Genomic DNA, 60,948 nt, shown 5'->3' with positions numbered 1-60,948 from the left:
TTGTGGAGTGAAATTAAGTCAAGGACGGAGACGTGTACACGACAGGCCCTCCGTCTTGGCACCAGTGGTGAGACAAGTGGGTACGAAATCGCAAATCATCGGGGGTCATAGGTTTCAAATTGACAAGTAAATAGGCGTGTGGAGTTTGAGTGGCATCGTTGTAGGCCTGAGTCAGCCAAGGCGTTCCGAACTGTTTGGCTAAGACTTGCACTTGCGATTTATCTCGAGGGCTTTTAAACAAGACCACGTAATGCGCATTGAGACTGATGGTGCGATGGTCTTTACTTTGTTGAAACAAATTTTGGGTGATGTAAACGACACTGGCAATACGGTGATGCCCTTTGCGCGTGAACCACAGTTTAATTTCTTCTTCGTCTTCTCCTAACATGTCGTCAAAAATGACCAAATGGGTTTGACGGCAGTCAGAGACGATGCCGTCGTCTTCTTTAGGAATGCCTTCCACAAACACGATGGAATCGCCTTGACTTTCTCGCAAGAGGCTGTACGCCGTTTGCCACTCTTTGTAACACCACACGATCCGCTGAGGTGGTCGATCGATCAAATGATGTTTATGTTCGATCAAACGTTTGACGAATTCGGTTTTGCCTGAGCCGCTAGGTCCAGCAATGAGCATGTTAAAGGGATGGCGAAGATACAAAGCCTCCCAACTGGCACGATCTAAGTGTTCGTCGATGACTTTGACAGTGGAGGAAGAGGGAGCAGAGACAGTAGAGGTAGCCATAGTGTTAGGAATGTCACTTGTGACACGAAAACAAACAAGAAGAGAGTTTATATACTTTTCTCAGGACACGTTTATTGAATGTTTTAAACATGAATACGAAAGACAAAAATACATAAAAGTCAAAGGCTTAAGTACAACGATAAAAGGCACATGAAAATCATTAACGTGGAATAGAAACAAGTGTCTGTACAACATGTTTTGGGTAAAGTTCTGACCAGTTCTTTAAGGGGTAAGGTCACACAAGTGTCCTCCCGAAAGGGTCTTTCAGGCCTGTCCACGACAGTCCTGTCCTGGGTGACGGGTTCTTCTGGCACCGTCACTAACACAGGTTGAAAAGTAACTTTTTTCTTTGGACGTTGAAAGGAAGGATCACAACTCTCGATGAAAACGCAAGGCTTTGAGCAAAAGGAGTCTTTCGTGACCATTTAAGGCCGTTGGGTGGTAAGTACTGATCATAAAGAGTCCACAAGGAATCGGCTGGTAAACGAAATCCCAGAAAACAAGTCACTAAGACACACACCACTTGTCGACCCAAATTGAATGGATACAGTCCTTGTAATAATCGATGGTAATGATCCACGGTTTGAATATGGTCATTGAGTTCCTTCCACGGAATCTGTTGGATTACATGTGATAAAAGTCGTGGCATGGCAGCCTGTTTTTATAGTCTCTTTGTTTCGGAAACAATACACGTACTTTCTAGCCAGAGATCTTCGTTTTCCAGTGGGAAATTTAAATGTTGCATACTGTAACCGAAACGTCAGACTTCGTTTAGAAGTTTCCTCTTCCACTAAGTAGATTCCACGTAAAATATGCCGGTAATCCTTTACCTTGTCTTCCTCAATGTGTTGTACTAGGTGAATCTCGAAGTAACCAAAATGATCAACACGTCGATCATCGGGGGCCTGGAAGTATTGAACAAGGTCTGGCCACTGAAACAATTTCTGACGAATCAGTTCTTTTATACCATTCAGGTACCAGTGGTTACAAATCTGGTGACGTAACGGATGCAACTGTTCTTTACGTTTGACTTGTATTTTGACCAGCTCTCGGTAAATCCTTTCTCTGAACTCCACAGGCAAAGCACGAATGTTCTCTTGTAAAGTATCCATAAACAGGTTATGGTAAGTTACTTCAATGTCTCGGTCCCACTAAGGGTAAGTAATGACAATTCGGTGACCATCGAGCATGTTCTACGTAGGCCGAATCTTGCGGTTCCCAGTGGTGAAGTGACACACCGCAACTGAAGCACTTGACATTATCTCCTTCGCCCAAGTAGAACAATCCGGCTCTGGTTAATTCTTCGGGGGTCGCTCCTCCCACATACTTAGGCCATTTTCCTTTGAACGATTGAAGACGATTTTCAAAGTCGCAGTATTCCGACAAACGCACAGGAAACGAATATTTTTCTTTCACAGGTTCATTTCGATGAGGGTTGGGTGACTTGGACAGGAGTTTGCTCAGGGCTGGATGACATCCGTAGGGAGGTAAACGTGAAGGTCGACATTCCCCTTTAAAACGAAACCCAGTAAAATGTCCAAGAGGACGAGTGGCATCGCTTTCGCATCCCTCAGGTTTGACACGCACAGCATCACTTTCCATGATAGGGGTGGTGAGAACAAAGTTCCCATGATGCTTTAAGGCATCGCTAAGGTCACAACGTACAGCATCGTACCCATCGCAAGGCTCACAATCGCACTCGTCTGCAAACTCCGTTACGCAATTACAATGGTAACCACATGGACAATCGCAGTTTCCTTCCGGACATTTTCCGTCGCAATGCCTGGGTCTTATCCATCCAGTATTAGTCACACTAGAGGAAGATACAACTTTTTTACAATCCCCAAACTGAAACGATGTCTATTTCAAAGTATTCATCTTGTTCGCTTGGTCTTGGTAGTCACAATGAACTATCGATCTTGCCTAGAGTTCCTTTTTATATACAGACCAAAACCGACGTGTCCATACGGTAAAGTGAAATGATTGGAAAGACGCACTCGCTTCTGGTACACGATTTGATAGACTTTTTCCAAGGGTCGACTGACGATGTGGTGAGTGGGTAAACGTACAATCTTGTTCGGTTGATAGGTGATCACTTTAAAGTGTTCATCTTCTCCAGATTGCAAGGCTTCTTTCAATACCCCAAAGTTGACCACACGACTGGTACGATAATTCAGAGTCAATCCCTTCACTTTACATTTCGTGTGCACTTCTCCTTGTGGGTCCCGGTATTCGTAGCCGTAATTTTTTGGACCACCACTGACGAAACTTAGAATCTTGTCGTCGGGATGCTCGTCTGTCCAGGCTCCTAAACGGTCTCCTTCGATGTCAGGGTGATGTTGACTCGGGTGATGGATGTAAATGCAACTGTCCGTGTCAAAGTACAGGACGCGTTCCCCTAACAGTTCCAAAGCTTCGTACAATTTTAAGCGAGCATGAGCTGTCACGTAAGCCGCAATGATGACATTTCCAAAAGGGTCGTCTTGTACAAAGTCCAGATCTTCTTCGTAATTGACTAAGATCAAATCCTCACGAACGACGTCCACGTGTTTCATGCATTTGATTTTGTCGTGAATCATCTGGAAGTAGCGAGAAGGTTCTGTCAAATACTCCGTCTTGGGTAAATACGGTCGTTGTGCCATTTTACCCCACAAGCAATTTAACATCACTTTGGCAAACGATCGCCTGCCTTCGTTTTTCTCGATGTGGTCTAAAGGGATGCCTTCTTGTTCATAGTATTTCTCTTTGAATGTCTTTTGGTCTTCGGGAGTGTGACACCAGGACGGATAGCCGCTGGCCTCTTGCTTCAGTTTCAAAAAAGCATCCACGTAGTCTGCGAAAATGCCTTTCTGAGTGGGGTCACCCTTGTGGTATTGTTCTGTCTTGGGAAAGTGGCAAATTTCGTACACTTCTAACAGTTGGTATCCCATATCCATAGCTTTGAACAATTCTACGCTGACCCAGGTTCCCGTCAAGGCCCGTTCTTCCTGTGTGTGCTGACAAGGCTGATCTTGGTTGCACGTTTCGGCACAAGTACGGCACAAAGGAAACATCAGTTTGCCTTGGCAATGGTGAGGTAGCACGGGATGGTACAAGTCCGTGGGAGGCAAGACTTTGCACTTGATCAGACCTTCGTATTGTCGAATGTTTATCAGGTCGATGTGTTCCGTGAACAATTGTGGGTGCCCTGTAGGAAAGCGACAATATTTGCACACGTAGGGATACAGCAAACACACGTCCAAGTATTTGATTTCTTCTCCTTTCTCTTCGTTGGCTTGGTACAGCAAACAGGTGGCATTGGTCCTTCCTCCGTACAAACTATCCCTCGGGTTCAGGGGTTCCATGAACTGGTAACTTTCCACGAGGCGTTTAAACTCGGGATCGGTTTTCAAACGGTGATCGTACTCGTGTTCCCACATTTCCACCACTTGGTATCCTTCCTGTTCTAACTTCAAGCGTCGCTGACAAGTGTCCTGGTACAAGTCTTCCATGGTTCGTTGTAAAAACTGATTTTTAGTGTCGCGGTCAGGATAACAGACGGGACATCCGTGAAATAAGCAACCGTTAAACTCGTACACGATCTTGGGGTTTTCTAAGTCCCAGCCATCGACCGAATGCGTTCCGATGGTCTTTTCGCCTCCTCCGTTGCGGGCATGCTGAATCAATTTGTCTTCCTTGTCGCACAAGTAATGTAACCAGCGTAGGGCTTTGACCGAGTATTGACGTTTGACATAGTTGGTCGTTTGAGGACTGATGACAGCCACGGTGTTTTCAGGCATGAATAGTTGCCTGTACACTAAGGAACACGCTTTGGCAATGGTGCAAGCTTCTTTCAAAGGATCGACCCCTCCGTGTTCCATGAACAGTTCTCGAAATTTTCCACAGCAACGCCGTAAAATGTCCACGTCGGAACGACAATACTTTAACATTTCTTCCTGAAAGTCGAAGGGGTCGGAGGCATGAGCCTGGTACCAAGCGTAGAAAGCTTCTCGTTGTTCGGTACGCATGTTGTCGGGGTCGTAATAGTGAGCCTCAGGTAAATGGGGTAGAACGGCGTGTTGATTGTCTTCCGCATTGAAAAAGTGTGGAAAGTACCCTTTAGCCATTTCTGTCATTCCAAACGTTTTAGGCATTCGACTCAAAGGCATGGCCAAGTAACTCATCGAATCTTTAAACTGCACTTGTCCCACTTGCATGAAAATGATTTTGGCTCCGTTCAAAGTCACTTTAGGACGTTCGGTGCCTTGTTCCGTATAGTATTTCAAAAGAAACTGTCCATCGTATCCGGAAAAATTGTGAGCCATCACTGTGGCATGACGATGACAATCTCCGTAACGTTCGATGTCCTCTGTCTCCACGTCTTGTCGATGGGGTCTAAGACCCATCGAGCGAAATCGGCTAGCGTGTTCGGTCCCCGAAAGATTTTTTCACGTCCTCCAGGAATCTTGCTGCAATGAGGGCAATGACTGAAGATAGGTTCTTGAATGCACTTCTCGCACGCTCGATGAGCCACGCAGAAATTAGGAATGTGAATGCCGGTCTCTTGCATGCATTCGAAATCGAAAAAGATGAAATTGCTTTTCTTTTTGTGACCATCCTCTTTCTCTGGTGGGGGTTGGTATTTTTGCACGTAGCACTGGTGTTCCAAGTAAACGATGTGATGACAAATGTGACATTTTTTCTTTCCTCCACATGCGTGTGCCTTGACAGTATTGGTACATAGGCCTTGTCCACAGGTAGGGCACAATCTCAGGAGTTGACAAGCACATTTCTGCTGTGAACCTTGCGTCTTCAGATGTTGTTGGTAACAGGCAAGGCTGACAAACGTGCGCAGACAAGCAGGACAATGTACTCTTTCTTGTCCTTTGCTCAGACAGGGTGCAGAGGCCAAACATCCTGAGCATTTCAATCCGCAATGTTTGTGTTGCTCTCGATTATTATAACCATGGTCACATTTCTCACAGAAATAACCATATCCCAGGAATGCAGTGATACTGGTAATGGTATCGAAATGTTCATCGTGATAATAGACATGAATGTATTTTCCGTCCTTAAAGTCTTTCCCTCGAAACAACAGAGGCCCGCGCATTTCTTGAGGGTACACTTTCAAGGTGTATCGTGGAGCTAGGGCATCTTGCAATTTCTGCATCTCAGGAATGCCACAGGGTGTGTCTTTGGACAATCCGGCTTGTTGTAACAGGAGTTCTGCTTCATTTCGTTGTTTGGCTCGGTCCGATTTTCGAATGTTCTCCCAGGCTCTTTTCCATTCTACCGTGTCGTTCTTGTTGGCATAGGTTCGTCCCACCACGATAGCCCTGGCTAAACACATCTGGTCTTGAGGGTTGTGAATTCGGACGAGACTCGCTTTGGTGATGCGAAGGTCGTTCACCAATAACACCTTTCTGCGGCCAGTCCCTTGAGGAGGAGAGACGTGGGTCATGTCCAGTGTGGCTTTTCCATCGGTGATGTCAAACTGATCATTGGATTGTTGTACGTGTTGAATCTTGTCCATGACTTTGGAAGCAGTCAATTCTGCAGGGGTGCTAAACTCGATCCAAACAGGGGATTTCAAACCGTCGTGTTGTATGGAAAGTCTCAAGCGATCGTCTTCTTTGGGTTGACATTGTCGCTTGAGTGCAGTGAGCAAAGAATCCCACACCCCAGTGATGAACCCTTCTGCTTTCTCTAACGGTACTTCAGCCTTGAAATCTTTAAACTTCACTGTGTATTTGTAAGCCGTGGTTCTAAATTTTCTAGAGGAGCGCTTTTCCGTCTCTCGAATGGAATAGTACTTTTCAGGGTTGACTAAGGGTGGTGAACTTTGTTTAGAGGGTTCGGATTCTGGTTCACTCATGTCCTCTTCAAAATCACTGGCATGAATTTGTGCCAAGACTTCAGCCCTGGTACGAGGCGATAGATCACGTTTCTGCCTCTTACTTTCTTCTTTCTTCTCGAATGAGTAGGATCGTTTCATCTTGAGTGAAAAACGTCAAATGACTCAAGTTTAAACACCATAGATTAATTTATAGTCATGGCAGACCAGCGTATATAAAAGGGTGTGTGTGTCTTGTCCTTTCACTATTCATTTCACTCTCAAACCGAGCACAACGATGGAAGAGACTAGCCAAATCGAACGTTTCATCAGAGCTTTGCGAGGGGTCGTTAGAAAATTCTCTTCAGACCAGCCCACGGACTACTCTCCTTCCTTTCGAGATAAAAGTCAAGATACTTGCTATATCTGTCAGAAGAAAGGGCATTGGTCTTCAGAGTGTCCAGACCATCAAAAAAGAAAAACAGGGGCTAGAAAAGACAAAAGTCAAGATAGCTGTTATTATTGTCAAGAAAAAGGACATTGGTCTCCAGATTGCCCAAAAAAAGAAATAAGAGGAGTCAGAAGAAAAGAGGGATTCTTCAGAAGAAGAGAGGGATTCTTCAGAGGAAGAAAGCAGCCAGGTGAAGAAAAATAAACAGGAGAAGAAAAGAAGAAGGGAAGAAAGTGAGGAGGAAGAAGAGGAAAAGACTGTGACGGTGAAGAAATTGAAAAAACAGAGAGACTAAACAATGAGATAGAAGAAGTCTATGAACTTTTTAAAGTGTTCTGTTGTGAATTGTGAATTGGATTGTAACTATTGAGAAAAGAATACATTAATTATATAAGGTAAGTGTCTTTGAGTTTTGATTTTAAAATAAGAAGCTACACTCACGCACTCATATACACGTACTATAGGGGTAAAATGGGTTGTTTTTTTGAGTTATTGGCAATTGAAAGTGTATGTCTTTTCGAGAGACGTGGGTGGCCCTGAAAAGGGCCTTTTTTGGTGTAGGGGTGAGTTTAAGCAATCAACTTTAACTGCCTTAAGCCTTTGCCACGGTCAAGGCCTACTTCTGGACTGCGTACTGTTGATGATGATGATTTGGTTGGAATCACTAAGGGTGGTACGGTAGGCTTAGTCACAGGGTTGACGTGTTTAGCTCGGGAAGGTCGTATTCTCTTCGGTCGTAATAAAGAAGTCTGATACATTTGTTTCAGACTTCTTAACTCCGCTAAAATGTCCAACAGTACCGTGACCGTTTGATTTTCACCCTCTTGTTTCTTTGCTGCTACTTCTTCTTGTTGTTTTTTTTCTTACCTCTTCTTCTTGCTGCTGTTGCTGTAGGAGAAAAGCTTGTTCCGCTTCCTTTTGTCGTTGTATAAATTTCTCCAATTCTTCTTTCTGTCTCTGTCTAAAATTCTCCACGTGTGGTAATGAAGAAGGAGACGAAGGTTCCGGAACAAATTCTTGCGAGGTAAGAAAATCCACAAAATCCCAATGTACCTCTTCTGAAAGTAAGTCCGGGTTCCCTTGGGCGGTCTCCACTGCTGGTGCACCCCAGTTAATCGTTTTCTGAGTTTCCGTCATGTTGAATCACTGTCGCATAGATTGACTGCACACAGGCGCTAGCGAATCTATATAGACCACGTGACGTCACAGACTGCTCTCTTCGGATTGGATGCGGGCTGACTGAATTTTGTAACGCGTGTTTGGATTGGTCAATGAACTTAATCCATTTCAATCCTTCCTACCTCTATAAATAAGCGCAGTTCACTGCATTGATTCACCTGTTCTCGGCGCCTCAAGATGTGGACCACAGTCGAATCATCCACCCTTGTGTCTTCAATGATGTTTAGGACGGACAGGCTAATGTATGTCCGATCCAAGTGGACAGTTGTCCACAAGTCAGACACCAGTCTGTGGATACGTAGGATCTACGTAGAAAGACAAGGATGCCTCAAAAGAGTCCTGATTTACGGTCCTACAATGAGACGCAGCCTAAGGACAAGAAGAAGACCAATGCGGTGCCCCTTATGTTAATGGATACATTAACATAAACCCAAAGGCCCTTTTCAGGGCCACTCATAGGTCTCGAAAAGAGATTGACTTTCCATTGCCTACACTTTTTTTATTTTTATATTTTTAAAAAAAACAAAAAAACATCCCATGTTAATTTCCCATTGTCGCTCAACAGTCCCAAACTCTATTTCCCATGTTAATTTCCCTTGTCGCTAGACAGTCCCACGATTTTTCGTCCATGTTAAATTTACATAGTCGCTAGACAGTCCCAGGGTGGTTAATGTTAATTTTCCATTGTCGCTAGACAGTCCCAGGGGTGTTTTTAATGCTAAGTCCCATTGTCGCTAGGGTATCCCTATATACTACTAATAATGAAGGAACAATAGGTAATTAAACAATTTAACCTTAACCACATTTCATTGATATCGTTTATGTCCATATTTCGCTATTTCTACTGACTGTCAGTGTCACTTTCAATAATTCTCCTATGTTTCCGCTGTGTGGGCCCTGTTTGAGAATTCGCCTGTTGAAAGTTAACCCAGTTAGGGATCTCGTTCATGTTTTCCGTTAGGTTCATAACAAACATATTTTGTACGGTGATGTTTGATCCGTAGAATGGGTTGCTGATAATCTTATTCTGCTGAATATTACACGTTTGGGAACTTGATATACTGCAGTCTGCAGCTGTTGCAGCTGGAAATTTCTTTGTTGTGGGGGTGGGGGTTAACATCATCATTACTTGGGTGGCCGGTGTTGCTCAGGTAATTGGAGTACGTCTGTTGTTGTTTTTCAGTGTTTGTGTAGCTGTTTATAGACTGCACGTTTTTGTGGCCAGAAATTTGCATGATATCAGTTGGGTGAATGTTTTTGTCTCTTAACTTCTGAATTAAGTACTTGCGGCTACTTGTGTTTGTTAATTTCTTTCTTTCTGTAATATAAGCCTTCTCTTTCATTTTTTCATGATGCTTCCAAGTTTGTTAATTCCAACGACTTGTTTCCTAAACCATTTTGGGTTTGTTGCTGAGATTGGCATAGTGTTGGGCACAATATAGAAAGGATCTTCACGTTGACAAAAGTCTGCTGGTCTTAGCTCAGCATACCGTTTGTAGATAGCAAGTGGATCTCTCTCTTTGTTGTTTTTGTTTTCATACATCTTAGGATTAATATCCCTGATGTCCTTGACATTGTCTCCTGTTCTTGTTTTAGTCTGCCTTTCATTGAGTTCAAGATATGCAAGGCCATTCACATTTTTCTTTAGTGTAACATCCCCCCCCCCCATTTCAGATTGTAATGTTCAGTCACTCCCCTCAAACCAAAATGTACAGAGTTGTCAAACCACAATGTGTTAACAATGACTTCAGGTGTTTCCATCCCCATTAGTATTTTACTATACAAGGCATTTATTTCTTCATCTGTGATCTCTGATTGGGTTTATTTCCTTTTCCTTTATATTTTAAATCTTTTTGCTTAGCCCGAAGAGCTTCCCGTGTTAATGCAAAATTTGTGTCTGTTCCTCTCATGATTGTACTTGCATATTTCTTGATTTTAAGGTGGCGATCAATAGAGCTGATGATGCTTCTTAAGCTGTTCGGTTCAAACTCAGATCCATCTTTTCTCCTAACACTGAGTATAAAACAAGCCAGGTGCTGATCCAATTCAGATGGGTTTATCTTGTCTAACTTTCTGAATTCATTTTTTTGACTGCAAGAATTCTGTCACTAGCCTTACATCAAAAAGTGTCTTTTTTAAAGTGTTTGCATTCTGCTTACTTTCTATAAATTTCAGTATATCATCAGGCTCATGGTGTACAAATCTGTCTTCCCTAACACAATGATCATTTTCATTTACAAATGTCTCAGCCATGTCTCTATCAAACTCTCCAATTAACTCACAGTTTAGTAGATTAAATGTTGCTTCTTGATCTTGCTCCTTATCTGATGTCATTGTTTTCTTTTTTCCACAGAGTTGCAGTGTTTGATGTTTGCCAGAGGGAGAGACTTGAAACAGCAGTGTTGACAGAGATGACAGCAGACGACACAGGGTGGAGCTCAATAATATTTATTTCCTTAATTGAGTATTGTTGGGTTTTTTTTATATAAAAATGTTAGTTTCTATAAAATATTTTACAAGAAAATCATTATCTTGTTATTTTTTCCTTTTTAAATGTAATATTACAAGAAATTCATATCCATGTTTAGAGAGTATAATAGCTATAAAAACATCTTCATTATGCGTATTCATACGCCATGGGCAAATCACAATTTGATATACCAATACTATTGGTATATCAAGTTGCTTTATACCAACACTTCAAAGGCCATGTTATTTTTAATGGATGTGGTATATATATATATATATATATATATATATATATATATATATATATATATATATATATATTAGCGTCCTCAATACCGAATTATCCTAGTAGCAAAAATATCATACGCTAGGGGTCCCGCACTTTCAAGGGCCCCTAGCTAAATCATCAAGATATCAATTACCTACAAGTAAATAAAACTGTTACGGAAATGTCACACATATTTGTCGTATTATCTGGCTGTATAGCAAATGAAAACTTACAACTACTTTACTATGCAAGTTACATATTTATGTTTCAATATTTATGTGTTTTTGTTTTTAATTTAGGGCCTCTTTATAACATATGCTACATTCCCCGCCCTAGCTTAATCCGGCACTGAGCGGCCTTATCAAACGTGGGGTCCAATTTGGGTCGTTTTGGCAGGGGCCACTTGGATTTACGCGGGGGGGGGGGGGTTGCTACGGCATTTGCAAATAAACTTTTCGGCACGCTTCACCTGGTATTGAACTTAAAAAATTTCTTCCATCGGTTTAAAATTGCTTTCTCTCTCTCTCTCTCTCTCTCTCTCTCTCTCTATATATATATATATATATATATATATATATATATATATATATATATATTTAAAACCTGATGGCCGTTGTGAGCGATGGGCCCGATTGGCCAAAATCTGTTTAATCGACCTAAGGCCGGCCCTCTGTGTGTGTGTGTGTGTGTGTATATATATATATATATATATATATATATATATATATATATATATATATATATATATATATATATATATGAGGTGCTGTGGTAAAGTACCGGAAGGTTTTACAATAAACAACAATAACAATCGTCATCATCATCAGTCCTTTAACACAAGAGGTCGTTGGGGCATCACGGTTGACTTTACAACCAATTCTTTCCATCTTTCCTTATTCTCTACTGCCCTTTGGGAATCTCCAAATTACATGCCTGTTCTCTCCTTAATGTTGTCTTCCCACCCCTTTTTATGTCTTCCTCTTCTTCTGCACCCTCGCACTGTGCCTTGCAAGATTGTTTTTGCCAGTCCAGATTATCTTGAGACATGGGTGCCGATGGCTCGTAACAGTATCACGCCTAAATATGAAAACTGAATGCCGAGAAGGACTTACTGTACCAGCTATTTTTCCGTATCTCACAATAATAAGGTTTTGGTGAAATACATATTTAATCTGCCCTACATGAGCATGCGCGTCATTCAATGTCATAGAGAGCAGTGTTAGATCGTGATTTTGACAAAGACATAACAGGGTACCCTGTTGCATTTACTTGTATGAGATATAATTCTACTGTAACTAAACAGGGGTAAGATATAGCCAGTCACAACATTTTCAGTGATGTGTATCACAATTTGTAAAACAAAGTCATAACAAGTACAAATTATGATCTTGATATGAATTAACATAATCTCTTATGTTGCCAGGCGACATAACCTTTGTTAAGCCAAACATAAACTACAACTCTTACATGATACATGAATCACAGATAGTTTTGTCTATTATTTATAAATAAGATACACATTAAGCCCCCCCCCCCCCCCCAGTCCTAAATATAAGACGCCCTCTTGTTATTTTAGTTTTTGGGGTAGCCAAAAGCATAAATATAACTGTCCATGTCATCCATCGTAGAATTATGGCGCGTATTTTTACTCCAATATATTTCAATAATCGTTCAAATTCTAAAATGGTCCAAAACATCATTTGATGTTTGAATGCTTGTTGATGCATTTAAAATTTTAAAAAATATTTCACCACTTCCTTGGGTATTTGTAATAGAAAATGTTCATATTGTTGATGCTTTCCGTTTTCTCTTACGTTATCATTTCTGAAATAAATCACCGAAGCTTTCCAGATAAATTTTGTAAAATATCCTTAATGTAAAATGGATTTTGTTACGATATATATTGATACTGTAATGAGAAAAACCTACAAACATTGTTTTTTGTTCCGTATAACCTAATTTTTGTTTTGCTAAAGTATATGTTCTGACTTTAAATGCTACCGGGCTTTGTAGCACCATCTAGTGTTTTAGTTTTTGGGTCACGAGATTTCGCCTATTGGGTATACATACGGGCCAAATGTGGTTACAATGGTGGTGTGTTATGAAGCGGTGCTGTGTGAAGACGTCCCTTTCAAGTGAAGCGACCGCTCCGGTGGCCTAGTGGTTAGAGCGTCCGCCTCGGAAGCGGGAGGTTGTGGATTCGATCCCCGGCCGAGTCATACCAAAGACTTACAAAAAGGATACTAACAGCTGCCACGCTTGGCTCTCAGCATTAAGAGGTTAGTATTAGGATTGGTCGGCCTGGTGTCAGGATAATGTGACTGGGTGGGACATCATGCTACATGTCTGCGGCATGATGCCCCAGTGCTAGACATCACTATAAACTGCTACATTGCAGACATCGTAGCGATATGACTGAAAAATTGTTAAAGCTACGTAAAAAATCCAAATCACATCACATTACATCAAGTGAAGCGGCATAACCACCCAGCCGGAGCAAGCACATTTCGTCGTAGTTCTTCGAATAGGAATGGGCCAGTCCGGGAAGTCTGAAAAGAATAAGGACTAGGTCTCTCGTCGACCAGAATACATGCGCTATAAGGCTCGTTCATGAAGCACGGTAATCTTGGAATCACGACCTTGCGAGAATACGCATCTTAACTGAAGATCTCTCCTCTATCTTCTTTTCGAATTGTTCGTTTAGCAGCTGATCTTGAGCGAGTTACGACCCGCGACCCCGACATAGTCGATGAGTCAGCGATTCAGTTGGCGACTAAGAATAACAACCCTGTCGGCGACCAAGTAGACGACTCATCGATCTAGAGACGGGCTGAGTGACCCAGTAAGCGACCAAGTCGGTGACCCAGAAGGAAAACCCAGTCGACAACTCAGCGATTCAGTCGATGATCCAGTCGGCCACACAGAAGGACGACGCAGAAGGACGACTGAGCAACTTAGTCAGCGACCCAGTCTGCTACAAGACGCCAGGATTACGATGGTATCTAGCTGGGGTAGAAATCTGTCGCACTCTTTAGCGCCCGTCTTCAGTCAAATACAGCGTGGTGTCACTCCAAATATAAAGACCTATCCTAAAGAACAAGAGATAGTAGACTCAGGGTAGTGTAACCGAGAGAGTTCTGCTACAAATTTGGTGGCAGCGGTGGCATGAATCGTGGAGTAGCAGAAATAATAAAGATGCCTTACAGAAGGTCAAAATTCGGTGACTGGATGGTGAGGGGCCATCCATTTAGTACGCAAACATTTGGCAAAGCTTAAACCTTTTGCCTCCCTGTACACGTGCGAACTTTTTTTTACACACACACACCCACCTGCGTACGTACGCTTGATGCACCCCCTCCCTCCAATTCTATAGAACGACCTATATTTAATCCACACAGAAACGAGCAAGAGTTAATAATAGTAACGTGTTTAATAAAACAGATAGTCCACCGACGTTGAATTTCTGGCTTCATCAAAGAAATAAGCTGCGTAACTTAGAAAGCTTGTCTAATGTCCGCTAAAGATCAAACGCTGACTGAAAAGAGTCGAACAGGTTACGTATTAGACCAGGGCCGGCGCCAGACCTGGCCAGACTATCTGGCGCCCTAGGCAAGGTTAGAGTATGCCCCCCCCCCCCGAAAATATCAGTTTCCAAATTTATAAACAAACAAAGAATAAAAAATGCGCCCCCTGAAATCAGCGCCCTAGGCGGCTGCCTAGATTGCCTATATGGTAGCGCCGGTCCTGTATTAGACTAGTTATTATCGAGGTTTCACACCCACCTCTCGTTTCCTATGCATATGTACATTATCAGCAGACCCCCCCCCCCCCCCATACGCAAGCGTATGCATTTGAGTTAGTCCCCCTCCCCCTCCATGCGTACGTACTAAATTGACGGCTCCTGACTCCCGAAACGGAAGTCAAGACAGGAATTTCTTTCAACAATGAGTTTCAGCGCTTAACGAAGGAATGCTAGGACTTGGAAAAAAGACATAATGCAAGGAAGGGGACTATGAATAGAAGTGCGGAAACGGCCAGGAAGAAAAGGACGTCTTCGAGAGAAGGAATCGCATCCAAACGATAGATTCACATTAGTGGACGGGGATGTCGACATCCTCAGAGCCGCCAAAGATCAAGAAGATGCTTGCTACCACATCAACAAGGGATACAGCAGAGGCAGCGCTTAGAGACAGATGAAGTTTGAAAGCAATGCAACCGTTTGAGAAGTACATCTTGCTCTCTTGGCAGCTTGACATTAAACTGAAGAAATAAAATAAGGACCCAATGCATGCCGGAGTGTCAATTATAGAGGTAAAATTATATTGATGATTCAGTTAAAGAGCCTTTAAGTTGCTGAGTTCATCGGTTACTGCCTGATATGAGAGAGGAAGGAGATGCAGGATGCAGATACAGACTACCAACGGAGTACAACGATGGAGGAGGTTGCTGTGACGAGAGCCTGGGAGGGACTTTTTGGGCACCTAGGCTTCCTCTTGCTTGCGTGGGGGCGTTGTACAAATAGCGGTTAATCGCACAATTCAAAAAGCACACAAACGTGTACAAACTAACCAGTCGCACATACCGAAAGGTGCATGTGACTTTAATCCAATGAATGAATGAATGAGTTCATGCAATAAGAACAATATTATCTCAAATGATTTATTAAAAATGAACTTGTTTTCCAGATTGACAGTATTATAAAATGTAAATTGGATATGCACACTAAAATTAATGTCTATATATTTTTAGCTGGTTAAATAGAGGAATTGTAATCGATACTTTCGTTAAGGGTTTTAAGTCTGATTAGCATGCTATGATGAGCTAACCAATACATGAACTAGAGCATCGTAACACAAAAGAACTAATGTATTTGTTGTTATTTAATATTCAGTATGTGTGCATGTATATCTTTTGGATAACTTTAAATGACACTTTGCTGTAAAACAAAATACTGGAATGAATTGATGATCAACTGGGTAAAATGAATTTCTTAAAATTGATGATAAGACCATTTTTTCTTTTAATTGCTGAGTGTTGGAAGTATATCCTATTTCTCAGCGATATCAAGATATTCAAATTAGCTTTTGTGGTGGTTATATTAGATGCCAGACTGACAAAATTTTCATTTAGAACATATGACATCTTTAGAGGTCTTTTGGTGAAGATCGCATATCAACATGAATATGCATTCAGTTGCTGTAGTGACAACAAGATAGTTAGGAATGTCACTATGGCAAGCAGCCATACTGGATGTATGATTGTCAACATTTTCATTTAGGACCATCTAGGTATCGTAAGAAGATTGTTGATGATAACTCCATGTTGATATGGTCATCCATTTGTGAGGAATAGCCATAACAATATTTTCAAGATTAACACAATGATGTCTATACTGAGGGTCAACTTCAATCATTTTCGTTTAGGGCCAATATTAAAACCTTATATATAAATGGTTAGGACCCACTAGAAAACCTTCAGTCAATATGGATTTCCTTTCAAGTGGGGTAGTGAACAGGGTTTGAAGATGGCCACTATGTTGGTCATTGTGACTGTCAGATCAGCAACATGTTGATTGGTTTCCAAATATAGAACGTAGGGAGCCATCTAGTGATTTTGTGTTCGCTATCTATTACAAGATTCTCAACATGACTGCTTTGGTAGACATATTAGTCATTGTATTAACACCATTATTATTTAAGACCAACTAGACATGATGAAAAGTATTTTGGTGAAAACATTATGTTGATATGACCGCTCTCGCAAAGCAGCGATAACAAGATTTTCAACATAACCACTGGCGGCTATATTAGATATCAGAACAGCACTGTTTTGATTAAGGAGCAAATAGACCACGATGCGAATACGTGTAAAAAGTGTCACGATAGTTCTCCATGTAGCTTAGGAGGAGTAGTGATAACACATAGATGCTAACAGACGAACATTTAATAGATCAGGATGTAAGGTATCCTAGTCTATGACCAGTACAGCTGAAATAAACCAAATATACTTTGGGGGTATATTTTGACTTTGCCTGGGATAAGTTATTTTCTAAGATAGGTTCACTGAGTTTCTATACGTTATATTACGTTCATGGTCCAAGGTTATATCAAATCATTGTAAAAAGATTTACATTCTGGATTGCTAATTCAGTTGCTAAGGTAAGTGATATGATATTTCAGTGATTGAATTATCAGCTTTTATGATAACGTTCCCTACTTGCTTACTTGCCGATAGAAACATCAACCGTGTGACAAGCTCAGATGCGGTATTATAGTATTTTATTCCATTGCCAGCTGTTATGGTTTTCTAACCTTTTTCATGTTGTTCTATTTTCTTTCTTTCTTTTTTTTTTTGTTGGTCATTCTCTGGAGACATTTTCTCTGAAAGTTCTATTATTGTGTTTTCTTGGGTTTGGTCTCACTAGAGCGCATCCCATTTGAGCGCCGCTCATTGAGGCGCTGAAGAAAAAATTTTCATTAGGGCTAATCCCATTAGGGCGCGAAAAAATATCACTAGAGCGCATTCCCAATAGGGCGTGGAGAAAAAAATTAAGTTCAACAAGATTGAATTGCCATCACGTTTGATGTTATATATATATATATATATATATATATATATATATATATATATATATATATATATATATATAATATGTACAAAAACGGCGGTCTCGTCACTATTAGAAAATAATTACTAGACAGAATTCAGAGAACCATCAATACACATAATTTTACACAACTATTATACCTTACACCGGTTTATTCTTTTTTGTACACAAATAAACAAGTAGATAAAAATGTAATGCAAATTAAAATATATAAAGTGGTCATTCCTAGCATAAACACGATATTACATGAATAAAATAATTTAGATACATATATAACACAAACACAATACTGTAATAGATTGATCCTTGGTCAAGATCACTATAATTCAGAGACCATGTTATAGAAACCAGTCGAAAGACCTTGTGTCTGAAGAAGGAAGTATATGGAATAAAGAAATATACCCGGAAGGAAAACAAAGAAAACAGCTCCAGGGACAGTATGAGTACGACACATCGTAAAATTATAAAATGTAAAGATCAGTTATCAACCCCCCGAACGAGAATAATAAATACTTTGTTTCTTCAAAATTCTTTTGATTAGTTCGCGCTCTGGTGATACTAGTTCTTCGCGCTCTAATGGGATGCGCCCTAATATGATTAGCTCTAGTAAGACAAAACTATTTTTTGCGCTCTAGTGGGATAAGCTCTAATGGTTTGCGTTCTAATGAGACGTTACCTTCTCTTGCGCCAGTTGGCTTTTAAGTGTAACTTCTTGCTGTTCGTTCAAAGCTTTTTATTAGCAAATGTTTCTAAAATATCATAAGATGCCATAGCCTGCTCTATTTTTTAGTAATTGTTTAAATATTTTTTCTGCGAGACCGCGTAAATTTTTTTCTAGCTAATCTTCTCTTCAAGAATCCGACCATGCAGTTGTTGCTTCTGCTCCACGTATGTTCTCATAACGTAGACTTGTCTTCTGGCTTCTCTGCTAGGACAAAAGGCGTTATGTTTTGTTTTTCTTGGAGGGGTATAAATATTAGAGACCACAATCGCTCTCTGCTATGTCAGCAGATACAGTCTGAAAAATAAAATTTGTCAACGCCTCAACTGGTCGTTTCAGGAACCTCTTCTGTATCTCGATGGCACACCATAATAGTATATGCAATGCCACTTCTCGCATCTTGATAGCGCTGCTTAAATTTAAATTTATCAATGCAGCGAAAATGATCACGCACAATCGATTCTATATCGCGGTTATCCAAGCTAGAAAATAAACACAAAGCAGTCCACGTTGCGTCTAATGTAATTTCGCAAGTAAGACTGCGCTATGTACGTTGAATTGGTCTCCACACAAGTAGTTTACTGTTTATTATTAAACTCTGCTTGCAGTAACATAGGTGTTATATAGAGCTTATATATATCTTATCAAGACGGCATAAAGCTTACTGCATATTGCAATAATACGAATCATTGTAAAAACAGTTATATTTATTCTTAATATTCGTAACATTCATTTATATTTTACGAAAGTAGTCTAAACATAGATTTAGCCAGAATTCAATTTATTTCTTATTTGAGCCATGTAGGTTATGGTAATATTACCTGTAGGCATTAGCTAAATTTTGGATAAACATAGATTTAGCAAAAATTGATTTTTACCGCATAATAGCCATAAAGGTCCTACATAAAGATATGGCAGACAAAATACTAATTTGTATTAAACCTAGATTTCAACCCAAATGTGGCTTGTGCTTAACAGCCATAATACATGTAGAATATGACGATGGACATTATAGCATACATTTAGCCACACTTTTGTGCCTGCCTTGGAGTTAAAACCAATGGTCACGAAGGGCAACCTCGTAATAAACAGCTAAATGTCTGCTAAATATGAATTAGCCACACTAAGTATGGAAAAGGGGATATTTAGCCAAAACTTGGTTTGTTTGAATCCTGCTTTGTTCCTCCAGCAAACACAAAATGTATGTTTTAGTTGTATATAGGCATTTAATCAGACATTGTTCGAATGTATTTCAAGGATTTTCATCATGAGCATTTGCTCTTTCAGCTAAGAAAGTTTAGAAGTTTAGCCCATAATATATATATATATGACTGATTATTATTAATTAAATATGAAAATGTCGAAAGGCCGCCACCCCCCTTCTCTCTCTCTCTCTCTCTCTCTCTCTCATCGTGGCAAGATACGGGCAAAAATCTATGAAAGGACAAGAATAGAGGATTTTCGCTTGTGTCATACTACATTTATAAATCTTGTGTTATATGATTGATACAGCCTACACACACACACACACACATACACACATACATACACACATACATACACACGTACATTAACACGTACACACATACACACATACATACACACATATACATACACACACAAATACATACATGCATGCATGCATGCGCATACATACATGCATACATACATACATATATACATACATACATACACACACACACACATACATACACACGTACACACATACATACACACATACATACACACATATACATACATGCATACATACACACATAGATACACACGTACATACACACGTACACACATACATACACATATACAAACACACATATACATACACACACAAATACATACATGCATACATGGGTAATATATGTACCAACTTTGGTAGCTTTCCATCTAGCGGTTTATAAGGAAAAGTGCTTCGGACAGACGACAAGCGGTCAGACAGAAATGCAGGAGTAAATGACATTCTACAGCTATAAGTTGTATATGTATGATTATTAGAATGCATCACAATCCTACGTAACAGTGAATAACATGTATACTAGTTACCTATGTTCATTCTTTTTTATATGTCCAGTCTATTTATCTATGTAAATTTATGAAACTTGTATTCATTAATTGCCCAGCGTAAATAACATGATCGAATCTACATTACAAATTAACAATTTGAAATGAAGACTATTTGTCTCACTAAATCCCTAGACATATTCACTACCCTAGCAAACTTGAATTCCCTTCATTATGTGGTTTTCAATAGTATCACATTTTATATTAAACCTTAAATATTACAATAATGAGTTTTTAACAATCACAATTTAGAATATTCAGTTAACAAGTGGCACAGACGCACAGCCGGTTATTTGGGTCCTTCCTTGGATAACGAATGCAATAGGCTCAGTGTGAACAATACAAGTTTTAGCCTGTATTAGGTTTTGGTTGACCTAAATTTTCTATTCGCGGCTGCTCTGTATTTAACCATTGAGTGTATTATCTCTCTGACGTCATCCCTCAAAAAAGATGTGATCTTGTCATGCGATGTGTAGTCTGTGGAGATTGCTGATTTACTTCCTGGTATGTCGAGCAAGTTATAACATGGAATGCCTTCAACGTAAATAATAGGTAAGTAATATAAGAAGTTCATTTTTCTTCTCGCGTATTAACACTATATATTTTGGTTGTTCTTTATAATATAGTATACCCATTTTTGTGAGTTAACCGTTAACGGCTTGGCCACAGTTAATTCTTTCTATGAAGGACCTCATCGGTTGTGCAGGTCGCTGGTACGATTTTGGGACAGTTATGTAGCAAAGCCGATGCTCATTAGCCTGCAGGAGAACGCCCTTTAGCCTACAGGGGACTGTTTGATATCATTAGGAATTTTTAAATACGAAAATAATATTATCATACAGATTAAAGAATTGCCGAATGAGCACTTCAACCATTCAGCCTGACCTGGAGATTCCCATTACAATAAAAAATAACCATGAATGGATTGCACGTTTACATGTTGACATGTTGACAAACTAACCATAATGAATACATAGAATACCAATCTTATGCCGAATAATGGTCTTTTGGAGTGTATTGTATCCACCAAGGGATAGCTCGTGTCAGAGATTGATCAAATATAAATAAAGCTGATCACGAAAAGTACAAAAGTAGTATTTAAATAGTGTATGTACCTTCGACTCTTATTGAAATCTTCGTTGATTGCAATTACAAAACAGAAACCAGTTTTACTGTGATCAAAGCTGTTTCTTCGATAATACTTACCCATTCCTAATACCTTAGAAAAACTAATACTACATCGTAAAGCCAGCCCTTCCAGTCTAAAACTCGTAAGCTAAAAGAAACTAAAAGTCATCTGCCCATCTAGGCAGTTACATAGAGTTATCTCTACTTGATACAGGAATTGACGCCAATTCCCGCGAAATCCAGTTACTACTGGATCGGAAGGCAGGCTCAATAAGGATGTAATTACGGGGATGCGGGGAGGGTGCACGTGTTTTTCATTGCTAAGTATTATCGAAGAAACATTTTACAAGTAAAAATGTATTTCTTCACATAAGCAAACCCAGCCATAATACCGAAAAAGAATAAGCAAGATGTGGACGAAGATACCTCCAAAGAGATAACTACGGTATGTGAGACAGCTTGTATATAATCCGACTAGAAAATAGACTCCTTATGTAGGGGAGCGAATTCAAAAGGGAAACAATTTCCCTCCTGCAAATCCAGAGAAAGTCGTGAAGCCACGTCTTTGCAAAGCTGCCGAATCAACTGATAGGTATCCACATGAAAAACGGGTGTGTGGGGCTTGTAGAACCGCCATTAAAACATCGAGGGAAGACATCTGCGAAAAATGAAAGCGTCCCAAATATTTCAGTAACTTTGTCAGATTATGGAAGCAATTTAATTAAATTCTTCCGTGGTCAATGATCATCATGCAAGCTGTTAATGTTTCGTCCCTAAAGGCCTTCTTCTATGCCTTTCTTGTTAGTACCTTTAGAACTGACGCTAATTGACTTCTATCAATGATATGCAAGTCGGGCAAGCTTTCAGTGAATGACAACCAGAGAATCCTACACATGTGAAGTGGTTGTCAGACTGGTTCCGCTAATGGTCTTAATCATTAAGACAAAATAGAGCAGACACTATATATACCCGTAATGCAGCGTGAGTCCTGCTTTATGAACTGATGAGTGTCCATGCAGAGTTACACACTATAAAAAATATCTGTACAACGACACACATGGCTTGTAAAGGTAGAGAATTAGAGCACCGATGTTAATACTTACGAAGCGGACGCAAAATAATTAATTTTAGTAAGAAGTTGTCGTTAGGAAGGCCACCTTTTTGACTGCCTATGGAGGGTTTCGCGGTTGCAACGGAGTTACTGATCGTAGCGCATAAATTACCTTCCTTAGCTACAATGCGCATTCCCACAACAAATTTCCAGTTCGAGATAGTTCTTAATTTTCACCACTTGGTTATCGAAACATAAAGTCAACAAAGGAAGGAATCTTGGCTGTACCACAACAGATCATTATGTTTAAACCAATATGTAAATTATATATGTCTAACATCTTTTGTTCATCTGGAACAGCCTTCTCAAAATTAGTTTAATTATGTTTAACTTTCCTCGCATCAAATATGTAAGTTTAAAATATCCAATTATTTCACAGATTCCTTCCTATTGTTTTGGTTTGCGTTTTAAATCAATATTGATCCACGTGACCGGATATAAAGTTGCAGATAGTTTGATTTAGAAAAGATAATGTTTGTAAGAACATGCTCTTCAAGTCGATAATAAATAAATGGATACTCGGAAATATTTATATTTGTTGTCTTTATTTATCAGTCACTCTTTCTATCTGAGCGCTATTATATACTTGTTTATAACCAGAAGTATGTTTATGCAATATATGTATGCAAACATACATTCATTCAAGTACATACATACCCATGCACCAGATGAAATGAGACAGACAGACAGATAGGTGACATGTCATATATATGCATAATTTGTCAAACAACGATATATCTCCAAATTGTATATTCTAAAAAGTCCAACCGATCAAGGAAATAAAATTAAAATAATCATCAAGGAGACTCGTACATGCGCCTATCTGTTCAAGCGTGGATGATATTTGTGCATTTTGAAAAAGTATATCCTTCCTAGATATAACTCAAGTTATTTAATGAAAAATGTAATGAACATTAATATAAATGCAACAGCATAATCAGTAAAAAAAACTTTAAGAAGTTATATTTTTTTCTCGTTCTCGTTCAACCTCCAGTAACTGCAATGATTAAAGCTGTAAAATAAGATAAACATATTTTCATTATTCTTCAAGTGAGATAAATTGTAATAACAATCTGTTAACGCAGCCATACCGATTCGCACAATCAAATAACACAAACTAGAGTATAAGGTAGTATTGGAAAGATAATGAACTTCTGAAATGTGCAGAGAACATTTATTTGAAAGCTGGGACCATCGCAGAATAGTAAAAATAATAAAAGATGTAAAAACAATCGATCAATTAGAATTTCTTTTTAAGATAGTGAGATATCGGTCTTTCTTGTGGAACGTGAGCGGTCTGTCACATTTTCTTGATCTATATCTGCCATCTTTATTGACTGAACTGTCCGGGAGTTGCACCGAGACTCCCGCTGATGTTTTGAAGGGGAGATAATAACCGTGAAATGGTCTATACCTCAAAATCACTGCAGTGTTGGTGGCTTGAACTCCAACGATAATATGTCACCCTAGCTGGTACCAACAATCATGCGCTACTTTGGATTACGTCATTATTGTTAATCATTAAATAATTATTCAACGATTGTGTTAGAAAATTAACATTTCTTACAACTAATACGATATTTTACAACAAATTGCACCAACAAAAAAAAAGATTTAATGATAGAAAATATTTGGAATATTGGAGCCTGCTCACTCTACAAAAAGAAAACGACATGGGACAATATGGTCTCAGTCTTAACATTACTAGTGCATTGATCATTAGAGGGCGAATTTAAAGTATAATTTTCGGTTTTATGAAAGGAAAAATGTTATTAAATTTATAGAGCCTGTGTATAAAGAACTTTTCTTATATAAATTTCTAAGGCTGAATGCATTATCATATTGTCGGATGCAGCACCGGATGCCATTCGTAAACAAAGTACGGTGGCTGGTCACACACGTGTGTGTGTGCGTGTGTGTGTGTGTGTGTGTGTGTGTGTGTGTATTTACAAGAGAGAGAGAGAGAGAGAGAGAGAATTATACATGTGATTAAATGTCCTGCATCATTTTCAATCTAAACTTATAGGATATACAGCATTTTAACAACAAATTACCGTTGGGTAAACACTGAAGAACATTTAAACTACAATTTGGTATAATGGTTAATATGTATGATCACGGAAGCTTAAGTATTTCATGCGATGTGAAGGTCGTACGATAAAGACCATGGTGACAAGACCTACCCATGTCAAGTAATGCATTTTGCCTTTGATTATTGGATCGGGTTTGTGAATTGTGATTCAAAAGCAATCGTAATGTACTCTCACTGACTACTGAAACAAATAAAATTAGTAGCCGGAGTCACGTTGCTGTTATTTATATATCAAAAATGGACTCATCTATCCATAGATTTTTATTTGTATCATCTGTCGGCAACATGTTAAAGGGATCATTTGAGAAAGAAAATCTTTCATTCCTAATTGTGCGTGAATATTTGTTTTAATTAGTATAATCTTTTATAAGTGTACGAGTGCACACGTTTGATGGAAGGGAACGAGACTTAATTCAAGTCGTCTCTATTTCGCTGTTTTGATAATTAAATCTGCGCCTGTTTCTAGAATTTGTGATGAGTGAAAAGAACTTAAGTTTAATATAATTGCTTGAGTTGTACAGTGCTAACAGATATAATAACCGGATAATTACCATATCAATCCACAAGATGAAAATTCGCCACAGGGTTTATTTTATGTTTCGTTTAAAAATTGATCCCATTTCCAATTTCTCAGTTTAAAAATACTGTATATAGTTAGTATTTGAGTTTATGCAAATGTGTGCATTTGTGGAAGATTGTTTCTTCAGAAATGTAGTCTCTTGTATAAGCAGTTCAACCTTATTATAAGTTGCAATGGTGACCATCGGTGACTTATTTTGGTCGAATGGTAGAATGTTTATAATCTCGAAATTCTCTGTCAGCTTTTTGTTGGAATTGTTTTGTTGTGTTTGTTAGCAATCCTCCGGGACGTTAATAAAAGAAATTTCTGTCTGGTTGAGCTGTAGACAAAGAGATTGCAGGCTAAGTAACTCAAAACACAGATTTAAAATAATATATTTGACATGCATGTATGTAACTATTTTCCATGTTATTGTTGCCAATTTAATATACGGATAATGTGTGCATGAATTATAGTTTAAGGACACGTTAGCACAACAAAGGATGCCTGATGCTGATTAGAGTTAAAGTTCTAAAAATAACTGCGTACAACGGATGTTTCTAAGTTACAATAATTTTTCATCAGACCCCACTATGCACACATTTTAAGGCAGTAAAATTAGTTTACAACAATACTTCCATGTACATTTTGATCAAAATGAACCGAGTTAATTTAAAGATGCCGTAAATATGTTTTTCGTTCGGATCTTCCACTCTTTGAAGTGTGTAGTTTTGTTTTCTATTCTCCAAGGTGTAGTGTTTCTCTGTTGTATTTTTGTCTTCATTTTAGTTCAGTAATTCTTAAGAGAAAATATGGAGCCAGACCTAGTTATCGCCCTTGATATTGGAAGTTCACACTCTGGCTATGCATATCAGTTTCGCGGCGACTACAAGCATAACAACAGAGTCATCCATGTAAGTGAAAACTGGAGCACGTATAACACAACGTTTAAAACCAGCAGCTGCCTGCTACTTGAGCGCGGGAGTCATAACCGGATAGCCATTGGTGAAAAGGCGGAAATGCAATATTCAAGGATCTGTGACGAGGGAAATGAGTATAATTTTCATTTCTTCAAGAACTTTAAAATGGTCCTGTACAGAAAGGTTCGTCAAATCATTCATCACTTACTGAATTGTTTATATATATATATATATATATATATATATATATATATATATATATATATATACACCATCTTACTCAATAATAATTGTTTACAATCCGTTGTACCTATATCTTAAACGTTTTGCTTTTGTAATATTAAGCTAAAATTGAGTGATATATTGATGTATCTTTTTATTTTGTTTGATTTTCTTGTGCATGAAGTCATCTGATTTGTACTTGCTCGTAAATAGATTAACGATTTAATATTGAATGTACGAAATGGGTTGAATAATATCCAGGTTTTGCTAGGCATGGTTCGCAAAAGCTAGACATTATTCAACGAGTTTGAGATTATGTTTATTACACAGTTTTTCTTTTAATGAGTGAGTTTATATAGAAAGATAAAAATAATAATTGTTCATTCTAACTCGGACGATGTACCTTTCATTTGTTACGCCTAAAAGTATTCCCGGACAATAGTTGAAGTAATAATGATCAATTCTTTAAGCAGTAACATGTAAAAGCAGATTTCCTATTTTACAAATTGTAATTCAGAGAGCAACTGCCCTTCCGAGTCAATAAAACATTTAAAAAAGAATAGAACATTTAACAAAGATCATCATTTATCAAACTCCAGTATAAATGATGCCACATTGTTCACTCGTGTTAGGTCAGACGAGCCATACAGAAGGTGTGCCCATATAAATCGATTAGAATGTCTACAATATGTTAATTTAAAGTGTGTTAATTCCACTGCAAAGTGTTCTGGTTGTTGGATATTCATGTCTGTAAGTCTGGAATATCGGCACCAATAATCATCCCTTCACATGAATATCCAACAATCTGAATGCTTAGAAGTGAAACTATCAGTGACAAACTTTCGCTGTTAAACATTTATCTAACCGAACTAAAAATATATGACATCCAACTGAACTAGATATTCTGTGTTGAAAGATTATGTTCTCTGAGTCAAATATTCTATTTTTCGGAAGGAATGTTATCATTTGAATCATAATTGGTAAAAATAAACTAATAAATGTTAATGGTCATGGACCAGAGCAAACATTCTAGGGTATATTTTTTTCTGTGCAACAAAGGAAAGGTGCATCATTTGAGTCAGAATGAACAAAATCATTTCTTCTTCTTTCACTCGTTACCATAAAAACAATAAATGATGTGATAGACAGAATCATTATTCATTTGAGATCCTCTATTTGTCACAAACACCCAGCTTTATTGACTTCATGACGTCATACAAACATTGATCATCACATTAAGGCGAAACATTTAGGACCGTCAATAGCAACGACAAGGAATATAAAAAGTCCTTGAAATTATGTGATAACAAAATGACGTGAACTTCATGACACTAGAATAACGAAACAAAGGTATTATTATTAGCATTATTTATTATTATAGTCACAATCCAAGGAGTTAACTTGACCGAGTGATGTCAAACCCTGGCTCGATTCCGGTAGAAGTCATACGTTTCTCCTAATCCCAAAGACCTCTATACAACTATTGTTGTAAACTAGAAAGTATAACGTGTCCATTCTATCAATAATTCTACTCTAATTAATTCACGACTACAGATCTGACACCTTCCCAATTGACTATAAACCGCACAATTGCATGGTTTCTCTTCGTTAACTTTCCGTAACGTACTGTCAGTTTTTTCACGCCATAAAACTATAGGGCTACTACTCAACCAGCTAATACAGGGAACTATTTTTAATACGCCACCTTAGGCCAGTCAAACCATGGATTTAAGTCACATTTCGCCTGTTACTTTGTATCAAATTTACAACCATGGCGGCAATAAACGGCGCCTGCCGGCGACAGAACAGTCCTTTCTTGTTTATTCCATTGTGTAATGTACCTGTCTCCAATCATAAATACTGCATCTGGAGTCACACAACCAATACGCACAAATACATTTTAATAGGGACTGTGGAAATCACAGGGACCCTCATGCAGCTCTGACCTGAATTCACCTAAAGTAAACCATGACATCATAGAAACTCACTAACACTTAATTCCGTGACGTTTGCTCCTATTATTTGGCTAATTAAATCGGTCTGAGGACTATATTCCCAGAACAGACTTTCCATAATCAAACAAGTAATCACAAAAATCTAAGAAATCCTTAACATTGAGAGCTATAAACAATTAATTAACTCATTTATCAAATTTCACATGAAACAAACAGTTGTAAAATCTTATATATCCACAATGTTTTGAAGAATTTCAGTATTGACGAAGACCCCAAAAATGAAGCCGAGGATTACAGTGGGAGGCACAAACCGTTTACCTTTGTTATGTCAAAATTCATAGAGGGACTACTAGAACATTGTTTCAAACAATTTGAGAGATTTGACAGAAGGGCAAAAGCGAAAGACAATGGAACAGATCAGACGAGTAACAAGGAAAAGAAACTTGAGGCAGGGAAGAAACAGAAGAAGAAAAGAAGCAAACCGAAGATAGATGAAGCAAAAATCAGATGGGTCGTTACAGTTCCGGCTATTTGGAATGATGCAGCAAAGGATGCTATGAGGAAATCAGCCATCAATGTACATTGAAAATGGCCTTTCTTTCTGACCGTAATGTTATTACGATATTAATGAAAGGGGAACAAAGCTAATCTCTGTAGTATCACGATAAACACGGAGAGGGAGGGATATTTGATATGCGTTAATATAAACCATTCCTGACTCAGTTTTCGCTACACATCTATGCACCACATTGATTTACCGCTGATCCAAACCCTAGCAACAATATAATTGTTTTTAAAAATGTAAATCGGTTGATAAATTTTAAATACACATATATAAATTTTTCACATAGATGTTGTACTTGATAATACATATAAAATATTTATAACGCCTGTATGTATGTATGTATATATATATATATATATATATATATATATATATATATATATATATATATATATATATATATCCAACATTCTAAAAGAGTTCGTATAGGTTGTCTAGTATTTTTAAATCTGTAGTTAGACCAAGAACATAATATTACCAGAACTTCAGCTTCAGAGAGATTAAATTATTTCTTCTACTATTGTTCTCATTGCATTAAAAGGCGGGCATTCCGGGCGACCAGCTAATTTTGGCACTCGAACCAGAGGCTGCTGCAGTATATTGCATGTACCTGTCCCCTGAGGAGAGGTCCTACATGGATGGACTTGGGAATATCGGAGATAAGTTCATGGTCGTGGATATGGGAGGTATTAACAGCTATAAAATAACACTTCAGAGACATAGAAAGATAATACAATTTTATGAGCTGAAAAGCAGAAGGTACCACTTGATTAAGTTTTGTTTATAAACATAGCATTTTATAAACTAATACAGTTTGAATGGGTAAAACTTATTTTACCCAAATTTTAAAATGCGGAAGTAAATAAGCAGGTGATTAGATATGATATCGGTCATTTGCAGTATTGAAAGTGAAATAACAGATAACAAGATTTTGAATGCAAGTGTCTAAAAATGCAATAAATTCTTATGTTGTCCAAACCATTTGAACAACTCGACTGTAAAGTCATGTTAATGAGCAATTTTAATCTGTCTATAGCGGGACATTCAGGATAGAAAGGATAGATTTCTACCTAGCTATCCTTGTTAAAAATACTAATAGCTTCTAATAAGTTTAGAGAAATAACATACGATTTGATGCACAATTTTACCATGAATGTAGTGTGCTAATTTTGATAAATAGGCAAAACAGATTGAATTAAAGGAAATATAGTGGAATGACAATGAATACTTTTAGGTTGCAGTGTTATATTATCTAAAATGAAACAATTATTTTCCGATATTTGTACTAAACTGTAAGTATACTGCTGTGTTCTGTGCTTTGGTCACACAAATTCAGAAAAATAAAAAGAAATGTGCGCTGAGTTGCTGTGAGTTGACATGACACGCTAGTGAGCTGGGGACACTAAGCTTTAGTCTCCTGATAACAAGACATGGAAAAAGATATCCGAATAAAGGTACAAAATATCATCGGAAATTAATGCAAGAAATTTTTTAAAATTATTCATCAACAGTTATATAATTTCAACCTTTTTCTTTCATGATCATTAACAAGTCATTATGAAGCAAAGAGAAGTGAATTGGGCTCAGTAAGCAACCTTGGCATATTCCACATATGCAGTTGAGAATCGCTCAAAAGTAGATATTTTAATTACATTACAAAGTAAAACATTTTACCACATGATTTGTCAAATTCCGAGAATAATCTTGCTTTGTCATTACATTTTTGAATTCCTTGCACATATCTTTCATCCACTGTTTATTATTTTTTTAAAACTTTTTTCACGGCGCGGATTTGGACACACTTCTAAATAAGTATTTCTTATTTCCCGGAATGTTTATTAAATTTCATTTTCCCCAGACGTATGAAACTGATGGAGAAAAAGCTTATTTCGGCTTTGTAGATACCTATATTCGGCAGTAAAGCATGATGACTGAGTTAATTTTGATTCAATTTACATATTTTAAAATTGCTTTTTTCTGCAATAGAGAAAATATCCAAAAGGTATTTGAGGTCTCACCTACATCATTCATGACAATATTTAAATAAGCAAGAGAGAAAGAATCTGTATTGCGTGAATAAAATTATCACAACAAAACATTCTGTCCATGATCCTTCCACTTATAGAGCTTATTGTTCACTACTGAGATACATTTTATCCTTTGCCATATGAGCTGTGTTTGGAATTTTCCAGGAGTCCAAAATTGGAAAGTTATTAGCTTCTGTTCTGCTTAAGTCTGAAAAATGTTCAACATATTTATGTGGATCTGGTGATACTATCCGACAATCGCTAAGGCTCCGGTGATACTATCCGACAATCGCTAAGGCTCCTACCTCCATTTATAAAACAATAACAATCGCCATTCCCATTCGGATCAACCATGGGATTTCAGAATTATTAAACATGTAGTTTGCTTAATACATCTCACTATTCAGATCTACCGTTTAATTTTTCCTGAAACATTTCATATGGGTTGTAAGTGAATATATAAGTAAAAATAACTGAAAACATTATGCGTAAAATCCTTTTCTAGATATAGTGGTGCCGTTTATGATCAGTCCACGGACAATCTGAGAAAGCAATAAATAAATGAAGCAAATACCGAGGTAGCCTTGGTTGTTTTGGACAGTATCATGTTTTTGTTTGATTGTAATCATTATTGTCATGGAAGCTATAACAAATATCTAAATTAATCTTCAATTAACAGATTTTGGACCTCAAGATGAACGCACATATAAAGCAACATTACATCATCTGCCACTTGATTTATTCCATAAGTCTCAGTTAGCGAGATAATGATTATTTCGTTTAAAAACATTTTGAAATGTAATTTCTCAAGGACCGTTAAGTATGTATGTTAGAAAGTATATGGTTTAACAACACGTCAGAACTTCCCTTTCTATATAGTGCCGATTTAACATTCAGTTCCAAAAAATAAGATAAAAATTGCAAACATTGCAATAATCTTTAGGAGAATATACCTTTCAAACGTATATATATATATATATATATATATATATATATATATATATATATATATATATATATATGTCATAATAGGCGGTCATTACAATCATATTACTACCTACTCCTTTTCATTGTGAATAAGAAACGTGGAAACGTGGAAAGGGTAACAGAGATTGTCGTTATCTAATCGTCTATCCAAGCCGATGCAGTTTACATTCGATTTGATGTCCAATATTCCATACGACTTATGTTTGTCAAAATAATAGACTAAATTTATACAGAGGAAATAAATTATCTCCAGCAGCTCATGATGCGAAGAACTTAATACTTTTCTAAATAATTCAAATTCTTACAGTCTCTGCTCAGGTCCCAGTTCGGTTAGTTTAGAAATATTGTCTTTTTCTAATTTGCTCCGTTTTGTTCCCACTTACTATACGCATTTGTTTTTGTCTTTTTCATTTGTTTATCGTAAAAACAAACAAGCTTTAATACTTAACTCCATCTTTGAACGTTACTACAAGTTACGTATGAAAGTCCACCACGTTCCTTGTGATCTCAATAACTTCACTGTTCAAGCTAGAACGATCTAACTTGTCAGAAGATTTCTTTACTGATTATATTTTCAGGAAGTGTTTGGAATTTTCCTGTGACTGGGAGCTGGGCACAGCAGAGTTCTAATGATTATGACATGCCCTTTAGTATTTGTTGATTAAGCTTTTCATTTCATTTGTTACATTTCTTAAATTATTGAAGATGTACGATGCATGTAGTAAATTGTTCCCGGTCAGCCTCGGGGTCTCTAATGCTGGGGAAGATATTGCAGGCAGCCCAAAGGTTTAAAGCATAGAACACTGCTAATGCATGACGCAATGGGTCTCAAATCAATTGTATTTGAGATTATTTACGCATTTAATGGATTTGATCTCTCTGACTGAGCCCAAGTGAATAAGAGCAGGGTCGAAATGCCAAACCAACGACGAAAAAGAAATCATATCGTCGTAGGATTTAAATAAAGGGCTTTGGACATGATATATAGCTGTAGAAACCTCTTGGTGACGCGCGTTATCCCTTGTTCCAGCTTGCTGTGGAATTTTAATGTAAGTGCACATTTGGACGAAGGTTTCAGAATTATCATAGAAGAAGCATTGATAATATCTATCAAAGTTTAAACTTCAACCCTCTAACTAACCCCTCGGTCTCCAGAACATCGGTCAAAGGTGGAAGTATAGGCTGTCTTAAAACTTATTTGGTACACTCCTTGTCAATCCAATATTATTATATACTCCAAGCCCAGTTTCAATTTATTATTGTATTCTGTTATTTTTTCTCCATTTACAATCAAGATTATGATCTTAGCATTAAAATTGTTTTGTTGACAAATTGAAGTCCACACGAATATTGGAACGGCAACGATTTTTTTTCTATTCCCCAGAAAGAATGATTGAAATGACTATAGCCTGGTTCATTTTTATTGTTCAGTTTTTAGCATGCTGTTTAAACTGCACTTTAACATGTAGAATCAATTGTAGATACAATAGTTTTCATTTCTAAAAGCGTTTCTACTCCTTTTTTTAAAATTTTGCACAACCGTGGAAATATGTGAACATTCATTGGTACACATACCTTTCTTGCAAGCAACGAGTCTTAAAATGTTCTTAATGGTTTCTGTTATTATAGGTACCGTGTATGCATGCATTTACATTGATACCTCCAAATCTTCTTTATGTTTATAACTGTCCGCCAAATTAAAAAGTGACAAACGATCAGTTGAAATTGTGGCAACCGCATAATGCTATCTGAAAATTGTCATGTAACTTTTTAAAAAAAATAAATAGTTTAATTAAAAGTAATTTTTTTCCACGTTATTCCTGCGATTGGTTGACGAAGTAAAAAGAGTAAACGATGCACGATGGAACACGAACATTACATGGAAATAGATTTGGTACAGAAGAGTGATTTACCTCATCTTAGAATGTGGAATACTCTCTCTCTCTCTCTCTCTCTCTCTCGTTTTAAACTGCTTATTGTACTCAGCATCTGGTGCAGCCCAATCATGCGCAACTAGGATGGGTGTGCTATTAAACCAGTCCAGTGATCAAACATGAATTTAACTAAACATTATGATGGCGGGTTGGTCAGTCTTTTGACATTAGCCAGTCGTATGGTAGATTTTTAAGGTGAGTCTAAGTTTAGGTATGATACTATTTCAAGTTTCTGGACAAGCTTCTTTCAGGCAATTTAGATTCTTACACCAATTCATCGGAACTTAGATTAACTGTATACATCATAATGGACTCAACTCTATGACTCATATTGCCATATAAATCCGGAGTCTCATCTTTTAACATGTGAACTTTGATAAATACGTTCATCACCCTCATATGTTTACTACTGAAAAGTTTCAAAGTGTTCACCTTGTTATCGTGTTGTATTTTTTAACGAAAGGATGAACATCGTCCTGATGTCATGACGAGCGAAGTATAATGCCGTTGTATAATGCGTACCAGTGAATAAATCAATAGTATGATTTGTCTTTAAGATCAGCTAATATACAATTGTGACACATTTTCATTGAAATTGGGAGCCTAGAAAATATGAATCATTTTATCCAAACAGATAGCAAGACAACTTTTCAAATGTTATCGAAACTTTACTGATTGTGCGTAGACACTGCTTTCTTGATGCAATTGTTTCTTTATAGTTTATTTCCTTAAAAACAAAAATAATTAAGCAGACAACCATACTGCACTTGTATCCTCTGCATATTATGACAACGTAAACCTTACATGCTGAAAGCATCTATACAAATAAGGTGCATCAAATTGTTTATTTCATCAAATTGGCCATCTTGATAATTTTGATTTTATTGTGAACAAAATTTTAGAAATAAAAAATTCGTCTTTGTTTTTTCTGGCGATTAGAAACGTCCTGTTCTTGAGTGGTCAATGCTGCCACTGACCATTCCAGTTCAGTGCCCAATTAAGCACGAAATAATGTGCATTAAGGAGATACAAAAGTTTGTGATTTTGTTTACATTTTGTTTGTCTCTTGCAGGAGGGACTATTGACGTAACAAGTGTAGAAGTGTTAGAAAATGGACAGTTGAAACAGATTATGAGTGCTAACGGCGGTCCTTGGGGCGGTCAGAGAATAAACGATGCATTTTCCCAGCTAGTCACAGACGTATTCAAGACAGAGAAGGGAACTTCGCCTTTCGCGACATGTACGAGAGCTGATCTTTTCAAAATGGAGCTAGAATTCGAGCGACAAAAGGTAGGGTTACGTGGAAATGACGAGCCTGACGAAGAATATGTAAAACTTCCTCTTCCTGAGAAAGTATGGGAAGAGGTCAAAAAGGATATCACCATAAATGAGAAGAGCAAATATTCAGGTTATTTCGATACGACGGACAATGGTTTATACTTTAAACCAAAAATTATAAATGAAAAGCTTTTCGGTGAATCGTTGCAAGTGATAATGGAATATCTGCAGCCTGTCATCAACGAAGAAACTGCAAGTGACAAAATCGTCTTAGTTGGAGGCCTTGCAGAGTCGGGTATCGTCCAAGAGAAGTTTGAAGAAGTATTTCCAAATCGAAGCATTCATGTACCAGCAAATCCTTTTTATGCAGTCTTGAAAGGGGCTGTTGTCTATGGCCAAAACCCTGATATTTTCAAAAGCAGAATTTCTCGTTTTACCTATGGTATAAACACGTGTGTACCATTTAATGCTGAAGAGCACCCTGAGGAAAAGAAAATCGTGGATTCTACTGGCAAGTGTTTTTGCAAACATGTCTTCGACGTTCACGTTAAACGGAATCAGATGATATCTTTAAACGAAGAGCAGCCAGCAATAGAATATCAACCAATAGAGGAGGATCAGACAAGGATGATATGTTATATTTATCAAACTGAGTTGTTAGATCCTGTTTATGTCACAGATGAAGGATGCGAGCAGATTGGATCTATATTAATTGAAATGCCCGACATTACTGGCGGAACAGAGAGAAACGTAGTAGTTACAATGATTTATGGAGGAACGGAACTGCAAGTGAAAGGCATCGATAAAACAACCGGAAAAGAATTTAATACAAGCATAGATTACCACTAATTTGACAGTAGAAAAACTGTTGCACGAACTTCCTCCTGCAATATTAATTATGCAAACACCGCATGTTACTTTTATTCATACTTATGCAATAGTAATTTTACTTGCATTACATGTAAGTTTATTCAAGTTATGCTTCTTTATTAATATATCCCATCGATTTAATAGCAGAGGTTTAAATAATTATTGTAATAAATATATTGTGTATGACTAAAATATTTTTCTTATGACATAAACTGGAACACTTAGTTAATTCGTGTATTAAATTTAAATATTATCTTAAAATTTACTGCTTGATATATATTCGGAATGTAATTCTCAAGCCAAACTTGGAAAGTTGTAGCAACTAAAAGGGATCCGCATATGCTAATTGTACTGATAGTTTAATAGTTGGTAACTTCATAAGTAATTAATGCAAAACATAGTCCAATAAACTTAGTTCTTTTCACACAACCAGCATACACACACGGCCACACAACAAAATCAAAAAGCAAAAGCAATTTTTCATAACTGGTGTAGATATTGTATAATCAAGTTAAAGTCTTTAGCTTATCAAATGCCGTCGTCAGCAATCGATTTTATTGCAGCATTTTCATCGTTCGTGAGAGTTCAAGAACTTATTTTGAAAACACTGTAGTCATGACATTTGGACTAGACTTCAAATTATAAAAAGTTACCGAGCATCCCCTAACATTCAATGTCTTTGTTACATACATATTCCCATTTACAGTAAAATCAACTGTCATTACATACTGAAAACTTTACCAAGTTTTGTTGACAATATTGGAGGTTATGGCGATTTGAGTTTGTCCATATGATAACATGTCTGACATGGAGGTGTCAGAGCTGCTCCCACAAGCCTTGAAATAAAATGAAAGCCCGTTTGAAATTACATAGAGCTCATCTACCCAGCGATATAGGTAGTTATCGGGCCATTGGCCGAGTCTTTTTGTTGGCGTTTAACATAGCGTTAGCGGAGTCTGCGATCCATCAATATATAAACAAATACATCATGCGACACAAAGTTAGTACAGCTAGAACTGAACATAAAAGCGTAATAGATTAGGAATCATGAATAAAGTAAATTGCCAAATAAAGAACTTTAAAAACTGGAGACATAGACGAGAATAAAGAATAAAATGTGGATTGAAAATGGAAAAGATAAATAAAATGAAGAAAATGAACACTATAAACGGAAGTAAGGAAAACTAAGATGAGGAGGAAAAAGGAATTTGCAGTGATGATCGTGTAATATTCAAACTATATTTGCTATTCGAATATTCCACTGAAAATACATTTTGTCACGTCATATAATGATACGATTTAATATGTGTTACAATAATGAGTGCCGTAGTCTCATATGTTACGGGAGATGTCACATTTCTCGGGTCATATTAATGCATAATATCTTGTATTATATGAGAGGTGTCACAGTACTTTGAACATATTTATACTGTTGCTGAAAGGAATTGTTAACAATGACCAAAAAAAGTGTTATCTCTTTTAAATAGAAATTACAATATTTGTATGCATTTGGTATCCACTCATCTTTGGTTCCAGAAATACATTATTGTATACATTTCTTTTTATGTTGTATGCTTTTTATGTACTGTATATGTCTGTGGAGTGCAGTATGAAATAAATTTATTATTATTGTTACCATTATTATTTGTTTTATAAATTTGATTTTGATTCAGAATAAGTTCTTTATCTCATGAATAATATTCGATGTATCTATTTAAAAAATGGAATGGATTCCATAGCTGCAATATGTAAAACCTATTTTCAAATTCTCCAAAACGGCTGATGAAATTGTGTTCAAAACTAGCAGAAAGTTTTCTTCGGAAGTTCTCTACTAAATGTTGTCCAGAACACATCCTCTAGCAACGTTGCTGCTGCAATAGCAACCAGATAGAATACATATTTTCTACCTATCTTCTAGCACGTCCTAGGGTTTTGATCATACATGCTCTGTCAAATTTGTGTCTAGGTGGGCTCTTATAGCATCGTTGTAGCTTCCACAGCAGTCAAATGGAAGACCTATTTTATATTTGTTCTTTTTAACTGCTTATCTCATTTTGACCAAACTTGGTAGGAATGTACCTTAAATTATGGTGTGCCAGTAAAATTTGGGTCGGATGGGTGAGATCGGCTTCCCTAACACGGATATGGTTGCCTTGGCAACTATGTGCAGAATGCACTTCTTCCAAATGTCTGAACCAATAATGATCAAATTTTGAGGAATAGTATCTCAGGATAAGCTCTATGAAAACTGGATTGAGTATGAATACCTACGAGTGGTTCTGTTTTCATAGCAACCATGTGTTACTAAGACTATTATCGACATCTCTAAAAACGGTCGAGCCAATTTTTATACAATTTTCGTTGCAATTCCTTTTTAGATGAGGTCTATACAAATTGTCTCCGGGATATATCACCTAACGTTGGTTTGAACTTAAGTTCATTATTATTATTATTATTATTATTATTATTATTATCGTGTGCAGTGCGTGCTCAGCCATTTAATAACGTCATCATTAGCAAGGTGCAGAGCCTGCAGTCCACCGGCCGGGGAAACTTTGTCAGTGGACAATTGTTTACAATGTGTGACATGGTCTGAAGAGCTCCACATCAACAGGAAGAGGTAGTAGACTGGCCCCATCCCATTAGACAAAGTTGACTGCACAACAACCCTCTCCTGTCCGAACGCGGTTCAGTGTGGTCCACATATGATTTGGAAAGCTGAAGCCAGCAGGGTAGACATATGGCTCAACTGCGCGGGAGGGTGGTTTACAACATATGTTGAAGGTCACTCAATACTCCATGCCGAAATAGCTGTCATATCCTCCGGCAACGAACCTAACCAGACTGGGCGTCTCGAAGTGAAGCGAACTGCCGGATGTGAGGAGGAATGTTGCTGAGTACCGGCAGCCATGGTAAAGAAGTAGGAGATAGTGCTCCAGAGATTATGCGCATTGTTGTGTTGAGCTGGACATCAATTAACTTAGTGTGGAATCATCGAAGACAGGAGCGTAATACTCGGCTGTCCAAAAACAGAGAGCCATTGCTGATGCCTTGAATGTCTGGGCATTAGCTTCCCAGGTTGAGCCAGCCAGTTTGCGGAGTAGGTTGTTTCGATTGCTATTTTTTGGTGAAGTTTTCTTCAGGTGGTTATAGAATGTTAGTGATCTATCCAGAGTCATACTAAGGTATGTTGATGTCGGGTCGTGTTTTACTTGCTGCCCGTTGAGGAGGATGCAAAGGTCACAGTTCGCATTTGCATTGTTAACGTGGGAGACGCTGGAGACTATCTTTGTTGCGCTTGGCTGTAGACGCCATTTCATGAAGATGTTCTTCATATCCTCTAGATCCTTTCTCAGTGCCCCCTGCATCTCAGTAAATGAGCGACTTTGGGTCCCGAGAGCAATGTCATCTGAATACATGACCTTGGGTGACTGTTACAGGTAAGTCATTGATATAGACATTGAACAAACTTGGCGAATGAACAGACCCTTATGATACTCCATTAGTCTGACACCTCCACGATCTGCAGCTCTCTCTGATGTGCATTCTGAAGTGCCTGTTGCGAAGAACCATGTCAATAGTCTCAACTATCCATCGCGGATATACTCTGGAAATTTTCTACAGTAGCCCTGGATACCAGACTGTGTCATATGCCGCTGTTATATCCAGAAAAACAACTCCAGTGTTTAGGTTTCTCTGAAACCCGTTTTCAACAAATGTAGTCAGGGCAAGGACTTGATCGCAAATGCTATGGCCATGCCTAAAGCCTGCCTGCTCAACAATTATGATATTCTCCAAGTCAGGACCAATTCTTTGAAGAATCAGGCGCTCCAGTACCTTAAAACCGACTGAAATCAAGGAGATCAGCCGATAGCTCGCAGCATTGTGGGGATCTTTGCCAGGCTTTGGGATCGCAATAATCTTTCCCTTGCGCCACTAAGTCGGCATGCACTTTTCACTAACAAACCGGGTGTAAAAAACGGCAAGCCATTCCTTTGCCTTCGAGACAATATGCTTTAGGAACTCAGGCAAAATGTTGTCATATCCTACTGATTTGCCTGATTTGATGCTGCGTTGCACCGTTTCAAGTTTAGTTCTGTTGTTGTGAGTGTCTATGGAGTATTTTGATCTGGTTCATCTGACTTGTCGCCTGTCATCGCACTTGACGTCTGTGTTGTTATTCCAGGATCGTCTTTTCAACTTGTAATAAGTGGCTAGCTACAACATTTGAATACCATGATATGCAGCTGCACGTGAGACAAGCCGAACACCTGCAGATACATGAGTTTGATGCAACACTGGTAAATGACAGTGACTTTAAGATATCAAAGTAAGGAAAACAAGTCAGATACTGAGCAGACATCATAAAGTAAAATCCCGGCGTTCTTAATGTACTTTCTAATTGTTATCAACGCGAGGCGATTATCATCATTTTAATGATGGTCGCTAATCACTTTCTGGAACCCCGTTGTTTGCGATTGGTAAGCGGGAACTGGCTGTTGTGAGAATATGAAGATTGCTTTATTCAGTAATTTAAGCCACCGGCCTATTTTACAAAATACAATACAAGCAAATACATTATGTGCCATGGTGTTCAGAAATAAATGTGGTGTTCAACATACCTACACATTCAGTTTCCAATAAAGAATCAATGAATGATGCTATAGTTGTGTTACTACCACTAAGTGTATCATTCAATATTTCAATGAGATATGAAAGATTGTCTCAGGGGAAAAGCCGAATTGATATATGAGGGATTAACATTTTCTTACTATATCTGGGTTGGTGGTTCTTTCTGGGTTTTTCCCGGGTTCTTCCTCCACTATTTATACTGGTCGCCATGTATAGTCTATCCTGTGCTGAAAATTGCGTTAAACCCTGTAATAACAACAACTTACTATATAAATTCGGCTTTTCCTCTGAAACGGTCTTTGCTACCTCATACGAAATAGCATTGGTGTTAGTTGCGAGTTCAAGGTATTCTTACAAATTTCAGCCAGTATTTGGAACCATCTAAAATTACAAGGTTCAAAGTGATTATCTTCCGCACTCCCCTAACACAAGTTTTATGAACACATACATACATTTCATTAAAGTTGTATTGCACAATTTAAAATCTCTACTAATTTCATATCCCTAAATTTCCGACACATACAAAGCAATTGTCTGTATCACAGAATCAAATATTTTAAAAACATCCTTTACACTAAAACAGTCAAATAATTTTTGATAATTCAAAATCCTTGTAGTAGCTTTCCTTGCATGAGCCGCTAGTATCTGCTTTGCTTTTGTTAGCCAATTGGCGAGCGATTCTCTTAGAGATTTTTGTTTTACGTTTCATTGTGTGAATCAACTTGACGTCTACGATATGTCGTTGTTGTAGATCTTGTTTTTGATACGTAACATCATGAACATGACACTCTTGATCAATCGCATTTACTGAACATTCTCCTGGTTTTGGTTGATTTCTTTCGTCGGGTCTAATATCAAGTAGAGTTCCAGGACTACAATATATATCTCTGAACACGTTTATCAACAGGATAATTAGCCTATGGAGTTCCTGGTAAATATAATGGGTGCCTTAGCAATATCACCACCACTTGACGTCTCACGAGACGCCGCACATATTTTGCACCACATTTCACGCATATACCTGTAAGTGCAAGTCGACGATTCTTCTCACCTATTGTTTTTAATCCACTGGTATTATTGACTTTTTTTTCATAGAACTCAATATAAAGTCATACTTATCATATATGCACGCCTTGAATGAGACTAACTAACTTCTAAGCAACGCGAGAACAGGAACCAGTCAAGCATTATCCGGCATTTCCTAACTCAATTCGTGCCATTATCATTAGCCAGTTTGGGTCTGGTAAAACTCAGTTATTACTTAACCTGATAATGAGAGGTTCAAATGTCAAACTTTATTTAGTGGCAACATTCGTGGATAACTAACAATGTTGTAATGTTGTTAAGGAATTCAATGAAAATGCAAAAGATTTAGAAAACATCAACGACGATGTCGGTGATGTCATTGAATTTATCACTGACATCAATGATGCACCATCAGTCGATGACCTTGATGGTAGAATTATAAATCTTGTGATGTATGACGATGTTGTGTTGGATAAACAATCAAATCCATCAAGAATATTTTCACGAGACGGACACAAGAATACAGACGTTATTTACGTGACGCAACGATACGTTCAGATCCCTAAAGTGAATTGAGATAACTGCAATTTTATGGTTGTCCTTAATGGCGTTCATATACATACGCTGCGAAATATTTATCAGACCTGGTATTCCGGTGACATGAATATAAATAGGTTTAAAATCTTCTTTGCTATTGCTCAGAAAACCCCATATGGATTTGGTACAATAACTTAACACGATCCAAGAACAAGATATTAGTTGAGCAACCTATCAGCATTACCCCAGTAAGAAAGTTCGATTACAACCATCGATGACCGTTACCCCCCTCCACTTTTTGGGATGTGAAATTTTTCGCAATTTCTTAAAGCGCTATTATAGAGAAATGGCTTTGTCCCCAATTTCGTTATAAGAAATATTTCACGAAAACAAGTCTCGTGTTTGGTCGGAGCAGCCTACCAATGTACAAATTTGTTATAGGCCTTGTTGTCGCAAAATAAGGTTTCGAGTGTTCAGTTTGTTCACCACCCTGCTGCTATATATGTATTCCCTCTAACGGCTTTTTCACTGTATATGTATGACATCTGTTGGCTTATTCACTGTATAGGTACGCCCCCAATGGCTTCTTCACTAACCGCTCCGGTGGCCTAGTGGTTAGAGCGTCCGCCTCGGATGCGGGAGGTCGTGGGTTCCATCCCCCGCCGAGTCATACCAGAGACTTACAAAATTGGTACTAACAGCTGCCTCGCTTGGCGCTCAGCATTAAGAGGTTAGTGTTAGGACTGGTCGGCCTGGTGTCAGGATAATGTGACTGGGTGGGACATCGTGCTACATGTCTGCGGCATGATGCCCCAGTGCTAGACATCACTATAAACTGCCACACTGCAGACATCGTAGCGAATATGGCTGAAAAATTGTTAAAGCTACGTTAAAAAATCCAAATTACATACACATACACAATTACACGCTTCTTCACTGTATAGGTACGCACTCCAATGGCTTTTTATTATACAGTTAATTATAGGTACATCATGTGACTGGGATTCCCATGTCGAGAATTTCTTAGGATGTCCCCGTTTTGTCCGCCCTTGTGGAAGGATTCCCTGGCTAGCACAAACTCTTTTTGCAGTCTCTCAACTCGGTCTTAATTCTTTAGGGTTGGAAGCGGCTTAATCTGGCCGCGTTAAATGTCAAGGTTGTAGTTCCTGTCCATAGTAATCGTAAATGTAACTACCAACGTTTTACCTTGCATATCGTCGCTTTATACAAACCTTTAGTAAGATATCATGAAGTGCACCAGCTTCTCGCCTGTTGAGATCTATTACGCCAGTATCACGGTCACGTTCCTTAAATGAGTTTGTATTCCACAGTCAACTTTGAATGTTTCGTTTTTACCACAGTCGACTTAAGATAATACATATTCAGGTCTTTATTATATTTAAAATCTAATCTTATTTAATGCATAAATAAAACTAGTGAATAATTTTAAGTCAGTTTGTAATGCATATTCCTCCTAGGGATGAAACTTATTGAATATTCTGGAAATACATGACAAAATTAATACTAAACAAAATGTCAAACCATTTTCTGTTATTTATGTGCTGTCTTGACCGCTCCGGTGGCCTAGTGGTTAGAGCGTCCGCCTTGGATGCGGTAGGGCGTGGGTTAGAACCCCGGCCGAGTCATACCAAAGACTTACAAAAATGGTACTAACAGCTTCATTACAGTGACCCTTGTAGCGGTATTGTGTATATTTATTATTTATGTATTATATTTGGAATAAAATGTACTCGGGTTTCATTTCTGCGTACAGCCTCACAAGACGGTGGCTTATTTTCATCGTTCATTATTTCAACATAGTGAGTTCGGTTCATTCCCTGCTGCACGAGCAAAGTGCTTATGATGGGAAAAATCGATATATCTCGAGCTCACCGACATGCATTGCAACATAGCTAGTGTACATATAGACTCAAGGTACAGTTCTAACTTCGTTCTACGAAAAGTCGTGTCCATAAGAGGACAACTTAACGAACCGTCTTGTCAGTAAGCAGTCTACTTAAAGGAGTTGTTTGATCACGAAATGGAACGATTACGGACATTGATGCAGGATAACACTTAAACATAAATATAATTTCAGAAAATTCACAAAATGGAATACAAAATCGTTTGATTACGAAATGGAACGTATGCGGACCTTTGATTCAAGATAATACCTAAAGAACTAGAATTTATGAAAAATAAATAGAACTTTATTTTTAAAAATTCAATAACATGATTACGAACTGGACATTGTTTTGTTGATTACGGCATACATTACAAATAGACTAAACCACAAACAGGCATTTGCCAGAAAAAATGAACCACGAATTCACCAAAAGGAACGAATACGGATTCTGATTTAAGATAACGTACTTAATACCTTAATTATCATGAAATGTAACGAATAGGGACTTCAGATTCAAGACAATACTTACACTAGAATTTATGGAATATTTACAATAACGGACTACAAAATCGTATGATTACGAAATGGATTACCAAATCGTTTGATTACGAAATGGCTACCATTTATGGACTACATATGGACATTCTTGATTACGGAATACAAAACAAATGGACTACACCACAAACAGGCAATTTGCCAGAACTCCTAATCTTTTTCTGCTAATCACAAACCTGAAAACACCAAACAAACATACACACTATTAGTTACATTGTTTTATTTATTTTTACAAACGAATTACTCTTAAAACTGGCCGAATTGCATTAGACTTGTCTCGAAATGACTGGTACAATATGTATTTGTTACTCTGATTTCACCAGATTTACTATTAATTGCCATAATACGAATTTCCTGAAATAATACCTACATACGGTGTACAAAACCCTAATCCAAATTAATAAATGTGTCAAATTATACTATGGGGGCAACAAAACACATAAAATCATTCACATTTAGGCACTATGGGGCCTTCTCTATGATGGAGTCTGAGAGGGACCACACCAGTATATTAACGGAGCAATATCTCCAGCTGTAGAGGTATGTGAATTGTAACATTGTATTTTTTTCCAGTTTGTATTATAGGATATAATTGTTTTGCTTTAATGTTCTTACATTTATTGTACGCTTTAGACTATCCCGAACTACACAATACAGTGTTATATTAATTAGTCTGTTTTCAAGTTAACCAGTGTATAAATGAACAGAAGGATTGTATTCACATAAAGGTTGCATGTATTAAGGGACGATGGAATATCATTTCAAGTTCTATAAGATTCTCACTGTCCGATGCAGATTTGTATAAGAAACTGATTACTGTGATAATCTTGTACAGAAGCCCCGATGAAATACTTTGCTCTGAAATAATTCGACGTAGGCGCATGCGTACCTTATGTCACTCCATTATATACACTACTGTACCGTATCGCATGCACTGCACGGTTTTAGGCATTATATTTCCAGCTGTAGCCATCATTTGACACGATATGTTTGTGTCGGAGTCTGTTAGGGCTGCATTGTTTGGGCAGTGTGATAGTTGTAGAGCTGTTGATGCTGTCAGTCTTGGAGCGCTGAACTGTGCTGTTGTGATGCCATGGAGCTATTGCGGAAGCTATAATTTGACTGTACTTGTTGGATGCATTTGTTTGGGGCAGATGGTTTGGATGTTGAATAGTGGTCTGTGTGACTTGTGTGTACCTGGTGTGCTGCTGTCAGTGGAGACGTTGGCTCGGAAGAAGATGGTGGTTATTTCGCGTTGAGGGACCATACTCAGAGACCAACGGGCCTGTAGGGAACAAAAGGGTCATAGGGATCCTTAGGCATATTGGGAGGGGCGAACCATTCGTGAAAATCCTCATTATCATTATTTATTTGAGAATCATTATCATTATTTGAGTAAAGATCGTCACATGCTTTTAACTGTAGCACATGTTCTTTGAATTACCTGCAACTGCGTGCTTGTTTCGTGGATTTCCAACCTTTTCTTTGGTTACACAGAATGGAGCTATCGTAATTTTATCTTTAGTCTCACTCTTGTGTTTCGACTTTGCCGTTATATGTAATTTGGTTACTAATCCATCGGCAACTACATTGGTATATGTGTCTTGCAGTTTAGAAGTAAGTTTCAACTTTGCAAATGTATGTTCGTCCATGTCATCAATGCTTGCTCCCATGCCAATTGGCACTTCTATTCTTGTACAATCTACTCTACCATTGTTTGAGACTGTTGTGGTTTAAGATTATTGATGTTGTCTCTGGTTTGCAGGCCAAAGATGTATCCTTTAATTGAGCTCTCAGACGTACTGCCTTTATCGTGTTGACTTTCTACTTGATTAACCTTATTTTCTGCACTGAGTCTTGATCTACAGAGGTTTGCAAAATGGTGTTTCTTCTTGCAGAAACTGCGTTGTTTCCCATTTGCGAGCCACGGCCTATCTTTGGATATTTACCACCACAATGTCTGCATGTTTGGTTTCTGTATTTTTGTTTGTTGTTGCCTTTAGCTTTCTCCGTTATACGTGTTCGTGTCTGCGACCACTCTGTGTCCTTCCCTTTTGTTATGGCATTGGAATTCTGGCCTTCAGAATTTTAAATTCCCGTTGCTTGTCTGTCAGAGTTCCAGGGCACGAGCCGGTGTAAAAAGATGCGTCTGTTCACAAAGTGCACGTATTCTAAGACGTGTTGACAAACATCCTTGGATTACTTGTGACCTTATTTCTTCATCGGTATCATCGAATTCTCACCTTGTTGAAAACTGCCTTAGCTTTGTGTGGAAATCATCAATCAATTGTCCACTTTGTTGCTTTTCTTCACAAATTTGTAGATTTAAAATTCCTGCTTCTGATTTGGTGCGAAGTAGTTTGTCAGTTTTTTCTATGGGGAATGGGTAAACTTCGCCTGTTTCTTGGAGAGTTTTGAGATATCATTTGCTTCCTCCTGCATCGTGTAAAAAGACGGCATGTCTCTGATATCCATTCCGATCAGAGAGTAATCAAGTCGTTTCACCCACTTCTTCCATCCGACATCAAGTGCGTTTTTGAGGACAGAGAATGGCGGGAAATCGGCCAAACTCGCTTTCAGTGTCAGAGATGAAGACCTTTACTCGAAGCGTACAACACGGTATAGGTCTGTAATAATTTTCCGAGTGGAATGACTTAGCTGTTCTTCTTCCTTTAATGTCCTAGGTTTGTCAGCTATACCCTTGTCGCCAATATGATGTTTGGGTCTTGTAATGAGAGTGGCAAAGACCTATTTTTACAAATTTGTATACCATCACATATATATTATACATGACTCACATGTCTTAACTACATCTAGCACCCTATATATCAGCCTTATCGCGGGTGGCTAAATTGGTGATGCAGCAATAGGAACGTCTGTATTACCATATAACACTGCTTCTAGAACATTACGCCGATGAAGGGCAAGATTGCTCTTTTTGACAGAGTCGAAGGTTAGCTCAAACTAATGCTTTGTGATCTATAAAAACATAGATTTTCTGATGTGATATGTAATTATAAGATCTGATACCGTCTAAAATAGCTACACATTCTTGTTCAGTGACTTAAGAACCTCGTTTGAGTCCGTTAAGGCTCTAACACCATAACAAATAACATGCTCGTTATCATTGGTCCACATATGAAACAAAATATATCCTAGAGCACTACCACTAGCATCGCATGTTAGTTTAAATGATTTAAATGATTTGGTAAAATCTAGATAAGCCAAAATAAGCAGTGTCATTTGTCTGTACAACGGAATGGGTTGTCTTTAGTAATTTATTTATTAAATGGTGTTGCTATGGTGACATACGCATGGATAGCGTTCTTGTTATAATTTGCTCAGATTTAGTAACCTCTTAACACCCTTCTCCATTTTAAGGACTGGAAAATGTGTAAGTGCGTTGATTCTTCTAAATTGATTCCTTTTCTTGAGGATTGGTGACCAAAAGAAACAAATTCGGAGGTTGTGAATACTCATTTTGAAGGTTTAGGTGTCAAATTTTCCGGACAAAGACGGTGAAAACTTTGGTCAAGATATCTGAGATGGTCTTCAAATGAACAGAAAAAAATTGTAAGGTCATTTATGTATGAGAGACACGTAGACCAATGAATACTCTTAAGAACATGACTGGAAAGGACACAGTAGGTGAAAGGTACGCTTCTAAGGGCATATGGCATTATATTCGATTGGCAAGGACCATGTCATGTTAAGAAAATACTTTTGTGTTTAGCCTCAGGTCCATCTTTACCTTCCAATAGAATTTAAATCTAATGTACTGAAATTACATGGTTACGTTTGTTCATGTGCATCGATGAGGTCTTCTAATCGTGAAAGTGGAAATGTCATTAATTGTGTCGCTTGATTTCGTTTCGTATAAACTATAGCGAAACGATATTCACCAGTTTTCTTTTTCACTAATATAACAGGGCTGCATAATTAGATGAACTGGGTTCAATTAATTGATGTTTTAGTAGTTCTTTGTTGATGTGCGGTGACGCAAGATAAGGTTGACAACGAACCGGCGCGGAATCATTTGTTTCTTTACAGTGAAAGAATATGGTAGTAGGACCAAATTCATCTAAATTAGTGGCAAAAAATATCCGCGTGTTGAATCGAAAGTGAGTAAAGTTCCTGCATTTGGTTTTATGTCAGGCTTGTGGAATGTAAATCGAAGTTAATTGTCTTTTGTTGCTAATTTGTCTCCATGTTCACAGCTGTAACGTTGTGTGAGAAACTTTGTTAACAATTCAAACTCGGGCTTATAAATGTCTTCTGAGAAAATTCGTAATTCAAAGTACTTTGGCTAACGTGTTATATAATATTACTACTTTAGACCGCTTCTGAGACAAACAAAATACCTGCCCGTGAATTAGCCATTGCGTTAACCTCAAATTCGCGGTTACTGCCTTTGAAGAAACTTTTCGCGGGGCGAGAAACTCTGTTGTTTGGATTTAGCAGTGATGTCACCTGTCGGCTTAGGTTTGGAGGCCGGAAACCCGACATTGTAAAACCTCAGTGATACCACCCCAGACCGTTTTCAAAGAGACCACCGGTATCCAAACAGAACTAAAATAATCGAATTTTGTGAGGGTTTCTCACGCAGCCAGACATTATTTTTTTTAATCCATTGTGAAAGAATCAGTGTAAGCCTGTACATTAGCGAGAGCAGATCGTAGGAAGTTAGAGACACTGGAGTACCGAAGTAGTGGGATCGTTAAAAGGGCGGGAAGTTAGTTCTGGGAACTTCGGAGGAGATTGGAGCAGAGGCTTCAGGGGTAAAATATCTTCGCCCGAATCTGTCTCACTTTCTAACTGGGTGTCCTAAGATTTATACGTTATGTGCATTTAATTTAGTCGACATATTTTGCTTCCATGTGTAGCTGAATTATAAACATGTCGTAATGTAGTATATAGCGAATTAGTTACATTGAAGATTAATGCATGTAGTTGTTAGGATAAAATCGAATGGTGATGGTGTAATTTGCTACGATGTTGCATCGTAGTGGAGAACTGAATTTATTTGTGAGTAGTTAGACCTTGTACTTGTTCTATTTGAATATATAGTTGTGGATTGTGCAGAGTTAGGCCTTGTTGGCCTTGTGTATGTATAATTAGAAATTTATATTTGAATGTGTCTTTTATAATTTATAAGGTTGAAAATGCGTATGAATATTGCTGATGTTGATGGCTTACTATATAGAGAATTGGGGATATGTTTTTATGTATCAGAAGTCGTGATATTATTGTTGTATTTGTAGCCTTTATTATAGAATAAGCGTGTGTGAAATATTTAGATGTGAGTATATGAGTTGACCTAATGATTTAATTGCCATTATGCTGATGAAAGACCTGTGAGAGCGTGTTCATTTCCTAAGTTCGAACAACAAGGTACACAATTGTAAGTTCCTTCTAATCCACATGAAGCTTTCCGAATGGGAACGGACGCCACCCGAACATTAGAAATGTGAAGACATGGAGAGCACGTCGAGATAGGCTTTTTTGCGAGGAAGGAGGGCCGAGAGAACTTAAACAAGGGTACTAGAAGTACCGACAAGGCGGCCGAGAGGACGGAAACGAGGGAAGTTCCGAGTAGGAAAGCCGAGCTAGGAGTTATATAACCTTTAAATCGTCCGTCCTTCTCCGGGGTTAGTAATAACTCCGTAGGGGGCACGGGACACGTGACAATAGCATTGACTGAATTGATTACGAACAGTCTAACCCTAAATGAGGGTGTAGCATCCACAAACGCCAATACTACATTGACAGATAGATGCATTTCTGATGTGTTGGATTGATTGTCTAAATGAAATTTCTTTTGAAACTGTTACGATCGTAAGAGTCGGAATAATTTTAGACTTTTGCATGCAATAAGACAGTTCAAGTAAAACAGTTGTTTCTATTTTAACCTTACTGATCTGAACAGCCATCGATTAAGTGCTTTTTGTCAGAACAGAAGTGATGCGAACGGGCCGTGCTGCCCCATGTTGAGTATGTAATAACATTACGAATACGTTATTGCCTAATAATTAACGTGTTTGCTTGTCTAGACCTAAAATGGCTTTGCACGTCGTCACGAAATCGATTCATAGTATCACCGAATAATGTAAGGCTGATAATACATAAAATGAATGTGACAAACGAACGCATCTTATTACGAAAGATGGTTCGACAAGACCCAAATTGTTGTGATGTTCACCTACTACTCCTACAATAAGTGAAATATTATATTGCTGTAAGTGACGAGCGTTCAAGCCTATACTATAAAAGAATTTAGCATTTATACATTGAATATGAGCTACTGTATCTACTAATGTGTGTGTTGTTTTGTCTGGAATATAAATAGGAAAAATAATTTTGTTAATGGGTGTTGCAATAGTATATTGGTGCTTTTGAATGCGCTTACGCCAGGATCAGGCTAGGCGCGAATACCTATCATAGTCGTGAAGTCAGACATACCAGTGAAAGTGACCTTTGTAGCAGAAATGGCACCTTGCAGTTTGTGCTCGGCAGAATACACTTGATGCACAAAAACCGGCACATCGCAAATATAGTATGTGTGAGCGGTTTTGTTGTTGTGATCAGGAAGGGAGTACTTTGAGTTGATGGATATTCGTAATTAGTCATAGGATAGGTATTTGGAATTGGTGGAATTGTGCAGCAAAATTGTGAAAATTCGTCGTATTAGCATACGGATTGCGTTGGTGGTAGTTAGATTTTGTGATCTAAAAAGCTGCTTTGTTATTCTGAGCTGTGCATGTGGTTCAGAAACTGAATTGCTTTCTAGACTGTTTTGAGATTTCTGTCTTAATTTCATATATTATTTGTTTTAAATCCTGTATAAATGCATGAAGTGTGGACACACCAGGATTATCAGTAGCGACATTTGACTTTCTAACATGGCCGCTAGACGTATGTCTTCCATGTTGGCTGGATCTTAAGTCATTACTATCTGTTAGATAGCTGTTTTAATCCATTCACTGTCATTGCTAATTAGCACATGGTCTGGAATGATTTTATTCGTAGCAATATGAAGTAGTTCAAAACTATTTCATATGACCATTGTAGAATTTGCAAACTTGACAGATCCAAAATGACACCATCTTGCTGAAATCGTGCTTTAAAGATTGATACATGATTAGACCAATCGTTCTTAACGGTATCAGATAATGTATTATATCATATTTTGGCATGCGCTTGAAACTGTAAAGGAAAACCATCTAAAACCTTTGTTTCGGTAAGTTATAAAACCTAGCCCATTGCACATAATGATCTAACAAGATTCTAAATCTGGTCACCATTAAAAACTTCTAATTTGATAGCAGAAGACATACCTGTGCGCTGGCATCTGTCTTCTTCTAAAGAACTAACACTCCCGTAAAATAGTGTTTGTAGAATTAAGAAACGCATTAATTAAATTAGATATTTGTGAATAGAGCTGATGCGTCTTAGCGCAAGATATGCAGCCTTGCATATGTTCATTAGATCTTGGTGCAATTTGAGATTACTGTAGAGAGTAACACCTAGGTTTCGTACTGACTGTGTGAATTCAGTGTTGGTGTTGCTGATATTTACTCTTTGAGGTAAAGGATGTGAATGAGAAAGTCTGTGTTGTAATCAGAATGGCTTCAGTTTTATCATCATCCATCTGAAGCTTGTTACATGTCGTTCATGATTTCACATCAGAAGTGCACTTCTCTACACCTTGGATGGAAGCATCAACATCAGCTAGGTGGCTCGATTTCAGTATTTGGGTGTCATCAGCATACAATTGGTGAGACACCGGGTGCTGATCTATGACACTTGAGAGCGACTGATTGTATAGAATAAAGATAATGGGTCCAAGAACAGACCCGTGTGGAACACCGCAACATAGATCAGCTGGGATGGAGTGTATTCCATTTGCGGACACAATTTATGTCCTGTTGACCAAGTAGGCCTTGAGCCACAGTAAGGCTGCATCATGAATGCCATATACATGCTGGAGACGGTGAAGTAATATATCACGGTCTATTGTGTCCAATGCTGCAGACAAATCAAGGAATATGAATTCAGCATTTTAAACTAGCACCGCTTGTATAAAAGCAAACTATTGAATGTTTGACCTTAAATTCCATAATACCACGTTTTGTAACTTCGATGGTATATTATTAATAAATTAATTATCACGGAGCAAAAAGTGAGCAGCTAAACGTTTTGACAACTCCGAGACTACCATTACAATATATATATATATATATATATATATATATATATATATATATATATATATATATATATATATATATATATGGTTTCCACCAATGCTCATTAGTTCTGAATGAAAATGATACTCATTGGACCTCCAACATGGCACCGAAGAAGCAACCTCAAAAATCTTTCTATCACTACACGTTTTTCAAAAATAATAGAACTGAAATGGGTTTTTAACTTAGTTGCACTATTTATTGCTTTTGAATGAATATGGTGTAGACTGAACTACATACATACTGACACGTTTGTAATGGAGTGTTAATGACCAGACCTAAATTATGTTGCGGTCATGCGAAAGGTTATTGTTTGCATTTGTGTACTTCATTGCACTTTAAAAACAGTGATGTGTACATCTACAAGTGCATTTTGACCAGACATTGTATTTATTTTCTGACTGACGAACAAGTTGACATTACACTGGTATTGATATTACTCGTTTTGTAAGCTGTACTGGATCATGAATATGATAACACAAACAAGAATAATCCGGCATTTATAAAAGTCAAGTATGTAGATTACCACTGTTGTGGTCATACTTTAGGACTAACCAGATTCCATAAGAACTCTTCTAATGAAAACCAGAATGACTTTCCATTCCAGAGAACAGATAACAGTATTTTGAAGATGGCAACCATGGTGGTCATACTGAACATCAGATGGACACCATTTTCATTAAGGTCCTAACAGACAACATAGAAAGTTTTCTGGTGAAAAACGAAACTTGTTAAGATGACTTTTGATTCAGGAGATGCACAATAACATTTTTAAATATACTGCTGTGGTGGCCGTATTGGACATCATATCATTACCATATTCAAGTAGGAACAACTTGATCTAATAAGAAGTCTTTTGTGGAAAACACCATGTTGATATGACCGTCCATTTAGGAGAAGTTACTATAATAAGATTTTCAAGATAGCTACTGGTGGCCACATTGGAGATCCTAACATCACCATTTTTATACATCAATCCAGATCTGGTTGATGCTGAATTGCTGATATTTATGTCGTCTTTTAGCTAGTGTACAGTAACAATTTCTAGTTTTTTTTTCAATAATTCGAGCATATGAAAGACTAACACACAACAGAGACTTAACTGTTCTCAAAATGAAGTTTGTTGAAGGATTATAGCTGATATCTCAAAGATTGTAAAAAAGTGTATAATCTGCTGCAAGCATGCAGCATATCAATATTTACAATATTATCTCATTAAACGTTTATAAGATTATAAAATCATGAAAAATCTACAATGGGTAGTTATTACCCAAAATGATCACGTGTGCTTTCTGACTCATTATTCTGCAAATAATCAAGTGAATAACCATCCTGACGTTCCAACAAGCCTCTGATACTGTTAATACTTCAGTTGTAACTATGCAATGGTGCTTTATCTTTATCTCGTATATTATTATTCTATATAAATAAACTGTGGTACTTTCACACCTGTCATTCTGGGAGGAGTACAATGTTTATTTTCAGGTGATCTGCTGCATGATATTCTTCTTTGTCTGTATTGTTCCTGATTATATCCTTTTCTCGCACGGTACACTTTCTAAAGAATGCAGTATTTCCTTACAGGAGGATCTGCAAAAGCAAGAAAATACGTATAACTGATGTACTAGGATATTTCTAATGAAATAAAACTTGAAAAATAAATATTCTGTTTTCATATAATTTTCATACGGCAATTTTGTGATTTGTTCTAACTTTTGTGTTTTTTTACTGAAGAAAATAAAACAGACTGGCAGAGAAATGTCAGGAAGAAGTAGCATGAATAGATGATACCATTATTACAAGTAACATTTTACTAGTTTACCATGCTCAGTTCTATTTAGCAAAGGTCTTCAATTAAACATCGATGTATGTAAGGATACCTACCATTTATTTAATTTGGATGACAGAAAGATTCATTTTATGTGTTCCGTTGTAGTTAAATACTTCAGTATGAGACATGAATTGGTCTGGGAATTCATCTGGCTAACATCTATCTTTAGCACCAGAAAAAAGTAATACTTTATGAGCATTTTCACAATTGCAATGGAAACCGAAACCAATTTTCTGGCCCATATTGCAGCTATACACTACCCCCCTTCCTTGCCAAAATTAATTTAATACCTATAAATGTGTTTCAGCTGCTAAATTCCATAAAGCGTTGAAATGTATAGTCCAGAAATACTCGGTGGTTATATGTTAAATAAACCATACACCATACATCATAGGCCACATTATGTGCATTCACCAAACCTATAGTAGGATTATCATTGAGTCGACCACTCCTAAATGTCCAAAAAGAACGCGAGGTCAAAAACAATACTTAACATGTACACCGAAACTGATTATGGCCTACAGTCGAGAAATTCAAAATCCATACATTGTAAAGAATGACCAGCTTTTAAGGGTAAATTGCTAATAACAAGAGGCTTGTATATAAAACAATTAAGATTTTTTTCTTCTGTTCATCATTTGCAGTCGTATTCATTTGACTTAAAACAAAAAGAAAACAATCACGGATTTAAATAAGCAGGAATGTGACCTAAGTTTGGGTACATTGCCAGCTTAGACCACCAACAACAGTATTCTAAACGTAGGATTTACTTAAATTCGTTTAGGCGGAAAACATGATTATATTTGTGTATTTAAGGAACTATGATGAATGATGTCTCTGCATCTCTCACATCACACGAAAAATAAAAATATTTGACCGTTCTTAACAAATTACATTTTTGTACCTTCAGTAAGCCGAACAATTTACTGAAGCAAACTTTTATTGTGTCCTGGGGGTTATCAATTTTGAGGGTCTTCAGTGTGATTCATGAAACTATACCGTAATGTCTTGGTTTGCGTTTCATATCACATTGTCCGATGACTCACTGAAAAACTTGAATAGCACAGGGCAAATATTGTCACAGAAAATGCGGAAGTTTCGTTTGTATAGATTTAATATTTCCACTGTAAAAGAAAAGTACATTTGGTGATGTTGAAGTAGGTAACAGTGAACTTTTGCATTGTAAAGAAGAAGTGTAAGACTTGGAGTATTTCCCCTGCCATTTATTTCCTTGAGAAAGTTACGCATTCATTACACATATAAATAATGTAGACTTACCTACATTTCTAGATTGTCTTTTTAGAGAAGAGAGCTATTGCACTGCCGATGACATCTACACATACAAAGCTTATACTTTTGTACAGCCTCACATTATGTCAACCATTCTTTCCTCCTTGGGTCTTTGGCAACAGTTTGGAGTGGACTTCATAGCCTCTTCCCTCTGGACAGATTGCTAAGAAGGTTAGATTTGCACACATATATATACATCAGTTGTACTTTGTCGGTTAAAGAGTTGCTCAGACTCAAATCTGCATACATACTGTTGTGCAAGTAATCATGAAACTTGGTATGGGGATGCATCTTGGCACGTACTATACCATCATCACAAACGTAGTCCACTGTGTTATACACTATGCTTCAATGACTTACTAAATATTTTAATTTCAAACTTTGGTCATGATAGAATCATCAACCATGATAAGAGTATAATCTCTAATAATAATAAAATTATAATGAAGATTTGGTACAATGCTTAATCATTACAATATTAGTTACCACAAAAGCATACACACGTGTGTGTGTGTGTGTGTGTGTGTGTGTGTGTGTGTGTGTGTGTAAAGAAGATTACAAAATCTAATACTTGTGGAATTACCAACCAAAGCATGTTGAAAATTATTCAAGGCACAACATGAAAAGAATAATAATAATATAATTGTCAGAACCGGAACGTAACTATCTTGAAGGGGTTTTAACATGTATGAGGCCAGGTTTATATTTTGGGCTGTAAGAAGTAAATGAAACAGAACATAGGGGATAGCTTTTATATCTAGATTTCATCAGCAGACAATCTGTAAGACACCTGATGACGATCTATATGACACATGTGATGGACTGAGTGTATCGAATGAAGAGGCTGTGTCCAGGAACAGAACCATGTGGAACGCCAAAACATCGATGTACTGAGCTTGACTGTTTACCATGTGGACACACGTTGTGTCCTTTCGACCAGGTATGATTTAGTCTCTAATACAGCTGTATCGCGAATGTCAAATACATGCTGTAAGTGGAGAAGTAATTTTATAAGATATGTTGTGTAAAATGCTGCAGACAAATAAAGGAATGTCTGATCTTTCCACTATCCAAAAGCAGAAAGATGGTCCTTACTAATTTCATAAGGGTAGTTTCGGTACTCTGGCAAGGACGATATATGAACTGTAAATTGCTATGAAAAGAATATTTGAATTCATATGAGATAAACGCTATGACAAAACAACGTTTTCTAAGAATTTTTTTACATGAATTAGAGGTTAAAAACAGGGTGGTAGTGTTTAAGTCGTCATTCCCAAGCGTTAGTTTCTTCAACAATGGCTTGATAATAACAGCTTTGAAAACATGATATGGATTCACCAGGTTATTACCAAACCCTTACAAGTAAAGAAGGTAACTGTCACCTACAGTTCACATTGTACTGGATTAGGTTAATCTAGGCTTTTACATAATGACACTTGTCGATGGGATACATCTTGATGAAGACTGCATACGCATAACAAAGATGAGTTAATTAATTTCTTTTCTGCATGATAATTAATTTTTACAATGGCTGCTCGAGACCACTACACAATTTTTGGAACACATGCAAGTAAAATTGCTGAATGCCTTTTGGTTTAATTAAGAACTGAATGCCAGCTATAGATACACCCACTTGTAAATATGACATATTTAGAACTATAGGTCTCAAAATATTGCGGTCTTATGTATGTCAGAATAAAACAGAACAAAGACATGCAAATAAGGAAAGCGTTTTTTATAACCTTGCAAAATTAGGCCGAGATGTGGAAATTTGTTTTATATCATACATACGCATTGCATATGTGTCATGATTGCCCTTTTTGTGTTTTTAATTTTTGCGACGTTGATTTTCTTTAGTTTTATCTTTTTAATATTTCCAATCAAGAAATAGAAAGAGCGATAATTTAGGTTATAACCTAACATTCTTTCTTACCCCACCATTTACGTTCCTTTTGGGGGTGATATTCCTACACATCGAGAAAAAGATCAATATTTTGACTTAGGCACTTCATTGTAATATGTTTTGTTTTACAGTATTCACTTTTGTATACGAAGCAATACATGTTCCTATAAAACCATCATCAATAATCCATATCTTCGTAGCATCAACAACTCCAACCCTTCACCATCAGTGCCAGAAACAAGGAGAACTTGTGGTCAACCTCCAAGATCAGAGGTTATTATTTTCTTATGTTTTTAATGGATCTTATTGTTTTGACATTATCTAAAGCATGGTTATTTGAATATTATATCTTCGCCAAGCATGTACGTGCCTATTATTTCTGCATATTACACATAAGACAATACAAATACAGTACAAGAATCTTGTCAGGTTATGAGTTTTATTAAGAAGATGAAATATAGAATAATGATGAGAAAGTATAGGCCGATGCGTTAGAAGAGAGTAGATAATTTTGATATTGTTTAAATCAATGTTTTAAGAAGCAGATTTACTCAAATTTCTCAAATGAACCTCTTCATGCTCTTTACCTAAATAATGGCAATTGATAAAATCATTTCTTTGTTTGCACTGGAATACATTTTAAAGTGATCTACCTATTTGTCTTCGAGAAAAACAGATGCAAAGACCATTAGTCATATATATATATATATATATATATATATATATATATATATATATATACACACACACTATATGACATTTAGTATAAAAAAAATTATTTATATTTTTTCTTCTTCTGAATTATGTCCCCTGTTTACAAGTAGATAAGAATATTTCATATTATTTTACTTTGCAGGAAATTTTAATTGGTAAAAGTATAATCTAATAACATAAAAATAAGTTTGCTAATATGTTAAAAATAAAATGGATTCATAAATTAATTTTTAATATAATATGATTAATTATTTATAAAATACTTGATAGTAAGCGTTATGCACACAATATTTTTTGTTATATAAAATGAGTTCTGATAATATTTTTAACTTGTAAAAATTATATAAGTATATATATTCAATATAACTTATCGATACAGACCAAACTTGCGGAGTTAAAGGCAGATCCATTTTTGACAACGGTCACCTAATTCGAAACATCTGTGACTATATAGAACAAAAAGAATTGTCATATGCTTTCATTTGTCTAGACCAGGAAAAAGCATTCGATAGGGTCAACTATACTTTCTTGACGAAAACGTTAGAATCTTTGGGGTTTCATCCAGAATTTATTAAATGGGTCTCTATATTTTATACCAATATATTTTTGTCAGTCATTGTTAATAATCACATATCCTAACCATTCCCAATTCTACGAATGATAAGACAAGGTTGTAGTCTCTCCCCCCTGTTATACATAATAGTGTACGAACCCTTCGCTATCAGAATCCGAGCCGACAGAGATATACAAGGCATACAGATACCTGGAACAAAAGAGACCTGTAAGATCTCGCTCTTTGCAGATGACAGCACAGGTTTCTGCTGCACAGACAAATCGATTGAAAAATACCTCTTCTGGGCAAAAACATATGAAAAAACATCAGGCACAAAAATAAATCTCAATAAATCGAACGGAATGTTTATGAGCAAATGGCGAAACCGCAGCGATCACTCTTTCGGCATATCATGGATTTACAACCAAAAAATAGTTGGTTTTCTTTTTGGCAATAAGTTAACACATGACGAACACTGGAACAAAAATTTCATTAAATTCCAAAGAACTTTACTCCTTTACAAAAGCAGAAAGCTACCTCTTGTTTCGAAATCAAACATCGTCAACCTCCTAGCATGCAGTAAAATTTGGTACACCGCAACTGTAATAGACTTGTCCAAGAACTATACTACCATGATAAACAGAAATATGTTTACATTCATCTGGAACTCTAAGTTTGAACCCCTAGCAAGGGCCATATGTTATAACCCCTATAAATAGGGAGGCCTCAACATCCCCAACATAGTATGCAAAATACGAGCCCTGCGAATCCAACATATTCAAAAACTATTAAATGGAAACTATTTGCCCGATACTGGATCGGACTACAACTGAGAACCTTTAACCCCACTTTAGGCCTAAATAAATCTACGCACAGTGCATGACCATTTTCAAAGACTTCACTGCAAATAACGCAGAACTCACCATTGACACAATACCTACCAAGACCATATACCAATTAGACCTGAAGAAATTTGTTTTAGAACCAAAGATCAACAGATTATATGACATCGATTTCGGTAGTGTGTGGAGCAATCTATACAATATGTTTATCGACCCAATTACCAGAGACGTGTGCTTTAAAGTCATACGCGACATTTTACCGGTTAACTATAACATATTCTTAAAACGAATTATGCAGACCAAATCATATACTTTCTGCGGTGAAACTGAGACTACAGACCACTTATTTTTCGAATGCAAATTAGTACACCCGTTACAACACCTAGTAATCAAATGGATTAAGAAACTTTCAAGAAACAGTTTCAACAACTTTTACACATTCTTGAGATTTGGCCTCATTCCCGTACAGACCTCCTTCCCGGAGCCTGAGTTCGAAAACCTTTGTCTCCTATTAGCAGCCGAGTACAAATACTTAATCTGGTTTAAATGCATTCGATCCTACTATCACAAAGAAACCCGTAACTGCAGACTAGATACTCTCCTTCTTTCTCTCCAGATTAAAATGTAGGATAAGAGCCGATTTTCACAGATACAACCTTGTTGAATTCATTGACAAATGGTGCCTAGCAGGCATTTTCTGCAGCCTCCATAATTCCGATTTAATCATCACCCCTGATACGTGACACCTGTTCATTTCTCCACAGGCATAACCCCTCTCCCCTGAGAGTCTAAATGTCAAACCAAAAGATAACCTGCAACAGTCAGAGCACTACAAATTCCTACAATAGAACATATTTCACACTTGCCCATAAGTTACCATATTTATTTTACTCAAACTACATTGCACTTGCCTACTTATGTGAACCTGTACCCATCTTCA

General features: G+C 37.3%; 1 protein-coding gene across 2 annotated transcripts; it reads left to right on the top strand.

Moving 5' to 3' along the window:
* The first annotated feature begins 20,777 nt into the window (after positions 1-20,777).
* LOC149775447 (heat shock 70 kDa protein 12A-like) lies at positions 20,778-37,608 on the top strand. Of its 2 annotated transcripts, XM_089943264.1 has the most exons (5): positions 20,778-20,877; positions 26,005-26,318; positions 28,563-28,889; positions 29,419-29,563; positions 34,898-37,608. In XM_089943264.1, exons 2-5 carry the CDS (start codon positions 26,028-26,030, stop codon positions 35,950-35,952), a joined length of 1,818 nt encoding a protein of 605 aa, XP_089799390.1. In that variant the 5' UTR covers positions 20,778-20,877; positions 26,005-26,027; the 3' UTR covers positions 35,953-37,608. The 2 variants fall into 2 exon arrangements, with proteins under 2 accessions (XP_089799390.1, XP_089799391.1); XM_089943265.1 differs by lacking the exon at positions 20,778-20,877 and having other exon boundaries at positions 26,135-26,318; positions 28,571-28,889.
* The last annotated feature ends 23,340 nt before the right edge of the window (positions 37,609-60,948 follow it).

The sequence above is a fragment of the Sinohyriopsis cumingii genome, chromosome 19 (assembly GCF_028554795.1).
Source record: "Sinohyriopsis cumingii isolate HCF-2022 chromosome 19, ASM2855479v2, whole genome shotgun sequence".
NCBI classification, from domain to species: Eukaryota; Metazoa; Mollusca; class Bivalvia; order Unionida; family Unionidae; genus Sinohyriopsis; species Sinohyriopsis cumingii.
The sequence above is the reverse complement of the archived record's forward strand: the minus strand, read 5'-3'. Positions and strand labels throughout refer to the sequence as shown.

Coding starts and splice junctions, on each gene's coding strand:
- LOC149775447 (XM_089943264.1), top strand. CDS start 26,028: ATGGAGCCAGACCTAGTTATCGCCCTTGATATTGGAAGTTCACACTCT. Junction 28,890..29,418: donor TGAGGAAATCAGCCATCAAT/GTACATTGAAAA, acceptor TTGCATTAAAAG/GCGGGCATTCCGGGCGACCA. Junction 29,564..34,897: donor CATGGTCGTGGATATGGGAG/GTATTAACAGCT, acceptor TGTCTCTTGCAG/GAGGGACTATTGACGTAACA.